Source organism: Ochotona curzoniae, unplaced genomic scaffold (genome assembly GCF_017591425.1).
Source record: "Ochotona curzoniae isolate NIBS_2020 unplaced genomic scaffold, NIBS_Ocur_1.0 scaffold_2587, whole genome shotgun sequence".
Classification (NCBI taxonomy): Eukaryota; Metazoa; Chordata; class Mammalia; order Lagomorpha; family Ochotonidae; genus Ochotona; species Ochotona curzoniae.
Genome location: NW_024467096.1, coordinates 2,019,733 through 2,085,962, shown reverse-complemented (window position 1 = coordinate 2,085,962; position 66,230 = coordinate 2,019,733). Strand labels below are relative to the sequence as shown.

Genomic DNA, 66,230 nt, shown 5'->3' with positions numbered 1-66,230 from the left:
TTCAGTTTACTGAATGCCTTATAATTAAGGTGTTGCATATTACCAAAGTATGTTATTTCCACTGCTAGAATACTCTGTTTGGTTAATGTACCGATTAGAGGACATTGGCTTTGTTTTTTCTTCTTCCTACAAATTTTCTAGTTAGATTTCAGCATACTGTGAGCTTTGACAGGAGATGAAAAGGCATCTAGAACCTAAAGGACCAGCGAGGTTGATATTATTGGGCTGGCAAGTACCAGGAAAGATGGAGACGACCAACATGAAGAAAGGTGAAACTCTCTGTGAAAAACTTTTTTAAAGATTTATTTAGAAAGGAGAGACATAGAAAGAGGAGCCTCCTCCAGGTCTCCCATGCGGGTGCAGGACCTAAGGCTTTGGGCCATCCTCCACTGCTTTCCCAGGCCACAAGGAGAGGTGGAGCAGCCAGGACACAAACTGAAGCCCACGTGGGATGCCAGCACCGAAAGGTGGAGGGCTATCCAGTTGAGCCATTGCACCAGCCCATGAAACACTTTTTGCTTTCTTGTCACTAATCAAGAGTGCTTTTTAACTTCTGGCTAAAAACTCTATTGCCCCAGGTTTGTTTTTTCCGTATACCTGAGGGAAGAAGTTGTTTGGGCTCCGGGTTATTTTCAGCATTATTGGCACAAAGAAAAACCGTTAGCATTTGTCTCACAGTAAATCTGAATTATTCCAGGTTACTATTGGTTCTAGAAAAAATGTGTTTTATGAACCAAATTCTGTCAACCAACCAAACCCTGTATTGTACATGGCTATCTATAGGCAACTTTGAAATTACTTCTCTAGTGCTAATAAACATTTCAGCTGTTTAATCCCCTGACTTGGGGTAGCATCTTGAGAATGTTTCCTTAGGTCAAGGGTTTGTTTTCTTTCTCTTCTCTGTAAGATTTATTTTCTTGGAAAGGCAGATCACATTTAGACAGAAAGATCCTCCATCTGCTAGTTCATGCCCCAAATTGGCCACAACAGCTAGAGCTGAGCCAATCCAAAGCCACGAGTCAGGATCTTCTTCCAGGTCTCCCACACAGGTGTAGGGTCTGAAAGCCTTGGCCCATCCTCTGCAGCTTTCCCAGGCCATATGCAAGGAGCTGGAAGGCATGGATTGGCCGGGACACGAACCTGCACCCATGTGAGATCCTCGCACTTGCCTAGTGAGGATTTAGCCATTGAGTCATGGTATCTGGGCCCAAGGGTTTCTTTTCTTTCTTGTTGATAAATTTTATGAAAGTTTTAGTATCAACAGCCAATCATACCTGTTTTAGAGGGTGAGCTTTTGTGTATATTTGGAAATTATGATGGGTAATGAAGATAAAACAGAGCATCATTTGCCTTAACTGACATACTGTATGCTGCCTCCCACATTCTAAAATTTGCTCATTTGAAAAGATAGGTTTATTTCTATATGGAAGTCACAAATCTGAATTGTTGTCCATTTGAATTTTAATAGGAGCATTTCAAAGAGAAGGTAAGTTCAAGGCCAAATGTGTAGTGCTGTCAGGGTGGCTGTAATACAGATATCCCGAATACTTTATTGGCAGAAAACAGGTTGTGGAAAAGATACTGGGACAAATCTTTATATATTGATTGAAAATATCAAATTGTTCTCAGACATAAAATGCAGCTTAGGGTAAGAAGGAAGAATTAAGATTAGATGATGTGGTATTCTGCTTTCAACTGAGGATGGCCAGGCCAACAGGTTTTCTTGGAGGTTGGATTCTTCAGTTTGTTGCCCTTTGGGCATCTGCTGCATTCTTGGTGCTTAGCTAAGAGCTTTCCATTTAATGCTCTCATAAGTAGATAATTACCACTGTGTTATGTATGTCAGAAATCAAGAGTTAGAAATTATTTTGCCCAAAGATACTGGCTGCCCAAGGGTGGAGAAAGAGCCTTTGCATATTCTGCCTCTCCAAGGAAGTACTTATTGGTCCCATGGTAGGTAGGTCTGCATGTGAGAACTCCCAGAAAAATAGTGAGCAGACACAGGTTGGCCTGCATTCTTCCTTAGCACCCTCACAATGACTAATTGGCATCTCAGTTGCCTTTAAGTTACATAATCCTTGCAACTCAAACTTTTTACCCCTTGTAGTGCTAAAGTTCTAAATAAGTGCAATATAGGTCCAGAATATTGATGTGTGAGTTATTGATTGAATATGTCCACATAATGGCAAAACTTATGGAAGCAAGTTTCCATTCAAATGCAAATGTAGATGGTGTTGGCAACAAAGCTTTTGAATGAATAACTGCTTTTTAGAAAGCAGGGCCCGTGATGTTAACTTTAACGCAGCCTACTTCCTGAAGGAGTATGGTTCCAAGGAGTGTCAAAAATTCCTAGAAACTTTTCTTGTGTTGGTTGTTATTTCTGCTTACCTCGGTCATTTGGACCACTCCATGTCCTTTCTCAGAGTTCTAAACACTTTAATTTAGAATGGCTAGTGATTCTACTGGCAATTGTTCTGTCACGGCGTGGGTGAGTGCCTTGGACACAGTAGACATCCAGGAAGTGCTAAATGAATGAGAATGAATTTGCATCAATGTGATATCAGTAACCTGTTCATAATTACAAAAGAAAATTCAGAGGAATTCCTTTATGCTGCTGCTTTGAACCACAATTACATTAAAAAGGTGTCTCAAAATCTGTATGTACTCTTTCAGGAGAAATAATGTAACCTAAAGTTTATAAAAGCAAGGATTATAGTAGGAGGAGTTTGTTAATTAAAAGCAAACAAAAAATTGTCCTGGTCTATTTATATATATATATACATATATATGTGTGTATATATATATACACACACACACTGAAAATACATTATCAGTCTGTTCTGGAAGATTGATGTTGACAAAAGATTTGTGAATTATAACCAACCTCTGTGGAAGCTGGTGATTGTCATAGGCTATTAAACAAGGATTTGCATATTGTATACATTACACAAGAACATTGTGTATCCGTTCCTCAGATTTGACAGATGGATAGAAATAGAAAAATGTTAAGTTTTGTCATTCCATGACTGCTTGCCTTCAATTTTTTTTTTTTTTTTTTGAGAGATTCCACTGATCTGGAACTTTTTCTAAAAGCAAAGTCTTGTAGCAAAACACAGGCTTAGTTTCTGCAGATGACAGTTGTTTCATCTCAGTAAAAGATAATAATAATTACTGGATTTCAAGTTTAATGCTAGCATGGATGGTTTTTTGCCTCTTCTGTGCATTTTGAAAAATGTTACTATTTAAAACCAAAATGTAGTTATTGCTGTGATCAGGACTGATTTTGCAAAAGATAAAATTCCTTTTTACATTTTCTGTTCCATGTCCTTTTAAGTAGGGAAACTGATGGAATTCAGTAAGGATCACTGGCACTTGGACACAGCAGTAAGAAAGTGGTTAGGAAGGAGAGACTAGAAACCCCGAAGGCCCCCAAATGGTGGGGAGAGAACAGAACAGGGCCTGTGAGGCTGGGCTGCAGTGGGCATAAGCTGCCATAGTAAGAACAACTTTGTCTAAGCATACAATGTTTATTGGATCTTCTGATTTCAGAAGGTGGGGGATCCCGCTGATACACTTGGATAAATTTCCCAGGATTATGGTGATGAGGCGAATGTTGTAGGCCGCTGTTGACCCTTGGCTTGCTGGAAGCGGTCCTAGTTTTTGTGTATATATCACTTAACATCAGCATTATTTTGGTGCTCCCTTTAATTTTTCTTAAACTGATCAGTTGCCTTTTGTTTTTATTTTATTAATTTTTAAAGACTGATTTATTTTTATTGCAAAGTCAGAGAGGAGGAGAGAGGGAAGATCTTCTGTCTGATGATTTACTCCCCAAGCGGCCGCAATGGCTGGAGCTGAGCCAATCTGAAGCCAGGAGCCTCTTCTGGGTCTCCCACACGGGTGCAGGGTACCAAGGCTTTGGGCCATCCCTGACTGCTCTCCCAGGCCACAGGCAAGGAACTGGATGGGAAGTGGAGCTGCCGGGATATGAAATGACACCCATGTAGGATCCTGGCACGTTCAAGGCGAGGACTTTAACCGCTACTCCATGGTGTTGGCCCACTCCCTTTAATTTTAAAAATGTCTCAGTTTGGGTGATTTTATGTGGTATCCCTGTAGTGAACCTAAAGGTTTTGTATAATTGTTAAGGGTCCTAATTGGATATGGATGTAATTCTGTTATACTTGGTTCTGAGGAGTAAATTATGAATGAAGTTATTCAAGACATTCCTTAATATCGGAATCACTTCCAGACTATTGGTATGTCTTATTAAAAATTTTTAATTAAACTACTTGTGGGCCTGGCGTGATAGCGTAGCGGTTAAAGCCCTTGCCTTGAATGCGCCAGGATCCCACATGGTCGTCGGTTCTAATCCTGGCACCCCTGCATCCCAAACCAGCTCCCTGCTTGTGGCCTGGGTCGGTCCAAAGCCTAGGGATCCTGCACCTGCGTGGGAGACCTGGAAGAAGCTCCAGGCTCGTGGCTTCGGATTAGGTCATCTCCAGCCTTTGCAGCCACTTGGGGAGTGAACCATTGGATAGAAGATCTTCCTCTCTGTCTCTCCTCTCTACCTTTCCAATAAAAATAAATAAATCTTTTTTAAAAAAATTACTTGTGTCAGTATTTATTTTTATCCATAACTTTTTCTTTAAAAATTTTTATTTTTATTGGAAAGGCAGATTTACAGAGAGAAGAGGATACAGAGAAAGATCTTCAATATCTAGTTCACTCTCCAGATGGCCACAAAAGCTGGAGCTGAGCTGATCTGAAGCCAGGAGCCACTTCCCGAGCCTCCCACATGGAAGCAGGATCCCTAGGCTTTTGGCCATCCCCTACTGCTTTCCCAAGCCACAAGAGGGAGCTGGGTGAGAAGTGGAACATTCAGGACACAGACCAGTGAGGGTTACCACTGAGCCATCGTGCCAGACCCTTTTCCCTTAACTTTTTATTTGAAAAGCAGAGAGATCTTCATCTGCTGGTTCATTCTTTACATGCCTGCAACAGGTGAGACTGAGCTACGCTGAAGCAAGAGCTCAGTTTGGATCTCCAGACTCACATAGTTAAGGGACCTCAGAACTTGAGCCATGATGCTGCCTGCCAGCATGTATGTTAGCAGAGTTTGGGAGCTGGGACTTGAGCCCAGGCTCTCATTTATGCACCAAACATGATCCTATGGAACCACTTGTATTAATAATCACAAACTTGATTGAAGTACAACAGGAATAACCAACTACAGAGGACTTTGACTATGGGATTTCCATGAGAACTATAAAAAAAATCCTCACTATTTTCTCCCAGGAGGAAAGCTCCCAAATCATCTGTCCAGTGAAAATGAAAGGCAGGAAGAAATACAATTAAAACGGGAGTTGTGGGCTCGGCATGGTGACCTAGTGGCTAAAGTCCTTGCCTTGTATGAGCCGGGATCCCATGTGGGCTCTAATTCTAATCCTGGCAGCCCTGCTTCCCCTCCAGCTTCGTGCCTGTGGCCTGGGAAAGCAGTTGAGGACAGCCCAAAGTCTTGGGACCCTGAACCCACGTGGGAGACCAGGAGGAAGTTCCTGGCTTCTGGCTTTGGATTGACTCAACTCCAGCTGTTGTGACCACTTGGGGAGTGAATCATCAAATGGAAGATCTTCCCTCTCTGCTGCTCTGAATGCTTGACTTTGCAACAAAAATAAATCAAACTTAAAAAAATGCAAACTCAAGGTGGAGGGGTTGTGTGGGGTTGGTATGGTGGCTCTACAGGCTAGTTTCTCCACCTCGCACGTGGATGACAGTTTATTTCCATTTGTTATCCAGCTCTCTGCTTGTGGCCTAGGACCCAGCAGAAGATGGCTGAAGTCCTTAGGACCCTACATCCATATGGGAGATCTGCAAGAACATCCTGGCTGATGGCTTCAGATCAGCTCAGCTCTGGCCATTGCAGCCATTTGGGCAACTAACCAAGCAGTGGGTAAAAGATCCGTCCCCCCCCCCCCCATTCTGCTTACCCAACCCTCTCAGTAAATCTTTCAAAAATAGAAAGGACTGTTTAAGAAATTTTAGTGGCAAACTCCAAATGAAAATCTAGTGATGGTTTCTCTTTGGAATTACCTGTTTTGTTAGTATTCCTTGCTCCTAGTTATTTAATGGATTTGTTTTTATTGGAATGGCAGATTTACAGAGAAGGAGAGGGCCAGTGGCTAAATCCTCTCCTTACATGTGTTGGGATCCCGTATGGGTGCAAGTTCATGTCCCAGCTACTCTACTTCCCATTCAGCTCCCTGGAAAAGCAATAGAGGATGGTCCAAATCCGTGGGACCCTTATACCCATGAGGGAGACCCTGAATAAGCTCTTGGTTTGTGGCCTCCAATCAGCTCAGCTCCAGCTGTTTTGGCTATTTGGGGATCGAACCAGAAGATGGAAGATCTTTCTCCTTCTCTTTGTAAATCTGCCTTTCCAGTAAAACATTTTTTTAACAGACATTATTTCTCTCTCTTTTTTTTTTTTTTTTTATTTTCTATCTGTGGTTCACTCCTCAAGTGTTTCCAGTGGCTGGAGCTGAGCTGATCTGAAACCAGGAGCCAAAAGCGTCTCTCAGGTCTCTCATGTTGAGTACAGGGTCCCAAGGACATGTGCCATGGTCTCCTGTTCTCCATGGTCATAAGTAGGGAGGTGGATTGGAGGCAGGAGGGAGCTTAGCCTACTGCAGCACACCAGCGGGCCCTCCTACCGTGGATGCCCTGCCTTCTTCCAAGGAAACAAACTGACAATGCAGGTCTTAGCTCATTAGGACTATGTTGTGAGCAAGCCTTAACTACGCACGTTTATAGCCTTGATTTTTTTTTTTTCATCCCCTCCCCTAACAGCAATCCTGAAGTCCAGTATTAACTTTATTTGTCTTTGCTGCTTTACTAGGAAAACGCAGTGGATTCTTCAAAGCAAAGATGTGGTTCCTCAAGGTGTTTAAAATGGTCTTTTAATGAGTGAAAATGCATATACTTTCAGCATAGACTGAGTTGAGTGCCTCAACTTCTCAGCAATATGCCACTCATAAAGCTAGTAAGAGGAGGAAAGGAGAGCTAAGAGGCAGGGTTGAGTAGGAGGAGGAAGGGACAGATCTGTGTGCCCAGGTGGCCGGAGCAAAGTGTCCAGGTCTCCAAAGTGGATGCAAGGGCATGGCCACTTGCCACCTTGCTCTGTCTTTCCTAGGCTGTGAACTAAGCTTCAGCCTACTGTGTTCTGCTGGTGTTATATTTTTTTCCTATAATGCCATTATGTCTGAAAGGCTTCTAACGTGTTTCCTGAAACACCAAGACCTTTTGAAGTCGGGTCGTGTAAATTCTGCCACTCCTGCGCACCGCCTGCGGGATGGGCACAGCCAGAGCCGCCTCGGTGTGGCGGCGGGACGCGATGCGCGACTTGTACACGGCTGACCGCCAAGTGTGGGTTTATGTCAGTGCGTAAACAGACCTACTGCTTTCCCAGAACAACTACCGTTCTGCGCTGGCAGAATCCTGGCGTGAGTCGAGGCGGCCTCGGCGCCTTTGCGCAGGCGCAAGCAGGTGTCCGCCGTTGGTCGCTCGGCACGGAAGTGGCCGCTCCGCCTGCCTCTGCGCACGCGCGCTGGCCGGCCTGAGGGGTCGAGGTGGACGCCTCCCGCGGAGCGTGACCTGAAGCCGCCGCCTCACGCTTCCCGGGCCTGTGTAGGTTTCCTTTTAACTTCTGCGATCATCTGTTTACAGCGGCGTCTCAGAGGGCGTTTAGTGCCTGGGCGGGCTGATCAGGATCGCTGTGATCCGCGAGGGAAAGGGACGGTGCCCGCGTCCCGCTCGGGTGTGGACGTCCACCGTAGAGAACGTTAACGAAAACCCAGCCCTGCTCCTTACGAACCCGACGCAGAAACCCGAGCCACACTGCGGATTCCGCGGCTGACGTCATACTGATGTCATAGTTAAGGCGATCCAGAAGTTACCACTTCAAGCCGTTTTACAATCCATGTGTTATTTCCGTCTCCCTGGACAGAGAGCACACTGGCCCACCGGTCTCTCGGCCATGGCTGCAGGTGGGTCAGGAGATGCCGAAGTGGACTCGGCCGTCTCGCCAGCCCCGCAGCCGGCGGAAGCTCCGGGCAGGCCCGGCTACGCGCTCCGGCTCACTCTGACCGGACACGCCCAGGCGGTGTCCGCCGTGCAGTTCAGCCCTAACGGCCAGTGGCTGGCCAGTGCCTCTGCCGATGCGCGCATTATGATTTGGGGCGCCTATGATGGAAAACACGAACAGACCCTGTCCGGCCACAGGCTGGAGATATCAGATGTTGCTTGGTCGTCAGACTCCAGTCGGCTTGTTTCTGCTTCAGATGACAAAACTCTAAAGATGTGGGATGTGAGATCTGGGACATGTTTGCAGACGTTACGGGGGCATACCAATTACGTCTTCTGCTGTAATTTCAACCCAGCATCCAACCTCATCGTTTCAGGGTCTTTTGACGAGAGTGTGAAAATATGGGAGGTGGAAACAGGGAGGTGCCTTAAGACTTTGTCTGCCCATTCTGACCCCGTGTCTGCTGTCCACTTTAATTGCAGTGGGTCCTTGATAGTGTCAGGGAGCTACGATGGTCTCTGTAGGATCTGGGATGCAGCATCGGGTCAGTGTTTAAAAATGCTTGTGGACAATGTTAACCCTCCTGTGTCTTTTGTAAAATTCTCTCCAAATGGCAAATATATTCTCACGGCAACTCTGGACAATACTTTGAAACTGTGGGATTATAGCAGAGGCAGATGCCTGAAGACATACAAGGGTCATAAAAATGAGAAATACTGTATATTCGCGAATTTCTCAGTTACTGCTGGAAAGTGGATTGTGTCTGGTTCTGAGGACCACCTGGTTTACATCTGGAACCTGCAAACTAAAGAGATTGTCCAGACATTGCAAGGCCACACGGACGTCGTGATCTCGGTAGCTTGTCATCCTACAGAAAACATGATTGCATCCGCAGCATTAGGAAATGACAGAACAATTAAGCTGTGGATGAGTAAATACTAAACCTGACTGGAGTCAGGTGTTAAGAGCCAGGTTAACAAACATTTGGAAAGGTACTTTCCCTTCCCTGCGGTATGGTTTTGCACATCTTTTAGAAGTTTTGATTGTAAGATTTTGAAATATATAACCTAAACTTTGAAAATGACATGAAGGAGCAGGTGTTTAGTTCCGTAGTTAAGATGCTTGGGTCCCACATCAGACTCCCCAAGCTGGTCACAGCTGTAGCTAACACACATGGGGATAGTTCATCTGATAATTGGTTCCCATTTTAACCCTAGCACTCTTGCTGTCCTCTGCTTCCTGATTTTAAGAGCTGGGAAAGCCAGTCTGTGACAGAGAGCTTGTGACTTCTGAGTGTCATCATTTGTCTCTCTTGTGTATACGGTTTCTTATTTTGTTCTAATGACTGGAAGCTTGGTATACTTGGGAAATGCTTACAAGTAAGGCTGATTTAAGGAAAGCAAGGGAGTTTGAAGTAATGCCAGGGTTTCTGTTTGGAAGGATCCGACGAACGAGAGAGGTTTGGGATGAGGATGAAGGACTGAAATACGTACCAGATGCCACCACACGCTTTGGGTAGACTCCAATCTGTAAACGGAGACAGTCACGACCAGGCATTTCAGGAAGCGGCTCTCAGCTGCTGTGTCGTGCCACCTTGGGAGTGGGAGGCCGGTGAAATGCCCGCAGGGTGAGTGTGCTCCGCTTCCTTGTTTACCCCACGCCTCCCGGTACTTCATTCTCAGTTCAGAATGCGCCACTTGTGGAGCCCGTAGCTCAGTGGACAGCCAAGCTGGGGTTTCCGTCTGCGTCCATAGCTTCTGCTACATGGTTCAAAATACAGTATTTACCAGCTTGTACTGTGATAGTTTCATGGATCAATTTCCACTTGGTGGTAGTCTCTGGAATTGGAAAGTGTGTCTTGGTCATCTCTGTATCCTTGATCTTGTGTGCAGAAAAAGTAGTTGGGTCATGCTGGATGAATAACAATGAATGATATCCGACAGCACGCCGTACTTCTTGCCTGGTTTTTGATAATATACCAATTATTATGTTAACTTACCCAGCCATCGGCCTGGTACCATAGCCTAGTGGCTAGAGTCTCTACTTTGCTCCTGCCAGGATCCCAAATGGGCACTGGTTCTAATCCTAGCCATTCCATTTCCCAACCAGCTTCCTGCTTGTGGAATGGGAAACCAGTCGAGGACAGCCTAAGGAACTGGGATCCTGCACCCATGTGGGAGACCCAGAAGTTCCAGGCTCCTGGCTTCAGATTGACTCAGCTCCTGCTGTTGCAGCCACTTGGGGAGTGAATCAGCACACAGAAACTCTTCCTCTCTGCCTGACTTTGCAATAAAAATAAATTAATCTGTTTTTTAAAAAGATTTATTTTTATTACAAAGTCAAATATACAGAGAGGAGGAGACAGAGAGGAAGGGTTTCCATCCAATGATTCACTCCCCAAGTGAGCGCAATGGTCGGTGCTGCGCCAATCTGAAGCCGGGTACCAACTTTTTTCCAGGTCTCCCCCACAGGTGCAGGATCCCAAAGCATTGGGCAGACCTCAACTGCTTTCCCAGGCTACAAGCAGGGAGCTGGATGGGAAGTGGAGCTGCTAGGATTAGAACCAGCGCCCATATGGGATCCTGGCGCGTTCAAGGTGAGAACTTTAGCCGGTAGGCCATGCTGCCAGGTCGAAAATAAATTAATCTTTAAAAAAAAAAGGGTCCGGCGCGGTGGCGCAGTGGTTAAGGTCCTTGCCTTGCACGCCCGGGATCCCATATGGGCGCCGGTTCTGGTCCTGGCGGCCCCTCTTCCCATCCAGCTCCCTGCTGTGGCCCGGGAAAGCAGTCGAAGACGGCCCAAAGCTTTGGAGCACTGCACCCATGTGGGAGACCCGGAGGAGGCTCCTGGTTTCGGATCAGCATAGCATCGGCCGTTGCGCTCACTTGGGGAGTGAATCATCGGACGGAAGGTCTTCCTTTCTGTCTATCCGCCTTTCCAATAAAAATAAAAAAAAAAAAAAGAAAAAAAAGGATCCAGGTATAGATTCACATAGTAACTTAAAGGAATATAAAGTAGAAAGTGGTTTCTGCCTACCTAACCTATAAATTCATGCTAAACACACAAAATATAGGACAGCAATAATTTAACTGAAAGTAACTATATTAACATGAAGGAGTGCATTTCTCCAATGGTCCACAGGCACAGGATGGCATCTCTGATTCTCAGGAGAGTCTCAGGATAATGTAAACTAGAAGATCCAATTTCCTCCCGGTGCGATAAAATAGTGGTTAAAGTCCTCGCCGTGCACACGCCGGTTCTAATCCTGGCGACCCCGCTTCCCATCCAGCTCCCTGCTTGTGGCCTGGAAAGCAGTCGAGGACGGCCCAAAGCCTTGGGACCCTGCACCCCCGTGGGAGACCAGGAAGTATGCTGGCTTCAGGTTGGCTCAGCTGCAGCCATTGTGGTCACTTAGGGAGTGAACCATCAGATGGAAGATCTTCCTCTGTCTCTCCTCCTCTTTGTATATCTGCCTTTCCAATAAAAATAAATATTAAAAAAAAAATCAAATTTCTTATGGTGGCCAAGGACAGGTTTTGTATGTTCACAAGGATGTCCACAAAGGACGGTACTTAATATTACTACCTGCCCAGCCATCTCCTGTAAAGCAAGCTCTGCTTTGCAATATAGTCATTTTGGATGGGAAATAAATATTTCTAGATAATTCTATGTGATATTGCCCATTTTATGGCTGTCATTATGTAATATATGAAAAAAGATGCTCTGAAGAGAAGCTGCTTTTCAGTTCTGCTTCTAGGCACATCAGTTTTCACCCTGTGACCCAATAATCTGATCCCCATCTGACTTATGTATTTTATAATGCTTTATAGCATTCATTAAATTGTGTGTGTTTGACACATTCTGAGAATCTAAGATAGTTCGAGCCAGTAGAAGGTAACTGCACAGAGGTTGGCATTTGAAGATGCTGAGAGAAGCAAGATCAGTTAGGGACAGGTCTGGCCAAGAAATTTATACTGAACACTTAATGAAACAATCACTATAGGGGGCCCGGTGTGATAGCATAGCGGTTAAAGTCCTTGTCTTTGATGCGCTGGGATCCTATATGAGTACCAGTTCTAATCCTGGCAGCTCTATTTCCCATCCAACTCCCTGCTTGTGGCCAGGGAAGGCAGTCGAGGACGGCCAAGACTATGGGACCCTGTACCCGCATGGGAGACCCGGAAGAGGCTCCTGGCTTCGGATTGGCACAACTCAAGCCGTTGCGCTCACTTGGGGAGTGATCCATCGGACGGAAGATCTTCCTCTCCCTCTCTCCTCTCTGTACATCTGCCTTTCCAATAAAAATAAATAAATCTTTAAAAAAAATCACTATATCAACAAATAGGAGAATATACAGAATGGGATGGGATTGTAAAAATTCTTGGAAGCATAATGACAGTTGTCAGTTGTAGTTGAGTAAAATGTTTTTATTACAGTGAATCCCCAAGGTACAGGCTTTGAAATGCTTTTCAACAGTTAAAAATGGCACATTAAAACTTAACTTACCCATATTTATATAGGTGTCCTAAAAAAATCCAGGAAAATGAATGAGAAAGCTCAGAGCACTTGATGCTTGAAAAAGCTAAGTTGCAGCTGCTGTAAAGTGTGCAGAGGCGTTATGACCACCAGGTGGCGTCTGAGCTGCGGGTGCTGGGTTATGTTCTGCATAGTAGCTTAGTAAAACAACTTCCCAAACAGCTATACAGGTGACTTTTTAATCTAACTCTGCAGGTGATGAGCACATTGGGTTGGCTAGAACACCTTGCCACCCAGGAATACTTAGGAGGCATGTGAGAATAAATACACGTTTAAAATAGGAACCAGCAACCATACCTAAAGAGGAGACAACTTGGAGGCCCAAAGTCTAGAGAGTAAGATATACACGATATATGCTGGTCTCTCAGTAAGAAATAGATGAGACTTTGTGACTAAGCAGTTTAGTTTCTTAGGTGGCAGGAAGGGATGGGGGGGCCCGGAGGGGACTTTTAGGCACAGAGTTGAAAGAATCCCACAGTGTTGGGATTTGAGTCCTCAGAAATCCCGGCCAGACAACATGTTCACCTTGCTGCGTTTACATTTTTATATTGAAAGAGCATCTTCTCGGTGTCTTTGGCTGCCAGGCAACTTGGAGACCCACAGCGGGAGACACGGCTGCCTCTGAAGCCAGGCTCTGTGCAAGCACCCTGGCATCGAGGAAGGCTGGCTTTACACAGGACAGAGACAAAGGATGAGACTCTATTTTGGCCTCTGGAGAAAAGTTGCTGTGTTAAAGAGAATAAAAGTAAGATGTGAAGACAGTACTTGATTCTGTAAAGAATTTAAAGTTGAAATAAATTCTCATCTTTTATTTTCTCCAAAAGCCGAAAGGTAGGTTACATTTTACTTGGATCAAAGTTATAAAACATAGGCAAGTCATTCTGCAAGAAAATTTATTTGTACCTCTGGAACAGAAATAGGGAGAGAGTATAAATTTGTGCAAAACATATTTGTGGGACGAAGCCTCATCCCACAGTGTTTTCAACACGGGCTTGGTGCTGCAACATGATTCCTGGATTTTCAAAATCCAGCCGAACATGAATACCTTTGCTACTCAGCTTTGGCCTTCATAGCTGCTTCTTCTCTCAGACGAGCTTTCTTTTCCAGGTTCAAGCTTGTTAAAGACTCGTTTCTTTTCATAGCCTGAAGTGTAATAAATTAGAATAGGTGGTTATTTGTGCTGCTTTAGGAGGGTGTCATTACTACGTGGTCATGAAAGCAGTTAGCCAGCACAGCCTGGGCTGGGGGCAGGGAGCTGCTGGGGTCACGGGCACATCACTGCCCTCCATGTGCCTTGCACTCAAGCTCAGGGAGAAGCACCACACCTTTCCCCTCGCCCAAAGCCTTGGGACCCTGCACCTGCGTGGGAGACCCAGAGCAGGCTCCTGGCCACTGACTTCGGATCGGCTCAGCTCCGGCCGTAGCAGCCGTTTTGGGAGCAAATCATCAGATGGAAGATCTTCCTCTCTATCTAACTTTCTAATACAATAAATCTTTAAAAGGCCTCCTTTTCTCAGAGAGTAACTCTGAGGGCCAGTCCTTTGTGGAGAACATGCAGACAGGAAGCCCACACTCACCTTCTTGCCCTCAATGATCATCAGGATGCAGCCGGCCACCGTCAGGGCAATCATTATGTAGCTGATCTTCACGCGGATCTTGTTCTTCGCAGCATCAAGCATCTCGAACCTAATGATACAGGGAGGCCATGAAACAACATTTCTCTGAACTGCAGCAGAAGGAAAAGCTCTGTGTGCCACAAGTTAGAAGGGCAGTGGTGGTTCTTAGGACCTTAGAGAGATTGGGACATTTCATTACTATTTACATACAAAAACAGTGAGACAGCACCAGCCTAAAGCATTAATGTGAAAGAAGGAAGGAGGAAGTGTGAAGACAGAAAGGCAGAAACTCAAACAAAAAGGCAAGGCACGTTAGTCTTTGCTGACTCTGCTGGACCCAATTCTGACTCTGCTTTTTGAGCAGCCACTATTTCTCCATAAGGCAACGCTACATAATATGATAGCCACACGATGTCCTGATGACAGATAATGCAATGAGCTTGTTGAGTTTTAACAGAGTTCAATTTAAAAAGCAAAAACACAACAATATCACAGGAGAATAACACAGGGTCTTTAAAAGTTCATGAAAAATGCATACTATGAAAAACTGCATGGATTTCAAGATCTCTGTGCTTAACCTTGAATTCCATTTTTCCACAATTTTTTGGAAGTCCCTACACCTACAGCCAGCTTTCTGCTGTCTTGAATCAGGAACATATTGGTCTCACAGCCTAAAGAGAAGGCCCCTGGCACCTGATTCTGCAGGTGTACTGGGTTTCTATTACCTGGGTATCTAGTATAGTCAACGAGGCAGACCACATGAAGTCTGCATAGGGGTACAAATAGGAAGGGATTATATAATGGGATTACAGTGCTTTTTTTGTTCCCACAGTCTCTCCAATGTTGAACATACATTACTTTAAAAACAGTGGGGAAGAAACAAGAGGTAAACAATTCTTTAAAAATGATGTAAGGAGGCCTGGCACAGTGGCCTAGTGGCTAAAGTCCTTGCCTTGAACATGCCGGGATTCCATATGGGTGCCAGTTCTGATTCTGGCAGCCCCGCATCCCATGAGGGGAGAACTCATGGCATCTAGGGATGAGGGCTAGGAACGCTGCTCCAATCCTCTAGCACACGGTCTGGCCCCACGTGTCAGCAGCACTGAGGCTGAGAAACCCCGACTTGGGGAACACCTGTTCTCGTCTGCTGCAAACTTAGAAAATGCCCAGGACCCCCACTAACACCGGACTTAAAGGAAGTGATGACAGAAAGGAGCACTCTTCCCTGGACTCAGAGAAAAATGCATCACACTGAACTGCTTCATATCTGAGGCCGAGTGGATTTTATGTAAATCGTTGCTGTCGCTGTGACCGACTTGATATACCTAGGCTCAAAACAACAAACGGGCACATGAAGTATGCTTCCTCACGTTTCTGTAGCTGGGGCATGACATCGAACGAAGGTAACTGAGGCTCTTCGTTAGCACTGCCTAATATCCCAGTGAGTGGCAGGGCAGGTGACTGGCACCGATGTCACCCCAGGCAGCTGCCCAGTGCCTAGTACTTGGATATGTGGGAAGTGTCTTGCCCTTGACACAGACGAGCGGGAGATGAAAGCTGTTTCCCAGGCTAAGCCGAGCACTCACGAGATCGTCTCCGGGATATCCTCCTCCTTTTTGAAGCGACCTGACCAGATGAGGATCTTCCTTTCCCAGTCCGTAGGCTTGTGCAGTGGTACTCTGTGGGTGTAGGTGTCTGTGGGAAAAGCCAGACAGGAGAATCGGTACTCCGCCTAGAGTATGGCCCTCAAATGTAATCAAAGAAAAATGCTGCTTATGCTTTCAAAAGAACTCACTGAATAGAAACAATGAGGAGCTTTGTTTGGATGGAATTTCTTGAGATGCCTTTGTTTTTTTGCCCCCTCAAAGAACGAAGGGGGTAGTCACTGAAGACAGGAAGCATAAAAGTTGGGTAACCACACAGAGAATGTCTCCATGCTCGTAAGTGTGGATGATTATATGTCTGATGTGTGGGAATCACGCATATGCTTATATGCAATATAAAATTTTTTATCCTGCTTTGCTCAGATACTGTAATCTTCCCAACTCTGGTACCTGGTATTTGTCAGTAACATTTCCAAGAGCTGTGTAATATCTTATCAAAACAGATCTAGCCTTCACTGTGTGACATTTAGATTTAATTTTTTTAAAAAAGGATTTATTTTATTTTTATTACAAAGTCAGATATGCAGAGAGGAGGAGAGACGGAGAGAAAGATCCTCTGTCCGATGATTCACTCCCCAAGTGAGCACAATGGGCAGTACCATGCCGATCTGAAGCCAGGATCCTGGAGCTCCTCCAGGTCTCCCACGCAGCCGCAGGGTCCCAAGGCCCTGGGTCATCCTAGACCGCTCTCCCAGGCCATAAGCAGGGAGCTGGATGGGAAGCGGAGCCACCGGGACCAGACCTGGTGCCCATATGGGACCCCGCGCGTTCAAGGCAAGGATCCCAGCCACTAGGCCATGGTGCCGGCCCCTAGATTTCATTCTAATTCCCCATTATAAATAACATTTGGGAGCAACTTCATACTCAAAAGAATTTTCCACATATGGCAATTATCTCTTAGGACACATTAGATACTGGAGTGAAATATCAAGTTGAAAGGCATAACCATTTTAACCTTTTGATGTATTTTGTAAAAGATTTATTTATTTTGAAAGAACAACACAGAGAGACAGAATGAGAGAGGGGGATCTTCCATCTGCTAGCTATTTGAATGCCCAGGCTGAAGCTACAAGCCAGGAACTTCGCTCTAGTCTCCCACATGGGTGGCAAGGGCCCGGGTACTAGGACCATCTTCTGCTGGATTCTAGGGGCATTAGAAGAAGCTGGACTGGAAGTAGAGCAGCTGGGACTCCCACTGGTGCTGCAGTATGGGGTGCAAGTGTCATAAGCTGCAGTCCAACACTGCTGCACCACACGGTCAGTCACCTGATGACTATTCTTTAGGGATGGTTCTTTCCCCTCACCAAAACCTGCCCGGCCAAGTGCACTCCCACAAAGAGTGCCACATCACCCTGGACTCCACAGTTCTCTGCACGCTCCTCCTGCCCAGGGTTCTCACAGAGACTGGGTTTGACTTGGGGAAAGGCTGGGCACAGCTGAAGTCAACTCTGTAGCAAGAGCTTAGCTCTAGCTATATTGTACCCCAAACTTAGCCTTCATTTGGTTTCCATTTCTGGGGTTCCTTACAAGATAACTTCCAGAGCATATCTAAGTTGAGTACATCTGCACTCAAATAAACCCCAATAATCAAACAGAGATGAGTATGAGAAATGAAGAAAGGCCCGCATGTACAGGAGCACATACAGTCTGAGGACAAGGGGGCGGGGCCTGAACCGGATGACGAGGTGGGAAGCAGAAACCCTGGGACGTAGCTCTCCTTTCAACTCCTCAGGAGCTATCTACTCCAAAACAAACAAACAAAAACAATACAACACTCACTGGATGAAGCTTTAGAAGTTTCTTGTGGTTTGGTGCAAAATTCACTTATTCTCTTCACAGCGGAGTTTCTGGTGAGTCCCAGCGACGAGCAAGCATCTCTTTCAAATAACCTAAAACAGTTTCCTAGAAAACGAGGAGAATCGGATGGTTGAGAAATGCAAGCAAGTTCTGCATTTCAAGTAGCTCATTTAGACAAATACCAGTCCTGTCGCAAACAACACTGTCTTGCCAGTTTTGCTTCTAATGTTTGTCTAACACTCTGATAGTAATGATCAGATGTGAGTGAAGATGAACATCTTTTCATTGATTATTGTCTATAGCACCTGCCTAGTTTCCTGATAGATTATGGTCTTGCACTTACCATTTGTTGAACTCCTTAATTGGTGCTACTAAGCCTGTGACTATAATGTAAATTTAAAATGTTATCTCAGGAAAATATACTAGGAGGAAAAAAAAAAGAGGAAAGTGAATATGTTACATTATATGCAAGATATACAAGCTATCTTCCATTCAATGATTTACTCCTCAAGCAGCTGCAATGGTCAGAGCTGAGCTGCTCCATAGCCAAGAGCCAGGAGTTCTTCCGGATCTCTCACGCAGGTGCAACTGCTTTCCCAGGCCACAAGCGGGGAGCTGGATGGGAAGTGGAGCCTCCGGGGTTAGAACTGGTACCCATATGGGATCCCGGAACATGCAAGGCGAGGACTTTAGCTGCTAAGCTACCGCACTGGGCCTAACACTATTCACTTTTGGATCCCTGAGTGGATTACTATCTCCTTAAGATCAGTATATTAAAATCAAATCATGGGCCTGGCATGATAGAGTAGTGGCTAAATCCTCACCTTGCATCTGACAGGACCCTATATGAGTACTGGTTCATATCCTGGCTGCTCCACTTCCCACCCAGCTCCATTCTTGAGACCTGGGAAAGCAGTAGAGGATGACCTAAAGCCTTAGGACCCTGTATTTGTTGGGGAGACCCAGAAGCTCCTGGCTGTATGTATTGGCTCAGCTCTGGCTGCTGATGCTACGTGGGGAGTGAATGAGTGGACGGAGGATCTTTCTCTCTGTATCTGCTCTCTGCATATCTGCCTTTCTAATAAAAAAAAAAATAAAATAAATATTCTTAAAATAATCAAAGCATGTTACATTTCCTAGACAGGCTCATTGGTTTTTATACAGTTGATATATTCAAAATAGCTACAATGAATAAGGCTAAGGATCTCCACATTTCTGTAAGTCTATAGGTCTACTCTCCCTTTTAAACTTTTTTTTCTTGCCACTTATTTGTTGAAGAAACCAGATTTTCAGTCCTATAGTTTCCCTTATGCTATATTCTGTTCCCCAAGTTGTTGCCTAAAACAGTTTTCTAACTCTTCTATTTCTTATAGGCAGATTTTTGAGGTTTGAGAAGAATCCAGTGAGTCACTGGCAACATATCCTAAGTGGTACCTTGTACTACCTGTTGCATCTCAAGGGGGTATGTCAGTCACGTCACTCTGTGTGGTACTGACCAGTAGCTGCACCCAGCTTGATTTGCCCTTTACAAAGCACCTTGTCAACCTCTCATCTAAGGTTTTCAGCAAATGTAATTGTTACCTTGCTCCATTGCAAGCTATGCTATTCTTTTTCATAACTGTTTGGCTATCCTAAGATATAAGATACACACACACACACAGATTTATTTAACTTTTGTTGGAAAGTTAGATATACAGAGAGGAGGAGAGATAGAGGAAGATCTTATATCAACTGATTTACTCCCCAAGTGACTGCAATGCCTGGAGCTGAGCCAATCTGAAGTCAGGAGACTCTTCCTGGTCTCCTACACGGGTGCAGGGTCCCAAGGCTTTGGACTGTCCTCAACTGCTTTCCCAGGCCACAAGCAGGGAGCTGGATGGGAAACAGGGCCGCTGTCTTTAGAACCGGCACCCATATGGGATCCCGGCACGAGTAAGGTGAGGACTTTGAGCCACTAGGCTACCATGCCAGGCCCCTAAGGTATAAGATACATAGGAAATGTGGAATGCATGTGTGGTTCTTTCTTACAACTTTTTTAAAAAAAAGATTTATTTATTTATTGGAAAGTCAGATATACAAAGAGGAGGAGAGACAGAGAGGAAGATCTTCGTCCGATCATTCGCTCCCCAAGTGAGCGCAACGGTTGATGCTGTGCTGATCCGAAGCCAGGATCCAGGAACCCCTTCCAGGTATCCCACATGGGTGCAGGGTTCCAAAGCCCTGGGTCATCCTCGACTGCTTTCCCAGGCCACAAGCAGGGAGCTGGATGGGAAGTGGAGCTGCCGGGACTAGAACCAGCGCCCATATGGGATCCCGGCGCGTTCAAGGTGAGGACTTTAGCTGCTAGGCCACACCATTGGGCCCACAACTTTTTAAATTAACAAATTTGGCTTCCCTTATACTTTGCAAGATAATCTTTGCTTGAAAGAAGCATAGAAACTTTCACACTATAACACACGATACAGTCCAGTCCACTTCAGTTACTCTTTTAAATATTAAAATGTTGCTATTTTTAGCCACTGGGAACCCTACTAGGCTGACTCCCGAATCCTTTCAGCATGTACTCAGTGGTCACTGACACCTTCCTTACTTTCTAACAAGATGTTCCCAAACTATTTAGCTGTGAGGTACAAACAGACAGGGTTAAGTACTCCCAACTGCTGGTTCACTCCCCCAACTGCCCACAAGATCAGGGCTGGACTGTGGCTGTGGCCAGGAGCTGGGAATCAACACAGGTCATCTGCATGGGTGGCAAGAACCCAATCACTGGGATCCATTTCCGTGGCTGGAGTCGACAGCCCGAGACATGCAGCAAACACAGGTATTCTGCTCTCTGGGTACCTTGACTGGCATTTTAACTGCTAGACTATTTGGAATGTTTCCCACCTCAAAATCACACATTCTTTGAAGGAGCTCTGGTTTCAAAGATGAAAAGCTGTTGGAAATCTTGGAAGGAGGCTTATTTTTAAAAAGTTATTATTATTTTAAATTTGAGAAACAGGAATCATCCATACATTGGATCTTCCACGTACTTCCCCAATGCCTGCAACAGTTAGGGCTGGATCAGGCTGAAGGCAGAAGCCTTCGATTCAACCTGGGCTTCCCATGTGGTTGGCAGGGACCCTGGGGTATCATCTGCTGTCTCCCAGTTTAGCAGCAAGCTAAAACTTCAAGCAGAGTTGGGACTTCAGTTTGGGATGTATGTGTTCCCTGTAGCCTTTTCAGATGCTGTGCCAGATGCCCACCCTGGCCTACCTACTTGGGCTCTCTCGAATTTCCTGATGAACTTGAACATCCGCATGTCAGCTTCTCTAAAGAACTCAGCCAGGACTACTTTTAGGATTGTACTGAATCTAGAGACCAGTGTACAGAATACTGCCTTAAGAATGATGCCCTTGGGGGTGGCATTGTGATGCAGTGATTTAAGCCACTGTCTGATGCCGGAATCTCAAATGAACGCTGGTTCCTATCTCAGCTGCCCCTTTTGTGATCCAGTTTTCTGCTAGTATAACTGGGAAAGTCACAGAAGATGACCTAAGTGGGCTCCTGCCGCTCACAGGGGAGACCAGAATGCAGTTCTAGTTACTGGCTTTGGGCTGGCCCCACTCAGGCCATTTAGGAAGTGAAGCAGTGGATGGCACACAGCTGTTCACTATTCCCCTCTTTCTGTGGCCACAAGTCTCTTTTTAGGAGCTTAGCAATCAGTTAATAACCAGGCTCCTGGCTTCAGATCAGCTCAGCTCTGATCACTGCGGCCACTTGCATAGTGAATCAGTGGATGGAAGACCTTCTCTATCTCTCCTCTCTGTCTAAAATCTTTCAAATAACAACACATAAACCTTTAGGAAAAACTGACTTAGGGTAAAAAGGAAAAACAAAAATGGGAGCATGTGGTAATGAAATTCAGCCATTTTAATGGGACATTCATTTGTGAAATACTACTTACATGGCACTCCCAGAACACTGCAATTTTACCCCTGACGTGGTCAAAGTTTCTCACTAAGGCAAGTATGCAGTTATGCAGAGATGAGAAGTCTGAAAGTCTTCCACAGTTGTTCATCGCTCTCAGGATTAAGAAAAAGTCACTCAAATGCTGTGATTCTCAAACTTACAAGTTTGACGGTAACAGTTGGCCACTTTGTTCAGCCACAACATACTGGCCCATCTACTTCCACCTTCTGAACCAACTATCATGGGGTGCGAGTCCTTGGTCATGCTGCCACTTACTGTTGGCTTTTGGTAGCAAAACATATATAACACAACTTTTACAAATTTGGACAATTCAGTGGTACTAAATACACTTAGTGTTGTGAAACCAGTACTACCATTCACCTCCAGGCCTTTCTCCCCAGAGGAGCGGCCATTTTAGGCGGCCTCCTAAGAAAGCCCCATCTCACAGGCACACTGTCCTTCCTATCTCTGGCAGGCAAGCAGACACAAAGGAACAAGGTCAACTGCCTTCAAGCTGCAAGGACTCTGCTCTCTAAGCAGAAACAAGTCAATGATTATTTCTGTAGAAAGCTGCCCTTGCTTATCCCTCTTAATTCAAAGAGTAGTTCAGGGAAATAGAACACCAGCAGTGGGCTGGGTGGGAGTCTCTCTTAGCAGTTAAGATAGCCCCGTCCCACAGGCAGTGAGCATCTGGGATTGATCTGGCTCTGGTCCCAGACTCCAACTTCCGGCTACTACAGACTCAACCCTGGGGATTAAGCAGTGATGGCTCAAATGATAGGGTGCCTGCCACTGACGTAGGGGACCTGGACTGAGCTCCTGTGGCCAGCTGATTCAGGCACTTTGGAAATGATCCAATGCATATGAGCTTGCCGTCCCTGTTTCTATGCTGTAATTCATTCATTAGTTTTAGAGAAAACAAGTCAACTTTTCCCTATTGCAATTTCCCGACTGTAAGCCAACAATCTTTACCTTTTAGGATGAATCCTAATTAAACATACACAAAGACTTTTGGATCTCTTGGCGATTGGTAACTGTTGGAAATCAATAATGAATGTAAAAATTTATTTTTCAACTTTTAGTTATAGCCCAAACAAAATAAAACAAAACCCAAAAAGGCAGAAAGCTTCATCCTCTGGTGGGTCACAATGAAAAACACACAAACCAAAAGAAAAACAGTTATTTAACCTTCTGGCTGCACTTGCAACGTTGCGGCTGGCTGACCAGCTGCATATCCCCAGATCCCAGGCAAGAAATCAAGATGAGCCCTCATGGCTGCCTCTGCAGTTCCAGGTGGTAAATGGGGAAGGGGAGAGGTCTGCTGTTAGGGGTGTCAACCAGTGCCTCCTGGGGGGTTGTGATGCAGATCCCTGGGCCCCCTGCCACAGCCCAAGTGTGCGCACTTCTAACAATTTGCCAATGATGTGGATTCTGCTGGTCAGCCAACTCAGAATTTGAAAGCCTGTGCCTTACAAGTGTCTTTGCTAGTGGCACGCTGCAGTGGGTCACCTGACTAAGGAGGTTCAACCATGGCTTCTCTTCTCACATCTCCTCCCTTCCAAACTTGTGCTAGATGGTGTGTGTGTGTGCCCTTCCTCTTTAAACTCAACCTGGAGATAACCGTAGTGATGTCAAACGGGATTGACAAATCTCAGATCGGTGAAGATAAATGAAGGGTCAACGGAAGCTGCAGGAGAAAGTGTACTGAGAAAGACTATCTGCTTAGTGTTTCTTAACACAGTATCAAAATGAGCCATGGCGGAGCCAATGCTATGGTATAGCAGGTAAAGCTATTGCGCTGGCATCCCACAGGGGCATTGGCTGCAGTCCCGGCTGTTCCACTTCTGATCCAGCTCCCTGCCAATGGAGCTGGGAAAGCAGCAGAGGATGGCCCCACTCTTGGGTCACTGCAACCCACTTGGGAGATCCAGATGAAGCTCCTGGCTTCAGCCTGGCCCAGTCCTCACCATCTAGGGAGTGAACCAGAAGATGGAAGAGTTCTCTGTCCCTCCCCTCCTGTGATTCTGTCAAATAAAGAAAATCAATCTTAAAAAAAGGAAAAGAACAGAAAAGAAAGACTATGAGGCTGTCACAGATTACGAGACTAAGCAGATATGACAGCAAAACTCAATACAATATCCTGGATTAGATCAAAGAACAGTAGATGGATATTGCTTAAAAAAAAAAAAAAAAAAGAAAAAGAAAAACTACTTGGGTTAACTCTAATGTACAACCTTATCATCCTCAAGTGTGGCTCTTTTCACCTGGGAACTTTTAAAGAGGTGGATTCCCAGTCCCACTCCAGAATAATATAATCTGCATTTTTGATTAGATAGAGTGATTCATATGAATATTAAATTTTGAGAAGCAGACACTCATACATTCAACAGTTGCTGAGTGCTTGCTTATGATCCATACACAGAAGCCAGCATATCTCACAGCCTGAAATCTGGCTCAGAGAAATGCAGCCAGTCCAGTTCAGCTCTAATTTCTGACTCCACAAGTGATTCTGATGTACTGCCACACTGGAGAAGGGCTCCTCTTCAACTAAACCAAGACAGGAGGCCTCGTTGACACAGGCTGTATGAGTTATGGAGGTAAAACCTGCAGAGCCTAATAATGTTTTTGGCCGGGTTTACAATCCCCTTCCAGAGGTAAGCATGATGGTGCAACTGGCTAACAATCTACCTGCAAGCGCTAGTAACCATATGGGTACTCATTCACTTTCTGGCTGCTCTACTTCCCATCCAGCTCCCTGCTTGCGGCTTGAGAAAGCAAAGGAGTATGATGGCCCAAAGCCTTGGGACCCTGTACTCACATAGGAGACCTGGAAGAAACTCCTAGTTCCTGGCTTTGGATAGGCTCAGCTCTGGCCACTGCAGCTAGTTGGGAAGTAAACTCATGGATGGTTTCACAACTCGAAGTGATGACTGTAGCCTAACTCTCTGTGGGTCTGGAACTGTGGCCAACCATGCTCCTCCATAGTTGAGAGTCCTTTTGTCAGCCACATCCCAGGAAACTTTGGCCAAACAGACTGAGCAGCCTGGAGTGGGGATTAATATCAATGGTGACAGAGGAAGGTGAGGCTGAGCACAGAATGCAGGACAGGTGAAAGGGTTAATTATAAAGGTGTCTATACTCCTGGAAGTCTGAAACCTCCAGAGACACCTGTAAAGCTCCCGTTTCCTGAAAGACCAGGAGGTAGACAGGAGATAGGGATAATCCTGGAGTGTTTGGATTTGTGGGAAAGACAGCTACCTTCGAGGCATGCGATTTTATTACTGTCTGAGTTGAAGTGATATGATCGGGATCCCCAAGCCTATACGTTGTAAATTCCTGTCGCATGCTGTTTTGTGTCACTGCTAGCCCCTAATCACACAGCTTTTTGATTCTTTTACTATAAAAGCCCCATGATTATTTTATTTGGGGCGCTTCTTGTTTATGGCAAGAGGTTGCCCCTTGGACTAGACAAAATCATCTCACTTGCCTTGGAGTCTAGCTCGGACTCACTGAACCCCAACAGACAGGTCTTGGGGTGAGGGCACAGCATGGTGAAGGGAGCAGGTGATGTCACAACCTGATAGATCAAGTGCACCGCATAAAGCAAATAGGACAGCTGTGGTAACTGAGAAGCCAACAAACAAGAACCAGGCTAGAGAGGGAAAATGAACCAGACACAGCAACACCTAGCTTCTGCGGGCTTGCTTGATCCCTATTTGTGTTTCTGTGCGGGTAGGGAATCTTCCAAAAAACAGATCCCTAAAAAAAACATTTGGAGTCTGGCCAGTTTTCAAACTGTAGGAAACTCGTGCAGAAAAGCTTTCCAAGTCTAAGTGTGCTTCAAGCTTCAGTGAGATGGTGCTGTACTTTAGTGATCGCTTGTCCTCTCTTCAACATCGCAGCTCACTAGCAGCTGAGTGGCCCTGGAAGGCCTAGGCCTTCGCTCCTGACCTGGGCTGTGGGCAGCTGTTTTCTCCCCGCTACCTGCATGCCTGAGAACATTCCAGTCCTTGCTCATTCTGAGCCCTTCTACCTGCAATCTCTCTTCTGAGGGATGATGAACAAACTTATTCCAAACTCAACTTTCCATGGCCTTTTTCCTGCCAAAGTGTTATCTCACCCATCTTACACAAAAAACTCTTAATTATAAAGGGAACTCAGGTTTGTTACCAGAAAACTGTGGAAAATAACAAAAGGCAAGAAGAAAAATAAATATAGTCATAACCACACAATTTCACTATTTGGGGAAAAAAACTTACTTAGCCTTGGAGCAATCATGAACTGTTTCTTTCATGACTGCTGCGTAAAGGTTTTCCTTTTTGTCCAAATGCATCTGATTCAAATCCAAAGGTCACACAAGATTTTCTATCACCTCTGGATCGAAATCCAAGCTTATCCTTTTCTCTTACTAACCTTCAGACGCACTCACTCATTACCACCCCTACTTTTACTCATGTCACTTCCACCTTGTCCAGTTCTACAGAGCCTTTCAGCTGACAGTCATAAACTACCTGACTTTTCCTTCCTATGAATTCTTGAAAGCCACTACTGTACTGGTTCTTAGACAGGGGCTTACAGGGAGAACCCCTTAACTATGGTGTTTGCCAATCATTCCCACCACACCAGATTTCAAGCCACCTGTGTAACACTGCTGCCTGTGAAAGTGGGACGAGAAGGCACAAAATCAAGAGGAACCAGTTCCAGAACACCACACTTTATGATCTCTTCTGTAAGCCAGAAATCAATATTTCAAAACGCTCTCTAGGTTTACTTCCTAGAGTGGTTGTTCTGTGCAATAAACTTGTCTTATAAAGTGAAGCAATCCATTCATATAATTTGCATAGTATATGGGCTGGAGATGTGCTTGAAAATTTGTTGACTGAAGCCTGCATTGAAGCATAATGTGTAAGCCTCAGCCTGTAGGGCTAGCATCCCATTGGAATGCCAGTTTGAGTCCCCACAGCTCCACTTCCAATCCAGTTCCCTACGCAGGCATCTGGGAAAGGTGGGAATGATGGCCCACAAGAAGCTCCTGGCTTCTGGCTTCAGCCTGGTTCAGCCCAGGCTGTTGGGAATGAACCAGTGGATGAACCCACCCCTCTCTGTAACTCTGCCTTCCAAATAAAGAAAACAATTTTTGAAAAATCCTTAAAAAAGCAAACAGAGTAATCAACAAAGCCAAAGACAGGAGCAGTTAAAATGAACATTTCCATTTAGGGTTGGTTAGTAAGAACAAAGCAAAAGATGAAGGAGCAGAGTGCAGTGGAAACAAAATGGGAACCGTGGCCTAGAAATCAAGGTTAGGTCTCGGTTTTGCATCCATGTCCCTTAGCAAGTCAATTACCTTTGCAGGCATCAGATCTCCTCATCTACAAAAATTAACGAACTAGACAACTTGACTTCTGACATATCATTTGACTCAAGCTCTGGGTTATGGGTTAAACTGGCAAGAAGGCAGCCCCCAGTACACTGGTAATATTAACACTAAATTCATTTTAACATTTGACAAGCCAATGAAGTTTAAAGTAACAAAGCATTTTGGAGGATGCAAAGACATTTTGGTTGGACCATTCCATTCCGTTGACTTAATTACCATCTTGTTTGAGAAAGACCATCAAGGGAAAAAAGGTGTACAAATTCACTTTCTATGTGTATCTTCCATCAAAAATGTATGCACGTCTCCCTTGAGCTGGGTATTGTTAAGTGCTGAGGAGTCAGTAAAAACAAAATAGACCCAGTCTTTACCTGAAAGGATGGGGAGGGCAGTTGCAATTCAGCTCCCTGTGTGTTCCCATCACCTCATCAATGCCCTAAGCAACACATGTAGGATATGCTCTCACAGTAATGTGTATCCTGTCTACAAATCTGAACACAATTTCAGAATTTACAAGATCTCTCATCCGTGTTCAAGTGCAGGAAGTCAACCATCCCTACTTACAGATTGTCTGAACTAACCTGCACAAAACAAACAAATTCAAGCTCCTCAAAGCTTCTATTACTCACCTGTTTGTCAAGGGAGGACAGCGAAGATACGCAATGGAAATAATTCAAAGTCCATTATATAAAGGGTTAAGCTTTTGGTGACCTGAAATTTCAATCACCTAAAACAACTTACTTCAAGTAATACTGTGGCTAAGCAAAGTCTATCTAGAGTATATCTGTATCCCATTAGCCATCCCTTTGGTTAAGGATTTTTATTAAGTCAGTCTTCTTTCTTGAAAATACATTTGCACATGAATATGTACTGCCATTTTCACAAATAAATAAGCATTTGATGACTTCCATTTCACTTTAATGAGATCAAACTGACCATGACGAATACACATAAAGGTACATGCTGAAAGAGCAGCTTGAACAATGGCCAGTGGGTAAATCATCCCTGGGTCTGGGTCTCGGCCTACCTGGTGGGCATGACCTAGAGCTTGTCTGCCCTGGTCTAGGGTGTAACTTCCAACCCTGTATATAGAATGTGACCTCTAACATGACTGGAAGGTCAACAGGATTATGCATGCCTTTCATTCAATCACAGTGTCATTATCGGGTAAAAATGCTCTGAAATGCTCTTACCCTCCCTTTTCTTAGATCTTTAAAAACCTGGAACTTGGGCTGAATAGATGCACATTCCTCACCAGCTTGTCCCCTGTGTTTCTTGTGGCCAAAGAGCAATGTCGCCTCAGCCTCAGTGACCCCGGGGCCTGCTGGCGGGCCTAAACCCTGCCAACAACCTGCATTCTAGAATAACAAGACACTGACACCCTTCATGGCTCAAATCCTTTTTTGTGTTGTAATCTTGAAAGGTTTAATCTAAGATCTGACCTACATTTTTCATTTATAAAATGGAGAAGGGACGATAAGAGTACCCAAAAGGGAAGCTAATAGAAGTCAAATTTTTAAAAAATGCATGTGACAGTGTTTAGCTGTAAGATGGGCAAAGAATGGTAAGACAAATCAGACCAAAGGTGCTCACAAAATGTGAGATTTCTTGGCCAGAGTTGCTCAGATAGCATGCTGAGTGGACTAGTCAAATTTTTCTATGCAAAGTCAATGAAAATGTTCTTCAGCAGTTCCAGTAATGTTTCAATGATGTACTTAGTCATGAAGTTCTCAAACATCCAAGTCTGTAAGGACAGAGATTTTGCATAATATACATAGTTTCAAAGTAAGATGGATTACTTTCAACAAATTCAGTTTTAGTTGCAAATAAAGTCCCTCTCACACAGTCCGTCTTTTTTTTCTCTGAGCCATGATTCTGTTACTTGCCCTGCTGAAAAGCTTGATAAATTTAGCAGGACACACACAAATAGTTTAGGTGAATTAGTTCAAAATTGCCGAATATCCATGATATCAATAACCGCCCTGGGTCTTTGAACCGAAGGAGTTTTTGATTTTAAAGGAATAATAATGTCCAGCCGAGCTATGCTTTCCAATGCATTCTGTACTGGAAAACAAGGCACAGAAAACAGAACCTTTTCTTTGGCTATGTATCCAACTTGACAAAGGATTCCTTATTCAAATAGCTTTTCCACTATTTGATTCACAACATACGTTTAACATTGTTTCAGCAACCAAGTTTGGAGCCCACTGATTCTTTGAAAACTGAAATTCAGCAATTTGTGAATAACTTGGTACCAAGAAACAGAAGCTCACTTTATCAAGTCCTTAGAGACTTGGGTGTTTGAGAACTTCATGACTAGGTACATCATTGAAACAACATTATTTGAACAGCTGAAGAACATTTTCTTTGACTGCATAGAAAAATTTGACTAGTCCACTGAGCATGCTACCTCAAAGTTCGCAGAGGTGAACTGGTAAGTGTGACCTGGTACCCAGTTGAGTGGAGAAGCAAGGAAGCACTGGTTTCCAAACAGCTTCTTTGCCAAGGCCCCGTTTGTTTCTCCGAGAAAGAGTTAGCTTCTGACTTCCAAACTCGCCATCACACACCTGTCTACTATGAAAACAAAGTGTACACAAGAAATGGCACTGAACTGGAGGATTCAGCTAAAGGTAATTGTATTCCCTATTTAAAAAAATAAAATTACCCTAATTCTGAGACCCACATCCCTCGCCTGAAGGGGTGGGAAATCACAGTCCGGGGTTTTCTTGGAGCAGGGACACTCTTGAAGGGTAAGCAGAGAAGCGGGAAGACTCAGGTAGTTCAATGAGTGCTGAGGGTCAGGGCAGAAAATGGACTGAAGTCGGCGAGCGGGACTGCTGGGGACGGCAGGTGCCTTAAGGAGGGAACTCCAAGAAGCGACAGGGGACAGAGCGAGGGGGGAAAAGGAGGGAGTCGGGGCCTGGAAGTTGGAGAGAGTTGTGCAGATGGGGCACCAGGTGCTAGGACCACTCCGGGCCAACCGCCGGAGTCGGCTCGCCCAGGCCTCCCCCTCTCCCGCCACGGCCACGCACGCAGCACAGGCCCCCGAGCCGCGTCCCTCCCCGGGATCGGCCCGCTCCTCACCTGCCGCCAGGCGCAGGCCGCGGAGGCTCCCCATGGCCGCCTGCTCCGCTCGGCGTTCAACGTTACAAGCTGTGCAGGGCGCAGCACAGCACCGCGGCAGGCGGCGCGGCCCGGGGCGCTCAATGTCACCGGAGAGGGCGGGCCGGGGGCGGGCCGCGGGGACGCGCGCGCCGTGTGGGACGTGCGCGACGCGCCGGGGCCCGCGGACGCGTCCCTGCCTGCGGGGCGCTGGGCGCAGCTCGGCGGCTCCGGGGTGCCGGTCCTCCGTCAGAAACCGAGCAAAAGCAGGAGGGACAACGCAGGACGTTCGTGACCTGCGAATTCCCGAAAGGATGCGCTCCCTGGATAAACCGGGATGCACCGCTGCTACCCTGCAGTCGTTGTAGCCCCAATTCTTGTTGGCCTTTGGAGCGTCTCTCAGGCTAAACCGAGAAGTTAGAGTATCTGTTGATCTCACTTGGGTTGCTGCGGACTTGTTTTTGAAACAGCATTTTGTCATTTCCAACGCTTATCCACCCATCCTGCTAGAAATGCCCACGCCCTGCCCCTGACTTTGGGAACTGAGGGAAAACCAAGGAAAGGCAGGGATCAAAGAAGTCTTCCCTTGTCGAGATGGAGATTCCCTCCTCCAGCGATCTGGTGGGTGGACACGCCAGATTCTTTCCCCTTTCCCAAGAAGATGCTGAGGGGGCCAACAAGCCCCTCAGGTTCTGACACTCTTCGTCCGGCTCCTAAAGTGGGGTGGGGTCAGAAGGCAGGACGGCGGGTGACGAGCCCCGAAGGGCCTGGAGGTCGCGCGAACACGGGTCGTGCGCTCGGGGGGTTCGCGGGGCTCCGCTGGGGGCTCGCTCTTTTTCATATTTCGTCAGGCGGCCCCGCGGCCACCTTTGCTCCGCGGTGATTGGCCTGCGACGGGGTCCTCGCGTTTGTCCAATATGGCGGCGCCCAGTGGCGGTGTGAACTGTGAGGAGTTCGCCGAGTTCCAGGTAATGGGGCTTTCCTCAGGTGGCAGGTGTGTCCGTCCTTTGGTCCCTAGACCCTATGTCCTAGTCCTGCCTTGGAACCAGTACGGGCCAGCCGTGGGTAAAGTGGCCAGGTCAAGGTTTCTTTATGGAGCCGCTGGAGGTCACGGGGGCGCGGGTTCGGCCTCGGGGAGCCAGGCTGCCCGGTGGTGGGGTGCGGGAGGGCGGCCGTGGTTGTTGCGCTGTGCAGAACTGGACTGGGAATTTGGGGTTGTTCCTCGGTGTCGGGGCCAAGCTCGGGAGTGTCACACTCCTGTAACAATGCCCAGAACACACGTTCTCTCCTATTTAAAGTTGAGCTCTGGTGGCAGAGGAAAAAAGCGAAGGACGACGATTTATTTCTTTGCTGAAACAAAGCAGTAAGTGCAGTTCATGTTTGGGAGCTTGTAGGGAAGATCAGTTCTAGAACCTGCCCTGGTGCTTTGTCCTTCTGAACTCTTAGGGACATCGTAACATTGGAGAAAAAGCTGTACTTTATTATTTAGTAAGTAGCGAGCTAAATGATCGGGTGCTGTTGTCTGCCTAGCAAGGGATATGTTGTAACGTTGAAGGGGGAGAAAGCTGCTTTTGGGTGCCCAAATATCAGAATTTCAGGCTAATTATTAACCACAACTTCAACAACTAGGGATTTGGATTTTGAGTGAGTTACTGTGAAAGTTACCCGTTTTTAATGTGCACTTAAAAATAGAAAAATTGTCTCATACGTTATTGACCTGTCTGTAGCAGGCTTTGTGTGCTTAAGGTTCATTTATTTTTATTGGAAAGTCAGATATACAGAGAGGAGAGGCAGAGGAAGCTCTTTCATTTAATGATTCATTACCCAAGTGGCCACAACAGCTAGAGCTGTTCTGATCCAAAGCCAGGAGCACCCTCCAGGTCTCCCACACAAGAACAGGGTCACAGGCTTTGGGCTGTCCTCTGCTGCCTTCCCAGGCCACTAGCAGGAAGCTGGATGGGAAGTGGGGCTGCTGGGATTAGAACCAGCATCCATATGGGATCCTGATGCATTCAAGGTGAGGGCTTTAGCCGCCATGCTGCTGCCCCGGGCCCAGGCTTTGTATTTTGAATGGTTTATAGATGGTGATATTTTTGGATAATCTCCACAAAAGTTAAATTCTTTACTAAAGCACTTGTTCAAAAACAGTTTCTATGCAGTCTTTCTGCTGTCATTTGTACCCTGTTTTCCATTTCAGCTGCCCCTTTCTGCATGACCACCTCACATATGATTGGATTGCCCAGTAAATAGGAATTTGTGTAAAGTATTTCACAGGCTAGACATAGATGGTTAGAGAAATATATAAGGCTCACTGACTTATTGGTGGCTTTAGCTGTGTCATGTTAACATGTCAGAACTTGAATGAATGAACTTGCATTTGATCAGTGGTATTCTTAGGCTAGGGAGTTGATGCTCTTATGAACAGCTTTATGTCCGTGAGCTAATCACAAATTATTAACCCAACTTTGTGTGTCTGTGTGTGTTTAAAAGATTTACCTATTTATTTGCCAGGCAGAGCCAAAAAGAGAACTCTTGTGTTGGTTTTATTTCCCAGGTGGCTGTGGTTGAGGCTTACCATTCTGAAGCCTTGAGCCCAGAGCTCTCCAGCTTTCCCACGTGGTGGCAGGGACTGAAGTACATGGGTTGTCTTAGTGCTTCCCCAGGTTCATGGACAGAGAGCTGGATCAGGTCTTAAACCTGGAACTCTGATAAGAGTTGCTTGTATGGCAGGCAGCAGCTTAACCTAATTTTTTTTTTATTTCATTTTTTTTGTTTTGTCTTGTTTTTGGTAGAACAGAATATTGGGAAGCTTGGAGGGGAGATTTATTCTAGTACCTGCTCTGATGCTATTACTTTTTTAACCATTATAATAAGGGTTTTTGTTTCTTTTCTTTCTTTCTTTTTTTTTTTAAAGACAGAGTTACACAGAGAGAAAAAGCTTCCCTCCACTGGTTCACTCTCCAAATGGCTGCAACAGTTGGAGCTGAGCCAGTCTGAAGTTAGGAGCCGAGAACTTCCAGGTCTTTCTTGTGGGTGCAAAGGCCAAAGGACTTGAGTCGTCCTCCACTGCTTTCCCACTCGATTAGCAGGGAGCTGGATCAGAAGTGAAGCAGCCAGGACATAAACTGGTACCCATATTGAATGTCAGTGCTGCAGGTGGAGGATTAGCCTGTTAACCACCATGCTGGTCCTTAAGCTTTAACTTTTGGAGGGTGGGGTGATATTTACATAGTTGAAAAAGATGCATGCCCATGTGGAGTGCTGATCAAGTGGAAGAGTCATAGGGAGAAGCGGATGAGATCATTGTCTCCAATTTTCTTTTTCTTCTTCCTGTATCTGGGGAAAGGGAGAGAAGGGAAGAACCTATACCCAACATCCTAACTGCCCCGGTACCTGGGGATGGGGGACGACCACCTGTTGTCATCCCAGGGTCCCTAATGTGGAGCATGCTCCGAGGGTACTGCTGAAGTGGTTTTAATAGTTCTGAGATGCTGTTTTTATTGCTACAAGGATGAAGATATCCTTCCATTGGCTGGCGTAGTCCGCCTTAGAGTCTCCATTCATCCAGATACTTGCTGTCAGAGGTTGGCTAGGAGAGTTATCCATTTTGTTCTGTCCTCAATCTCCTGATGTGGTACTAGATGTCCTCCGTGGTTCCCAATGTACTGCCATATCTGGGCATGCTGTCACTGCACTGTCTTCAACAACTGAGGAGGCCCAGTTCTGATTCATGCATTCCACGGTCAGACTGAAGATCCTAAAATTTTGATTTTCCCTGTGGTTCGAGTTCTGAGTCCAGCAGTTCAGTTGTGGAGGGATTGTCCCCAAAGAAACTTATCTGAGGTGAACCCAGATCTGATTCCTATGTGTACTAGCCATTGTGGAGTCCAGCTCAGTCTGTCACCCACGTCAGTCTATACACACTGGTGGTTGTAGCTGTCTAGTCAGTTCTGTCTCCAACCCCATGTCTTATGCAAACCAGTAGATGCTGTGGCCAAGCCCAGCCCTGCCCAGTACGCACTTGACCCTCATGCATGCCAGTGGAAACTGCAGCCCTGCTAGAGCGACCCCCAAAAACCCCCAACAGACCTGCCTCCAGCCCTGGTTCCTATGTGTATAACTGTGTGCAGTAACTGGTCTGGTGTGTCCCGTGTGCCATTCAGTAAAGATTTAACTTTTTATATCCAAATACCAACAAGTCAGAACTAAATGTGCTTGTGCTACAATACTGACCATCACATGTGTATGTATATAAAGAGTTTGTTTTATTTTCATTGGAAAGGCAGATATACGGAGAAGAGAAACAAAGATGTTGAGTCGTCTGGTTCACTCCCCAAATTGCTGCCATGGCCAGAGCTGAGCTGACCCAGAGCCAGGAGCTTCTTCTGGATCTCCCATGTGGGTGCTGGGCCACCTCAACTACATTCGCAGGCCACAGACAGGGAGTTGGAGGACAAATGGAGCAGCTGGGGCATGAAGCAGCACATATGGGATCCTAGCACTTAGAAGCGGAGGATTAGCCGGTTGAGCCATTTCACCAGCCCCTGTAATTTTTTAAAAATATTTATTTTATTTTTATTGGAAAGTCAGATATACAGAGAGGAGGAGAGACAGAGAGGAATATCTTCCATCCAATGATCCACTCCCCAAATGACCACAACGGCCTGAGCTGTGCCAATCCGAAGCCAGGATCCAGGAACTTCTTCCTCCAGGTCTCCCACACGGGTACAGGATCTCAAGGCCTTGGGCCATCCTCAACTGCTTTCACAGGCCACAAGCAGGGAGCTGGATGGGAAGTGGGGCTGCTGGGATTAGAACTGGTGCCCATATGGGATCCCAGCACATTCAAGGTGAGGCCTTTAGCTGCTAGGCTACCGTATTGGACTCCCGTGTAACTTTTTAAAAATGACCTGACTTATTTAATTAGTTATTTTTATAAGATTGCATCTATTTATTTCAAAGGCACAGTGAGAGAAGAAGAGATGGAGATCCTTCCTCCCCAAAGCTGTTTCAGTCTGAAGCCAGTGACTTCCTCTGGGTCTCCCACCTGGGTGCAGGGGCCCAAGCACTGGGTTCATACTCTGCTGCTTTCCCAGGCACGTTCATTGGTAGGGAGCTGGGTCAGAAGTAGAGCAGCAGGAACCCTAACCGGGGGTCCTATGGCTTGTCAGCATGGCAGCTTACGGCTTTACTCATTGTGCCTTAGTTCTCGTCCCCCAAAGTTCATTTTTTAAAAAAATTTTGTTCATATTTTTTTAAACTGCGAAATCATCACATTTTGCCTATAAGTATTTTAAATGTGGAAAGCAGTACATTCAGTATGTGAGCAGAAAATGAGAGGTAATTTTTTGCTTGTTTCAAGATGAAATGTACTTTTGTAGAATTTTATTATGAAAATGTTCAAACCGTACAAAAATGTTTAAGGAATTATGCAGCCAACACTTTGGTGCCCATCTTGAGATTCTGCATGTCCATCTCCGAGTCTTGATCCACATGCCTAAAGGAACTTGTAGACATGTCCAGAACTTGGAAACCCAGTGGACAGAGAATAGAATCAACTTAATCCAAGTAGGGGTGTAAAACATACAGCATAAAGAATTCAGAGAGAAACACTTCAACAGATGGTAATTGAATCCTTATGTGGATAGGACCAAGTGAATTCTAGACAAGCCATAGTATATAACCCCCCCTCCCAAATTGTGTATTTGAGGGAAGTAGCGAATAAGTATTGCTGAAATGCAGGATTTGCAAAGGGTCACGTTGTGATTATGTAAAGGATTAAAGCCAGTTTGGGAGACTTTAGTTTCAATCTAGAGAGTTTCTGTTTTTTGAAAGGAAAAGTTGCAGAGGGAGAAAAGGACACACACACACACTCAGATCTTCCATCTGCTTGTCCACTCTCCCAAAGGCCACCAATGGCTGGAGCTAGGCTGGTGCAAAGCCAGGAGTCAGGACTCCCATGTGGATGCAGGGGCCCAGGTACTTGGACATCTGCTGCTTTCCCAGGTGCATTAGTAGGAAACTGGATTGGACGTGGAACAACCAGGACTTGAACCAGCACCCATATGGGATTGCAGATGGCAGCTTTCTCCGCTGTGCCACAGCGCCAGCCCCAGAGGAGGTATTTTTTATCAGATGGGCTGAGGTGATGAAGGAGATGCTGTAGGAAGATTCATCACCTACACTGGCCTTTTTGTAGTAGTCTCTGTCTTCCCTCTGCCCTCTAACATTTCTCTCCTTCATATTATTGTGAATTATATAGTCTCAGGCATTTTTTTTTTAAATAAAATTTTATTTTGCCATTCTTTACATAGTTAATTAGGGTAAAAAGGTTCAAGGGCTACGGGAAAGTGGATAAGACTAGTATGTTTTCCATATTGTTACCTTCATGTTTAAAGGGGGGTATTAAGGGAGAAGGCCCACCCAATTTCCCACCCTCCCCAGGTCCCAGATGTAGGGCATGCTCTGAGGTTCTTGCTCAAGTGGTTTTGATATTGCAACAGTTATGAATTGCTGTCGATCTTGCCACTCCAAGCACTATGAGGTCTTTGAAAAATCCACTGATTGACATAGTCCATCATAGCTGAGACGGTTGGTTGACCTGTTCTGTCTTCTCTCTTTTCTTCGTTAGGGTTCTGAGTCCAGCATTTAGATTAGGAAGATCTCCAAAGAAACTTCTTGTATGTGTTAACAAGTACAGGGCCAGGCACCGTCCATCACTCCAATCAGCTGGTGGTTGCAATTGCTGGGTTGGTTATGTTTTCACTCCCGACTTCCACTGGAACCAATGGGTGTTGCAGTCCAGCCTGGTTCTGCCCTGCACATACTTGGCCCTCACATAAACCAGTGGGAGCTACAGCCTAGTTGGAGCGACCCACAATAACCCCCTCCTAGACCCCCCCCACCCTGGCTTGCCAGTAAGTGTAGCAGTAGTCCAGTCTGTCCCACACCCCATTCCACCCCAGCCACTATCTTAGTTTTATGTCCTCCTGTGGAAGTGGTAACCCAAGAGGGATGAGCCCACTATTTCTCTCCCAGGCCTCTCCCACTCCCAGATTCCAGCTGATGTTGCGTCTAAGCCCAAACAACCCTCACCCACTTTAATTTTGTTTGCACCAGTAGGAATAATCAGCCCAGCCCGGCTTTTCCCTGATCTAGTCCGCATGAGGCGCACAGGTGTGGTAGCTCTGCCTAGTCTGGTCTGCCCTCATCCCAGCCTATGCTCTCCTGCGGAAGTAGCTGTCCAGCAAAGGAACCCTCCCTTATTCCCCTGCCGGCTCTGCCTACTTCCTTTCTTGTTCTCAGGCTGGTAGGGTGCTGCGGTCCCTTCTGGTACAGGCAACCTCACCTCGGCATTCCATATTGTGCACTAGTCTTTGTTGTGACCAAACCTGGGTCGACCCACACTGGTGCCTGGATTTGCCAGTGGATGACGTGGACAGATTCAGCCTGGTCTTGCCCCCACGTCTGCCAATTGTATGCCAGTGGGTAGCTTTCCATGGCCTTTTCTGGGCTGTTTCCTATCATGTTTCTTGCGTTTACCTGTCGGGTCTGTGTCCTGCCAGAGGAGTTGCCCAGGCTCCTCCATCAGAACCTCTCCCGATGTCACGCTTACCAGTGGGTCCATGAGCCAATCCTACTCAGTCCACCTCCTGTCATAGCAGGAACTGTGGCTTTTCCTGACTGGCCTTCAACCCAATCTGGTTTTTGCTGTTGGATGTTCCAGCCCAGCCATGGTTTGTCCATACCCACGTATGGCTCACACATGGCTCAGTAGGGGTTTGAGACCTTGCCTAGTCCATTGCACATCTGCCCTGGTCCTGCCCTGCCCAGGACACCAGGGGGTGTTGGAGTCCAGCCCGGTTCAGTGCATCCAATCCCAGTCCACACTTGTGCCAAGGGAGACTACAACTATTCCCAGATCAGAATGCAGCCCCCCTTCCAGGCCACGCGCCTCTTGGTGGGAACCTCAGCCCAGCTAGGGTTGTCCCTTTTGCTCCCCAGCCGGGTCTGTTCTCAGCCATAGATCACTTGCCTGCCAGTGGATGCTCTGACTCAGCTTAGCACAGCCCCTCCCCTGTCCCGAACGCTGCCTTAGACACTGTGGCTTGGCATCCCTGGCTCCCACAGACCAGTAGGTACAAGAGCCTAGCTCGGCATGACCTCTGCTCCCTCCTGGTTTCTAGTTTTACTTGTGGGCTAAGGTTTGCTCAGTCGTGCCTAATCTACTCTGTTCCATTACCAGTTGACACATTAGCCAGCTGTTGGAGCTACTTTTGCAGGACCAGCCCCAAGCCATAGCTTCTGCATAGACTGGTATTTGGTGCTCAGCATTATTAGTGATTACAAGTTTTACAAAGGAAGAGTTACTGCCTGTTTCAGGTCCAAGAGGCACAATGGGTTCAACTTGGAGCTAATTAAGCAGCAACTCAAAGAACCAAATCCCCAGAGCTCCCTGGCTGGTCGGCCAGCAGGCGGAGCCTGTACCAAATTGCGCACTGGCCCGGGAACAGTTCAGCACATGGCGGCTGTGCACATGGCGGCTGTCCAGGATCCAGGCATGAGACGCCCCATCCTGAGACCCACCAGCTGCCAGGAGGCTGCTGGAGGTTTAAATAACCCAGGCCCAAGGTCGCGCCCCTCCCAAATCCCATTCACCTGCCCCATGAAGGCAGCGGGTGGGTCCCAGACCTGCCCAGTCCCGGAGGCCTCCCCCCTCGGTCTACTCACCCCGAAGGAAGCGGCCCCCAGAACCCAGCAGGCCCAGAGAACAGCTCACCATGTGCACTTGGCGGCTGTCCGGGATCCAGGCATGAGACGCCCTGTCCAGTCTCAGGCATTTTTAGGCTCAGTTTATTCCAAACTACTTAAAATAGCATAGATGACCTTTGAAGTTTGACCCCAAAGTGCCTCTCCTTGGGCGTACTTATTTCTTTCCACTATGCTTTTAAGTGTGTCTTACCACACCAGTATGTGTTCAGCTTTACCGTCCAACCACGTAGACTTTTCTATTCCTGAACACATCATGCCGTCTGGCGTTTTTTTGTACTTTTTCCATTTGTTACCACTCTGAAACCCCTTCCACCTAAGTCAGCTAAGCTCTCCTCCCAAAATGGTTGGGTCTTGGTATTTCTATGAGGACTATTCTCTGTTTATACAGAATTGATTTTGAATCATGTGGTAATTAGATCCTTGATGGTCCCTTTATAATGTGTGAAGCTGCTTGTTGTACCCTAGAGGTGCTGGCTCTCAGTGGCCTCTGGAGGTTACTGGGAGATCCCTGTCTCCCGCTTGGGGAAAACACAGTGTGAGTGGGCTGTAAAAATAGGGTTTCTTGGAAGGAAGAATGGGATCTGCTTCTGTGTGTCTTGAGGCAGAGGGGAGGGAACGAAAGTTAGAGAACTTCCAGGTCATTCTTCATAGTATAGTGTAGTTTGAGTCATGGGTCATTACCTCCTCTGTCCCAGAAAAATGAAGCAAACTAATAAGAATTTACCTGAGCATTAATCTTAGCAATAAATTGTGACATAAAAATAGTTTCCTGTGCTTCATCTCATTGTTAAATAGGGGAGTTCCTTCCATACCTAAATTGTCTCCCAAGAAGATGAGGTTTCCTCCCTGTAATTAGAGATTAGACACAAACTGCAATTCCAAGGAAAGTGCCAGAACTATTTTATAGCATCAGCCTAAAATTAAAGCTTCATGGCGTATGAAGCTTTATGGTTTCTTGCAGAGAAAGGTAAGAGAAGCTGGGACGCTACAAAATTTAGAGAGTTGTCATTTGTTGCTTTCTTAAATCTAGCAGCTGATTAGAGTTCCAGGTCCTACTCAAAGATGTACAGAGAACCACTGATTTTTTTTTTTCTTTTAAAGGTTTATTGTTATTATTATTATTTTTTTATTTTTTTTATTTTTTTTGTTTTCCATATTGTTACCTTCATGTTTAAAACGGTGGTATTAAGGGAGAAGGCCCACCCAATTTCCCACCCTCCCCAAGTCCCGGGTGTAGGGCATGCTCTGAGGTTCTTGCTCAAGTGGTTTTGATGTTGCAACAGTTATGAATCGCTGTCAATCTTGCCACTCCAAGCACTATGAGGTCTTTGAAAAATCCACTGATTGACATAGTCCATCATAGCTGAGACGGTTGGTTGACCTGTTCTGTCTTCTCTCTTTTCTTCGTTAGGGTTCTGAGTCCAGCATTTAGATTAGGAAGATCTCCAAAGAAACTTCTTGTATGTGCTAACAAGTACAGGGCCAGGCACCGTCCATCACTCCAATCAGCTGGTGGTTGCAATTGCTGGGTTGGTTATGTTTTCACTCCCGACTTCCACTGGAACCAATGGGTGTTGCAGTCCAGCCTGGTTCTGCCCCGCACATATTTGGCCCTCACCTAAACCAGTGGGAGCTGCAGCCTAGTTGGAGCAACCCACAATAACCCCCACCAGGACCGCCCCTACCCTGGTTTGCCAGTAAGTGTAGCAGTAATCCAGTCTGTCCCACACCCCATTCCACCCCAGCCACTGTTTAGTTTTATGTCCTCCCGTGGAAGTGGTAACCCAAGAGGGATGAGCCCACTATTACCCTCCCAGGCCTCTCCCACTCCCAGATTCCAGTTACTGCTGCCCAAACAAACCTCGCCCACTTTAATTCTGTTTGCACCAGTAGGAATATTCCACTGAGCCCGGCTTTTCCCTGATCTAGTCCGCATGAGGCGCACAGGTGTGGTAGCTCTGCCTAGTCTGGTCTGCCCCCATCCCAGCCCATGCTCTCCTGCGGAAGTAGCTATCCTGCAAAGGAACCCTCCCTTATTCCCCTGCCGGCTCTGCCTACTTCCTTTCTTGTTCTCAGGCTGGTAGGGTGCTGCGGTCCCTTCTGGTACAGGCAACCTCACCTCGGCATTCCATATTGTGCACTAGTCTTTGTTGCAACCGACCCTGGGTCGACCCACACTGGTGCCTGGATTTGCCTTCACCGCCCAATGAGGGCGGTGGCTGGGTGCCGGACCTGCCCAGTCCCAGAGGCCTCCCCCCTCGGTCTACTCACCCCAAAGGAAGCAGCCTCTGGAACCCAGCAGGCCCGGACACGGCTCACCATGTGCCCATGGCGGCCGTCTGGGATCCAGGCATGAGACGGCCTGTCCTGAGACCCACCAGCTGCCAGGAGGCTGCTGGAGGTTTAAATTCCCAGGCCTAAGGTCGCGCCCCTCCCAAATCCCCTTCACCGCCCAGTGAGGGCGGTGGCTGGGTGCCGGACCTGCCCGGTCCCAGAGTCCTCCCCCCTCGGTCTACTCACCCCAAAGGAAGCAGCCTCTGGAACCCAGCAGGCCCGGACACGGCTCACCATGTGCCCATGGCGGCCGTCTGGGATCCAGGCATGAGACGGCCTGTCCTGAGACCCACCCTATTGTTATTATTGTAATTATTATTATTAGCAAGGTAGATTTACAGAGAGATGGAGAGACAGAAAGATCTTCCATCCACTGGGTCACTTCCCAATGGCCACAGTGGCTGAAACTGAACCAATCCAAAGCCAGGAGCCATTGGCTTATTCCGGATCTCCCACGTGGGTACTGGGTCCTAAGGACTTGGGCCATCCTCCAGTCTTTCTCAGGTCCTGAGTAAGGAGCTGGATGGGAAGTGGAACAGCCAGGGCATGAACTGATGTTCGTATAGGATCTCAGTGCTTGCAAGGCAAGGATTTGAGCCATTGAGCCATTGTGCCAGGCCCACTTGAGTTATCGTGCTGCTTTCCCTAATGCATTAATAGGAAGCTAGATCAGAGGCTGTGGGACTGGGACTTGAACCAATACTGTGATGACCTTGCCAGCTATGTCGTGTTCCTGTGATGTGTTTAATTTGAATTATCGTAGAAATTTAAAAAAGATCTTTAAAAGGTAAAATAATAATAATAATAATAATCAGAAATTACATCGCATGACTAGTGTCTGCTGTATTGAGCCACAAACTCTGGATCAGATAGTCACACTGTGTAACTGTAAGGTACAATCTGAGAAATACCATTAGTCAGTTTTCACAGTTTTCTCACTGTGTAAACATAGACTGTCTTTACACAAATTTAGATGGCTGCAGTGTCCCTAGGTTATATAATCCCATGGGACCACCTTATTGATCATTATATCATTAAGCAGTGCATGACTAGTCACGTTTTTGAGACTGGAAAATGGATTAATTACCTAGTTAATGCAAATAACTTCCCATTGCTCTATGAGGAACTTAATACTATGTTGAAATTGTTTTATTGGAGGGGAATTTGCAATGATTGAGGTTATGGCCAGTGTTCAGCCTCAGAACTGGTTAAAGTTCAGTGTCGATGAAAAACCTTATGAAATTTCAAGCTGCCTAACTTTTCACTGAAATTGCTGCCATGGTGACCACCTGGGGAGTGAACCAGCAAATGGAAGATATCTTTCAAGTAAATAAATCTTAAAAAAGAAGGAAAACTTCTGTTCTAAAAAAATCTAATCCTATGCAAAAGGAGAGATAATTGCATCAAGTGCCATGTTCCTGTCCGGCAGCTCCAGCAGTCGGCTCATGCTTCATCGGGGCAGGGGTTCTGTGGCTTTCCATCTCTGTGTAAGTGGAAGATGCATCTAATACGCTGCAAGGCTTAGGCTAGTGACACAGTGTGCTGTAGCGGATACGTTGTTAACCGTCATGCTCACTTCGCTGGCTGGGAGCCGCTAAGCATGAGATAGTGGTGGACCAAGTATTGCTACTGCAGAGAGATCAGAATCCAAAGGAGGGTTTTTCTAAAATATGTATCACTTTTCCCCCATTGTAAAGTAGAAAAGTTTTAAGTCAAGCCATCATAAATCAGGATACATTTGCAAACTGTTTTTTTTATTATTATTTAAAGATTTACTTATTTTTATTACAAAGTCAGATACGCAGAGAGGAGGAAAGACAGAGAGGAAGATCTTCCGTCTGATGATTCACTCCCCAAGTGAGCACAATGGTCTGAGCTGCGCCAATCCGAAGCCAGGATCCAGGAACTTCTTCCAGGTCTCCCACAAGGGTGTCCTTGACTGCTTTCCCAGGCCACAGGCATGAAGCTGGATGGGAAGTAGAGCTGCTGGGATTAGAACCAGCACCCAAATGGGATCCTGGTGTGTGCAAGGTGAGGACTTTAGCCACTAGGCCACCATCTGCATACTGTTACTGATTGTATTGTTAGAACATTCTAGAGCAGACATCTTGTCTTTTTGTGAATATGTCTATGTGATATTTAAAGATTATAATTATTAGCACAATACTTCTATCATATATAAATGACAGTATCCCTTAATATTTCTCACTTTGTGGGTCAGACTAGAACTCTGGATTTTCCTGTTTCTCCCAAGTCTTCTCCCATCCCCTCAGTTACTGTCACTACTGGACATTCAGTTCCTCAGGCCGCCTGGTTTTCCCACCCTCCTACCATCATTTCATCAGCAAATCCTTTTTGCTCTATCTTCAAAGCTGCTCTTAAATCCAGCTACCACCTCTTAATTCTGCCACAGCTGTATCACACCATCTTGAGCCTTAGGAGACCACTATAGTACTCTCCTGACAGGCTGTTGAGTTTCTCATTTCCAACCAGTAGCCAGACTTGGCTTTTGAAAGATCAATGTTGGGCCTAGAGCAATAGCGTAGTGGTTAGGGTCCTCGCCTTGCATGCACTGGGATACCATATGGGCGCCAGTTCTAATCCCGGCAGCTCCACTTCCCATCCAGCTCCCTGCTTGTGGCCTGGGAAAGCAATCAAGGATGGCCCAAGGCCTGTGGATCTTGCACCTGCGTGGGAGACCCGGAAGAGCTCCTGGCTTCGGATTGGCCACAGATTGGCTAGGCTCCAGCCTTGTGGTCACTTGGGGAGTGAATCATCAGACAGGAAGATCTTCCTCTCTGTCTCTCTTCTCTGTATATCTGCCTTTCCAATAAAAAAAAAAAAAAAAATCACTGTCAAATCATCCCTGTGCCTGAAAACTGGTGGCCTTCAGAACAGCTCCCCTGGTTATTTGCTTGATCTTTCTGGTCCTCTCTGTGCTGGTCTCCCCTGCCTGCACCTCATCCCATGTTCTTCCTCACTCTTGGTCTTTTAACTCTTCAGTCACCCCAGAGTTTGTTCTTAGAGTTTATGATTCGCTCCTCCAGGTGTAATCATAGGTGCTCATTCACTTTTTTTTGGCAAGGGAAAGAAGTAGGATGATATGTGTAGAGAAAAGGAGCCAAGCAAAGCTGCTTTTGAAGAGTATCAGTTTTGGATGTCATCTTAATTTTTAAGATTTATTCTATTTATTTGAAAGACAATGTGACAGAGAGAGAAACTGGTTCAGTCCCAGACAGGTGCATTGGCCACACTCTTGAACCAATTTTTACTGCTTTCCTAGAGTAGCTGGGACTCCAATATAAGATATGCAGGTGGCAGTTTAATCGGCTGTAGCACAAAGCCAGGCCCAGATAGATGTTAGGGTTAATAAGAAATATATTCTAATACCTAATTCTCTGTTCTTAGTGATTTTTTTTTCTTCTTAGTTTTTTTGGGAGGAATATATAGCTTGTACATTTAAGAAACAGAATCGAGAATACTGTTAGAAACTTCTGCAGCTCATGATAACCGAAGACAGATGAACTGATACACAATCTTTTTGTAGCAACAAGAGGAGGAAGAATCTGCAGTACCCCTCACCTGCTTCCTGCCATTTTGTTTGGGTTTTTTGGGAGGAAGGATATACAGGGGAGATAGGAGTTAGAGTTACTGGGGAAAAGCTGAACTAATTCTTGCCTGTTCTAGGCTTAGGAGAACCTTATAAAGAGATTTGATTTCTGCTGTAGCAGCATGTTTTGTTCAACTTAATTTTGTCACAAAATAATGTATAAAAGCCTAAGAGTATATGTATTAATTGCTACAACTTTCTTTTTATATCTTTCCATAAATTTTGTTCCTGTCACAGTAATTTTTACGGTGATAGAGCGGGGATGCGCTGTGGAGAATTTGTGGGAATCAAGTAGAACCCTTCCTTGGATGTATGCAGGAGATGGAAAGAGTGTATTTGCTAAGCAGCGTAAGCAGCTGGTGGATTTTCAGCATGAGTAAAATGTTCACATCCTCAGGACAGTCACTGCTGAGCTAAGCAGACAGAGTCTGCTCTCTGTTGGAGTTACTGATGGTATCGCTCTTCAGCCTTTTGGCTGTAGTCAAGTGTGGAATTACTGTTGGATAACCTGCCTAACTCATAACAAAAAATTTCTTGCAGCTGAACTATATTTGGCTTGGGCTCCCCACTCCTGTCTTAAAACCCTAGGACCTTATTATTTGCTTACTTATCTTTTATTGTTTAACTTTCCATTCAGGCTGTATTCTCTTATTTTAAATACATATAGGAATTGCTCAAGGTGATGAGGACAATTGATGACAGAATAGTTCATGAATTAAACACTACGGTTCCAACAGCTTCCTTTGCAGGGAAGATTGATGCCAGCCAAACCTGTAAACAGCTCTATGAGTCTGTAAGTGCATTTTTTGAGTCTTTTCATTCATGCTTTTTTGTGCCTTTCTTTGTAGGCAAAATAAATCTGATGACATATGACTGTGAATAGAAGAATGACATCTTTGGTTTCCTGAGCGTATATAAAAGTTTTGATCTAGTTTGTATACATAAACAGTGCCATAGACATGCTTTGGTTTCTCTGTCCACATCTGTATCCTAGAGGACAACATGTGATTATTTAAAGGATGTTTGATCAGATAGGTTTGCACGAGGGATTGGGCCTGCAGCAGGATGCCCGTGCTAGTAAGTACCACTGGGCTCCCTTAAGTCTTGTCTCAATCAAGAAATGGAATTCTGTGTTTTCAAGAACATTGGATTGCCCATAGTCACCCTGACTTATGTTTGTTCCTGACCCAGCTTCCTTCTATAGGTCATGAAAGAATATTTGCCTTTTCTGATGTGTTCTAAGGTTTAGCACAGTTCCAAATTTCAAAAATACTCAATTAAAAAATTGCATTGCAGTAGAACGTATTCCCTTAAATCTGTGGCATTTTCCTAATTTTAGTTGATTTTGTTCTAACTAAACATAAAAATCAGTACTGTGCATTAAGAAGTAAATGAACTTGAAATAATGCTTTAACAATGTAGAATTTCTGAATGTTATCGAAATTTGACTATGGTGATGGGCATGTGTTTGAATCATGACCATGTTCCTTGTGAATCAAAGTAGAAAATAGATGAGAAGTACTTGATTTTTTTTTTAAGATGGATGTTCTTAAGGAGTTGTTCCAGCAGATACCCTTGTAATTGACACACACAATCAGTGCAACCCTTAAGTTATAGTGTTCTTTGTCTTTATTGTAACCAAGACCATGTGCAGATTACTTAAGTTTATAAGGTCTTTGAGCATAAGTCTGGAAAACAGTATGAAGGGACAGAAAACGTGAGGTAGAGTAGAAGTAAATGGCCTGGAGGTGCGTGAGGGTGGGAGTAGGATAAAGGAAGGCATGGATGGCTTACAAAGAGAGAGGGATGTCAGGGAAGGGCTGTGCTCTGGGAAGGGAAGAGCGGGGAGCAGTGGGCACACTGAGGCACCTCGGCCTTCGCCCTCAGGAGCTTCCTTCCTGTGCTAGGCGACTGAGCAGATACTCTTCCATGGATTCATTGTTTTTTTTTTTTTTTTTTAAAGATTTATTTATTTTTATTGGAAAGTCAGATATACAGAGAGGAGGACAGACAGAGAGGAAGATCCTCTGTCTGATGGTTCACTCCCCAAGCAGCCACAACGGTTGGAGCCGAGCCAATCCGAAGCCAGGAACCTGGAGTTTCTTCTAGGTCTTCCATGCGGGTGCAGGATCCCAAGGCTTTGGGCCATCCTTGACTGCTTTCTCAGGCCACGAGCAGGGAGCTGGATGAGAAGTGGAGCTGCTGGGATTAGAACTGGCGCCCATATGGGATCCCGGGTATGCAAAGGGAGGACTTTAGCCACTATGCTGTTGCACCAGGCCCTGGATTCATTGTTTTTTAATTGCTTTATAAAGTACCAGTTTTCTATAGTCTCAAAATAAGGACTTTATGTAAAACTAAAATGTGATGTATTGATGTGATTTTCCTCCCTGTTCCTTTGTTCTTTTAGTTAATGGCAGCTCATGCCAGTAGGGACAGAGTCATAAAAAATTGTATAGCCCAGACCTCAGAAGTAGTAAGAAACCTCCGAGAAGAAAGAGAAAAGAATTTGGATGATTTAATGTTATTAAAACAACTTAGAAAAGAACAGACAAAGGTAAGTTGAATCGAGTTTACATTTCTGTGAGTTTTTCCAAATGTAGCCTTTCAAATAAAGGCATTTTATAATATGCAAAATTTAGGGAGAGACGTGGGATTAATTTTTGAAGCCAGCAGATGAGTTCTTTGTTTTTAGTGAACATTGTTTTACTACATTTAGAGCTTAATTGGTAAATTAATGCAGCTTTATCTAAAAATAAGCTACAGTCATTGTATTTCTGTTCCCTTATTTGTTCCCTACCATTAAAGGATCATTACAGACCAACATCACATTAAGAATTCGAGGGAATTCACCTACTTTTTGGGGCTTAACTTGAGAAGAAACATCTCTTAATATTTTTTACTTTTTAAAAAAGTTTACTTCTGGTTTCATTCTGTAGAAATCTACTGAAATGTAATACAGATTCTTTGGCTTCAAAAAGTTACCCCCTTCAGCCATAAAAAAAGGTAGAGTGCAGAAACAGAAGTTATCAGTTACTGTAACGTAAATCGTTATAGTGTATTTCCCTGCTGTGTGTAAGTTGCTGTGGCCTTTGGCTTTTGTGGACATACCCTTTCCCACTCCATCTACCATCAACGCAGTGTTTTCGTTTTTAAGGGTGGGTCCTCAGAGATGTGTCAGAGGAAGCCTTGTTTTTCCAAGTCAGTTGTAATGTAGGCAGGTTTTTTTTTTTTTAAATATTTATTTATTTTTATGTGAAAGGTAGGTTTTTATAGATAGAGAAGGAGAGACAGAAGGGTTCTCCATCTGCTGGTTCACTTTCCAAATGGCTGCAATGGCTGGAGCTGAGCTTCTTCACAGTTGGGAGCCGTGAGCTTCTTCCTGGCCCTGCACATGGGAGGAGTGGCCAAAGGTCTTAGGCTGTGCTCCACTGCTTTCTTAGGCCATAATCAGAGAGCTGGATAGGAAGTGCAGCAACTCAGACATGAACTGGTGCCCTCTGGGATGCTGGTGCTTGCAGGTGGAGGATTAGGCTGGTATGCCACCATGCAGGCTTGCAAAGTTCTATTTTAATGCCTAAATGTTTTTTCTCTACCCTCCATCTTCAGGAAGACTTAACGTGCTTTATGTAAAACTGGTTAAGTCTGGGTAACTCTGAATTTTGTATTTCAACAGACTTCTGAAGGTGTTAACAACTGAAGCTGCAGGGCAGGGCAGTTAAATAAGAAGCTGAAAAATCATCGTTTGCAAATTGGGGTTAAAAAATTGTCAGACAAGAGTAACCCTTGTTAGTGGAGAACAAAGGTCAAAGCTCTGATAAACCACTTGGTGTTTGGTAGTGATTGTGTCACAGTGTGCTCAGGCAGCCCTCAGATCTGCCCTTTGGCCCTTCGGGGCAGAGAAAATCACCTGCAGGAAGGGTAAGTGACTTCAGGTTTGCTTTTACCTGATAGGTTAGAGGGCTAGATCAGTATGTAAGCAAATAAGGAAACATTTCCCCCCTCCAAAATTTGCTGTGCAGATTGTGGCATCAGAACCAGGAGCTCTTTGGGATGTCCCAGCTTGGTCTCTGTGTTTGACATAGGAGGAAATAGAGACGTTAACATCTGCAGACTCGCAAGCTACTAAGTGCTGCAACTGAGTCGTTCTCCAGGTCTTCCAACTGTGGACACAACAATGTGACTGATGGTCACCTTCTGATGACTTGAGTCAATGTTTTATGTGCAGAGGTGCCAGTCTAAAACTCCCCAGTTCTTGACCTAAATGGTTTGTTAGAGTGCTTGCCTCATTGGAACTGTTTAACTGCTGCTGCTAGTAGGGCCTTCGGAGGAGGCTCCAAAACAGCCATCTCAGAGGTGAATGTGTTGGTAGCCTTGAAACCATGAGAAATTGGCTCTGCTCTCTGTAGTGTTTTCTAGAAAGCTCAGCTAACAATTCAGTTTGGGTTTTGCGATCTTTAGTAGGCTCTTTTGGGGCCCCAAACAGTGGCCTCATGTGATTTTTGATTTAACACTGCCCTTTTGTTTGACTACTGTTCAGAGGGAGGCTTTGAGAGGGGGTGGGCTCATTCTGCATTTCCTTCTTGAACAGTTATAATTGTTCAAATTTTCTTGAGTGTGTAATACAATGTTAATTAACCCCATAATGTTGGAAACTGTTGATGTTATGCTATGGCATCTAATTGGTCGGAACGATAATCTGCCAGCTATGACTCCAGACCAGAGTTGGCCTCCCCAAGAAGCTGTTGAATTCAGCTGGGCAATAAGATACTGGACTCTATGCAAGGCACATGCTTGCATTGAAAGAAACGAGACTAGATTTGAACTGTAATACTGCAATAAAATGGAGCAGTCCACCATGGGGGGAGAGCAAGAGGAGGGGAAGGGGGAACATCAGAGCCTCTGAAATATTGTTATATAATGAAATGCAATAAAAAAATATATGTAAAATATTTTTTTCTTGAGTGTGGAGAAAACTCACCCTGTAGCATGCAAATACTGTCCCTTAATCATCCCTCTGGAGCTATCCAGGGGAGTCAATACACTTTGTCTTTGACATTCCTTTAAACATGTGAGAGCTCTTCTGATTACTGTGTTAGTAGCAACATAGCCAGTCACACCCTGTTCTTTGACTGAAGTTGTTTCTTTGGCAGCCTGGCTGGTTTTGACAGAGTGGGGAAGCTTTAATGACCTTTGGTCTTCATCGTTGATTAAAACTCAGAAATGGAGGCTGCTTTGCTGGGTCTCGTCACACTCATCACTGCTCCCCAGAGTAGCACCACCGGGCAGAGGGGCAGTTCAGCCTCCATCCACACTGGGGCCACATGTGCCTGCCTGCAGTTCCATGGAGGGTCTGTCTCTGGGAAGGGAGTTTACAAGGAGCTGTTGGATCAGTGCCAGACTCCACTGTTGTTAGTGTTACGTGAACATTTCTCAGACTTCTTCCTGAGGTGTCCTGCTGGTGGCTGAGGATCTGTGGCCCCCGTGTGAGACCCTCAGGGTTCATGCTTTTGTTCCTCGTTTTCCTGAATGTTTCCAAGCTCTCTTCCCAGCACTTGAGACCTGCTTTTCCTTTCTGATTTGTCTGACCAAATGCAGTAAAAGCAGCACTATGGGTATGGCCGCTCGTACCTGGCAGTGGGAGTGCTCCTTGTTTTGGTTGAACAGTTAGGTTGGTCGTTGTAAATAAGGACACTGGTGCCTTTCTGGATTACTGGATACGTGCATTCCCTGTGTCCTCTCCCTGTTTTCCTGCTATATTTCTCTTTTTCTCTTTGGTAATTTTCTATCCAGTCAGCTTGCTGCCTCTTCCTTTTATTCCTTTGTGCTACCTTTTCCAAATCTGGAGTTGTGTGATCAGTTTCTAGAACTGGAATTGTTTCATTCAAAGGCATGTGAATATAAGTTTTTGCTATTTTTTTTTTTTTTACCAAATTGCCCTCCATGCAAATTATAACTTATGATTCTATTAACTGTGTGGTTCAGGGTATCTCTTTGCACATCCTCACTAATGTTAGATTTTGTCAGACGTCTTCTGTTTCATTTTGTAATGTGACTTGGTTTGCACTTTATAGATAAGTGAAATTACGCTTTTTGAAAAAATATTTATTGACTGTCTTGTGTGAAGTGCCCGAGTATTAGGATTTTAGGGTGGGTTCCCAAGTAGTATACCGTGCAGCAGTTTGAGAACTACTGTACTATGAGGTTTAAAAATTAATTGGCTAGGAGTATGAGGGGTTATGACAATGAAGGTTCCAAAATCACTAATGATGGATAAGGCATAGAAGGGTGGTAACTGGTTTCATTGGAAAAATGAATTAGAGTTGTCTTAGCTTTTTCAGTTTAATAATCTCACTCTTCCCCCCTTTCCTTGCAGTTGAAATGGATGCAGTCGGAACTCAATGTTGAAGAAGTGGTAAATGACAGGAGCTGGAAGGTATAAAATGTTAATTCTCAGAAAGCAGTGGGACAGAGCAAGGAAGTACAGAGTGCTTTGGAATCCTCACTTAAAACAATATTTTTTCCCTTTTTGGATGATGGTAGGGTATTGTTAGAGTCAGTGATCCACCATGGTCACAGAGTTAGAGACATTCCATGTATCGCCTAACTAACAGGGGCATATTTAATATTTATAGTTAGAATCTTCAAAGAGGTTATTTATTAAAATTGGCCTTTTTGAATGCAGTGGTTGCCATAAATGTTCATTTGTTTTTTAAGATTTATTGGTTTTTATTGGAGAGGCAGATTTACAGAGAGGAGAGACAGAGACAAAGATCATCCGTCTATTGTCTCACTCCCCAGGTGGCCGCAGTGGGTAGAGATGAGCTCATCAGAAGCCAGGAGCCAGGAGCTTGTTTTGGGTCTCCCACATGGGTGTAGGGTTCCAAGGCTGTGGGCCGTCCTGCACTCCTTTCCCAGGGCATAAACAGGAAGCTGGATGGAAAGTAAAGCAGCTGGGCCATGAACCGGTCGGTGCCCACATGGATCCCAGTGCATGCAAGGCAAGGACTTCAGCCACTAGGCTATTGCAGTGGGCCTTGTCACAAATTTTTAGGTCATTAGCTCCCACTTACAGTTATGTGTCTTTTAGCATTTGATCATGAAACTCCGTCATGTTGTGAAGGTTTGCATGGTAATAAAGCCAGTTCACATGCTCTCTCTTGGCAATGATGCTGAGCAGGAATCAGATGGGGGTTCCAGGACTTAACATGTAGAGCCCGGAAAGCACAAAAGTCTGACTGGAGAGAGTTCTAAGAAGTTTCCAAAGGTCAAACACTTATTTTTTTAAGATTTCTTTTTTTTATTGGAAAGTGGGATTTATAGAGAGAAGGAGACAAAGAGAATAAGATCTTCCATCTGTTGGTTCACTCCCCAAGTGGCCTCAACAGCTGCAGCAGAGCCAATCCAAAGCTAGAAACCTGGAGATTCTTCTGGGTCTCCCACATGGGTGCAGGGTCACAAGGTTTTAGGCCATCCTCAATTGCTTTCCCAGGCCACAAGCAGGGAGCTGGATTGAAAGTGGAGCAGCCAGGACACGAACCAGTGACCATACGGGATCCCAGCATATGTAAGTTGAGGACTTTAGCCACTAGGCTACTGCACTGGGCCCAAGTCTGACGTTTAAAATTCTGTTTTCACATTAGCTAATGGAATGGTATTCAACCTGGTATTTAAGAAGAGAGGTTCAGAAACCTAGAAGACACCCACTATAACAATGCACCCATTAAGAAACTATTTTCTGGGCCCGGCATGGTAGCTTAGTGGCTAAAGTCCTTGCCTTGCATGTGCCGGAATGCCATTTCGGTGCAGTTTCTAATCCTGGCAGCTCTGCTTCCCATCCAGCTCCCTGCTTGTGGCCTGGGAAAGCAGTCGAGGACAGCCCAGGGCCTTGGGACCCTGTAACTATGTGAGACTTGGAAGAAGTTCCTGGCTCCTGGCTTCAGATCGGCTCAGCTCTGGTGTTGCGGTCACTTGGGGAGTGAATCGTCAGTCAGAGGATCTTCTTCTCTGTCTATCTGGCCTTGCAAATCTTTTTATTTTTTAAACTGTTTGCTTTGCTTTATCACACTTTATTCTATCCACTTTCCCAACATTCCCCACTCTTGCTGGTTGCACTGATATAAGTGTGCTATTTGAAATGTTTTGGCAACATTTGTCAAGAAATGATCTTTACTCTTAGAATAGAATGTGTGAATATGGTGGACATCTAGCTTGAAAAACCTTATACAAACTTTTGTGAGATGCCTAAAATGTAATAAAGTGGAAAACGTAAAACATTTTTTTGATTTTGATACTAGGTTTAAGAACTTCTGCTCTGTCTTTTTCACAGAAAGAAAGGCCCTTACCTGTCTGAAGGAGTGGAGGGAAATGTCACTCTGGTACAGCAGACCAGTGAAAGTTCATGGGAGGTTGCTTAGGAAAAAGATGCGGAGAGATTCAGCCAAGCCGTTTGTATCATCCCAGCCAGGGATGCCAGGGCCACCAATTTGAAGGCTCCCCTGGCCTGAGCTTTTGTGACTTTCAGTGAAGTGTGAGGGCTGGAGACTGAGGTGAAGTGAATTACAAGGGGAAAATGGCTAAGGAAGAGGGCTTTGTTTGGATGATGCTTAATAGCTAACATGAGGAATTTTTTCTAACTTTAGAATTTGTCTTTTATCAGTGAAGCATTAGAGTATATTCTGTGAAATTCTTTCATATTTTAGAATTATAAAAATAAAAGCCATTCATTTATGTATTTGAAAGGTGGAATGACAGATATTCCTTCCACAGTTTCACTCTCCAAATGCCCAAAGCTGTCAGAGTTAGGACACCCAAGCCGGAAGCCAGGATGTCTGCCATATGTGGGTGACAGGAACCCAGCCAAGTCCTTGGGCTCTTATCTGCAACCTGCTCCCACTCCCCATATCCCCCCCAGCATATTACCAAGGACCTAGAAACACAGAGTAGCCTAGACTTAAACCAGCACTCTGATAGAGGATCTTAGGATCCCATGCAGTCCCTTAACTACACTGTAACTCCTAACCTCTAAAAAAATAATTAGTTCTTAATATATATTTTTAAGATTATTAATTTGAAAGGCAGAGTTACAGAGAGAGAGGAACAGGGAGAGCTCTTCCATCCATTGGCAGGGAGCTGGATCAGAAGTTAAATGGGCTGGCACTGCTAAACCTCCACCTGTGGTACCAGTGCCAAACTCCTTTCTCCACTGCTCCACTTCCCATCTAGCTCGTTGCTTATGGCTCGGGAAACCAGAAGAGGATAGGAGAACCGAAGAAGCTTCAGACCATGGCTCCTGATGTTGAGGCCATTTGAAGAATGAGCTAGCAGATGGAAGAGCACTCTCTTTTGTAACTCTGCCTTTCAAATACAAGTGAAATAAATCCTTAAGAAAAGTGAGACCACCAGGACTGGAATTGGCGCTTTATGGGATTTCAGCATCACAGGTGGTGGCTTAACATGCCGTCTCACAATGCCAATCTTCCCCACGCCACTAGAACTCTTTAAATTAAATATTTATGATGTTAGACACCTGATTCAGAAGGTTGTTAAGTATTAAATGATATGTTATGGCCGGACTTGTGGTGCAGTGGGTTAACCTCCTGTTTGTAACACTAGCATTCTGTGTCAGAGTCCCATTTGTGTCCTGTGCAGCTGCCTGCTAATGGCCCAGGCCAAGTGTTGGAAGATTGGCAGTGACCTAAATGGAGTTCTGAGCTCCTGGCTCGAGCCTTCCCAGCCCTAGCACTGCTGGCATTTGGGGAGTGAACCAGCAGATGGAAGATCTGTTTCTCTTTCTATCCCCATTTGTCCCTCTCCCTTTCAAATAAATAAATAATTGTTTTAAAACAACAAGATGGATGGATGTATAGTAAACATTCTCTTAGTTCTGTTTCACTTACTTCATTTCCTTTCCCTTTGGAAGAATGGTACAGGCTTTCGGGTGTTTGTTATAATTTTAGTTGTGATTTTCCTTCTTTGTTACATGAATAGGAGTATCCTATCCACACTTTATTTTTTCACTTAATATATATGGTAATCAGGCCCGGCGTGATAGTGTAGTGGCTAAAGTCCTAGCCTTGCACGCGCCAGGATTCCATATGGGCACCATTTCTAATCCCGGTGACCCTGATTCCCATCCAGCTCCCTGCTTGTGGCCTGGGAAGGCAGTTGAGAATGGCCCAAAGCCTTGGGGCCCTGCACCTGCATGGGAGACCTGGAGGAAGAAGTTCCTGGCTCCTGGCTTCGGATTGGCTCAGCTCCATCCGTTGTAGCCGCTTGGGGAGTGAACCTTTGGATGGAAGATCTTCCTCTCTTTCTCTCCTCCTCTCTGTATATCTGATTTTCCAATAAAAATAAATATATCTTTAAAAAAATATATATATATGTATATATATATAGTAGATCTTTTCAAATCACAGCATAAGGAACTTCCTTATTTTTTAAATTTACATTGTATAACTGAATAATTATATCAAAATTTTTTATTTAAGACAGTCTTATATTGAAAACATTCAATCAGGCAACATTTAGCATGTTATTTGGATTTTTGGGAAGTGTGGTAAACACTTTTTTATAATGAAAGATTTGCTTACCTGGCAAGTGTACCTACTTATGAAATCTAGAACACATCTAGAAAATTTACATATGTATCTAAGTAACAAAGTCTGTTTTTAAAAAAGAAAAATGCTTTATCTTAAAATTATTTTAGATATTTTATTTAATTATGATATGTTCGGAACATACATCTGAAATGTTTGTTAGTTAAATTACCTTGGTCTTCGTTTTTCTTTGACTATTTTTAAGTTTTATAAAAATGCCCATGTTGTGCTTTGAGTGAATATCCAGCCCTTTAGTGCATTTTAAACCTAGGAAGTTGGTTTCCCAGCTCTGTTGAACTGGGACAGAACTGCTGTTATCCTGGAGCATGGCAAATTGAAATTAGTTCCAGATTTGTGCAGAATGACTCAGTGACTTATTTCTGTTTAAATATCTCAGGTATTTAATGAACGCTGCCGAATTCACTTCAAGCCTCCAAAGAATGAGTAAAGAAGAGAAAAGATGAGTTTTTTTTAAGATCAGGTCATCTCACAAGAGCTAAGCATGACAGGCGTCAACGGGACGGCTTCCTACGATGGTTTCTGAGCCAACAGTCTAAGACCTCTTGTTGATTTCAGCCCCACTTAGCCAAGACCTCAAGTATAAATAATTCTGATAATTATGGAGAAATCAACTGCTATTTTATACTGATTCTGTAAAAAGAGATGTTTTGTAACTATTAAAATAATTTTCTGATTCAGTGTACATATTTATTTGTTTTCCAGATTGAGTGTAATGAGAAAGTTTGCACACAATTTCAATTTTAGTTTTTTTAATTGTGCAGGTTTATTGGCATGGATGTCAAACTTTTTGGATGTGATGCATTTATCCCTTTATCTTTGTGGATTTACTACAATTAAATTTTTTTCTTTTGAAAGGCAAAGAGAGGGAGCAAGGGCCGGAGTGCTCCCGTCCACTGGTTTGCATCTCAAATACCCACAGTGAGCATGATCAGTGAAGTCAGAAATGCAATCCAGGAATCAAGTGGATTCTTTGAACTCTCCGTTGCCTGCTGGGCTGTGCTTGGCAGGAAGCTGGATTCAGATACTCCAGTGTAGGATGAGGGCGTTTTAACCACCAGGCTAAAAATCTACCCCCAAGTTCATTGTCAGATACCAGGACTGCAAGCTAGACGCTGTCCTAAGAAACTTTTGTCTTAGTGCCTTAGGTTTGTCTTGCACATATAGAAAGTCATTTTGGTTGGAGATTGTTCCTGGACAATATTTCTATGAATACCAAAAGAGAAAACATTGAAACTCGAGAAAAAGGAAAAGCAAAAGAGGGCTGACATGATATTTACTATGAGTTTGTACACTTACAGAGTTGATTCATTGCAGAAAAACGTTTTCTGGTGTGGGAAGGTTATGTTAATTTTCTATGATTGCTAAACAAATTACTACAAACTTGGCTGGTTTCTGTCACCCATATTCTCACATTTCTGTTGGTTGGAAGCCTGGCAGGCTTCACTGGACCTAGTTCTCACTTAGGGTCTAGAAGCTAAAAGCAAACTGAGAGTCAACGGAACTCTTGTTGTCTTTTTAAAGGGTTGAATCTGTTTGTTTTAGAAGCTACCTATATTTCTTTATTTTGCTTTAATTTTTATTTATCAGAAAAAAAGAGCTTCCATCCTCTTGTTTGCACAGATTGTCATGACAGTTGGATTTGAATCAACAGCTCAATCCAGGTTTCCCTCCTGGAGGACATACTCAACTGTAGCCAACACCTGCTGCCTCTTGGGGTGTACATAGCTGGCATTGGGAGCAGATCTGGGGATTGGATAAATGTCCCAAGCAGCATTTTATCCACTGGGCTGAACACTGAACCCATCTTTTTCTTCATGTGAACATGTTGGGAATCTGGCCTCTACATAATAAACTGCACCTTCAGATGATTTGTACGCTTGCCACAATCATGTTTAGTTTAATTACACATCTGAGGAGGGTTCTGGGACTTTGTTTTTGCCATCCAATCACAGATACGGCATCTAATTGACAGACTAAGAACAAAGTAGTGCATCTGGGGGAACCACTTTAGCATTCTGCCTGCTGCAAGCATGCAGACACAGGTCTATGGCTCTGACCCAGTTAGACCGATTCCCTAGTTTTCTATTGGCCTGGGTTTTCAGGACCTTGACCCTCATCAGATGCCATATTTGGAAATGAGCAATAAAGGCATAAAGTATTCATTCTTAAGGAAATCGGAACACTTGTGAGTCAGACAGGTAGCTTATTGAGGATATTGTGAAACAAGACTACCTTTGTAGGAGTCTTTTTTTTAATTTCTCAGGGGTCAGAAGTGGAAAAAAAAGTTGTATGGAGTTGGTGGGTAATGATTTTTTGGATGGATGGATGGGTGAGTTGAAAGGATGGGTAGCAAGAGCAAAACCAAGATGAACAGTGTCTTTGTGGTGCTATTCTGGGGGAAGCAAATCAGATCCTGGGGAAAGAGTCACAATGGCCTTTCCAGAACGTCTGGGGTGCCAGAATCCTAGCCAGCTCCTCCATTATGTCATTAGGGCTCCTGAATTATTGCAGCATGACAGCCGCCATGAGCAGTGTGCAATTAGAGCAGTATGTGGAGTGACAGCATGATGAGTGTGTTTAGTTCGTGATGGATGGCATGCGAGGCCTCAGAAGAGGGGTTCATTGCTCTTCAAAGTGCTGCCAAAACAAAGTGTAAAAACAGTGGTGCGAAGATAGGTGGTGTTAGCCACACAGGCTCACAAGAGAAGTAGAATTTATAAGAAATTTGAAGGACAAATTTAGCAGGCCAGAAGACTGCCTGTCATAATAAAGCAAATTACTGGAGGGAGGCAGCTGTACATACATTATATAGGATATTAAATATGATAAAGTTGTATTCAAAAATAAAACAGGAATGGGGATGGAGGGTGGGTGGCAAATGACTTCAGCTGACTGGAGAATGTTATGATTCCCTTGTCTTGGAAACATTAATTAGAAGTTGAAAGAAGTACAGTAGCTAAAGGGGTTTTTCTAATAAGTTATTTTTTAATTGAATAGATACACAGAGAAGAGGAGAGAAGGGAAGATCTGTCTGATGATTTACTCATCAAGTGACCACAATGACTGGAGCTGAGCTGATTCAAAGCCAGAAGCCAGGAGCTTCTTCGGGTCTCCCACATGGGTGCAGAGTCCCAAGACCCTGAGCCGCACTCCACCGTTTTCTCAGTCCACAAGCAGAGAGCAGGAAGGCAAGTGGGGCTGCTGGGATTAGAACTGGCGTCGAAATGGATTCCCAGTCTGTCAAGGTGAGGAATAGCTGCTAGGCTATGGCACTAGGCCCTAGTAAGTATTCTAAGTTGGCTCCAAAGACACCTGTTTGAGAAACAGTGGTAATGTATGCAGTGCATCATCCTGCAGTGGCCATTGCTAAAGTACAATTTGCACCCTGGGAGAGCCGTACAATGTGTTGTCCATTTTAAAATAAAAAGCAATATTCTGCTAAAAGTTAGCTGAACAAATCTACCTTGGTAGAGATTATTATCATTTTTTAATGTGTATTTACTTGAAAGGAAGAGATGGACAGGGAGGAGAGACAGGGAGAGGGAGCTCTTCCATCTGCTGGTTCTCTCCTCAGATGGCCCCAGTGGCCTGAGCTGTGCTGGATGAATGCCAGGAGCCAGGAGCTTCTGTGTCTCCTACGTGAGTGCAGGGACTAAGGACTCAGGTGGTTTCCTGTTGCTTTCCTGGTCGCATTAGCAGGGAGCTGAATTGGAACCGGAGCAGCCAGGACTTCGACTGGCATCCATGTCAGATGCCAGCATCTCAGGCAGCAGCTTAACCCACTGTCCCACATTACTTGTGATTTCTGTATGTACTTAACCTTGCAAAATATCCTTGAATACCCCGTGAAATCTCCTTATTACATTTTTAAAAATTTTAATTGGAAAGGCAGATATACAAAGAGGAGGAGGAGAGACAGAGAGGAAGATCTTTTGTCCAATGATTCACTCCCCAGCATTCGCAATGGCTGGAGCTGTGCTGGTTTGAAGCCAGGATCCAGGAACCTCCTCCAGGCCTTCCATACAAGTGCAGGGTCCCAAGGCCCTGGGCCGTCCTCAACTGCTTTCCCAGGCCACAGGCAGGGAGTGGGATGAGAAGAGGGGCTGCCGGGGTTAGAACCGACGCCCATGTGGAATCCTGGCACAAGCAAGGTGAGGATTTTAGTTACTAGCTACCATGCTGGGCCCGCAATCTCATTATTATTGAGCACACACACTAAAGAGTGAAAAAAAATATAGAATGTAACACCTCCAGTATGTCTACAGCAAGCTTAACTTTATTCCCTAGATTTATATTGAGGAGGAAATGCAAAGTGCTAAAAGGCTTGAACAAACATGGGCCCCACCTGAATGTAATGGCCAGCTGAGGGCGCTCCTGCGAAGGGGAGAGCCCTTAGCCTAGGTGAGTGTGTGGGCCTCCTAGTGTAGTGCAGGGATAGTAACTGCCTGGCAATTAAAGAAGAATGAAAGAATGACGTTCTACTGCAGCTTTTAAAACTGATAAGCTGAATCTGCTGAAAATTCCTCATTGCCTTGAAGACAAGCATCCATTCCTTGAAATGACTTACAAAGTCAAGTTCCACCTGCTGCTGCCTCCTGCCTCACTGCTCTGTGTGGTGCACTCTATTCCCCCCCCGCCCCGCCCCCACTGATGACTTTGGTCCCAGAGAAAACCCAATGTCAACTCTAAAGCTCCCCATGCTCTCACTCCCTTCCGTGGTCAGCTCCTACCCACACTTCATGTCTCAGCTGTCACTTCCTGAGCGAGCTCTTCCTGATTTGTTAAACGTGAGTTAGGGGTCTTTTTGTCAACTCCAGTAACAGTATCTTTATCTTTTTTCTTTTTTTGAAGATTTATTTTTATTGGAAAGTCAGATTTACAGAGAGAAGGAGATACAGAGAGAAAGATCTTTCATCCATTTTTTTTTTTTTTTAAGTCCCCAAGTGGACACAACAGCTGAGCCGATCTGAAGCCAGGAACTAGGAGCTTCTCCCAGGTCTCCCACATGGGTGCAGGGTCCCAAGACTTTGGGCCATCCTCGACTGCCTTCCCAGACCACAAGCAGGGAGCTGGATGGGAAGTGGAGCAGCCAGGACATCAACCAGTGCCTATATGGGATCCCAGTGCAAGCAAGGTAAGGACTTTAGCCACTGAACCATTGCATTGGCCCCAATAACATTATCATGGCTAAGTTGTTGACTTATCTTTTTTAAAAAGATTTTTTAATTATTTTTTAAAAAGAACTTTACAAAATGATTTCTATATAATATCTATAATTTATTTTTATTATAAAGGCAGATATACAGAGAGGAGAGACAGGAAGATCTTCCATCCAATGATTCATTCCTCAAGCGGCTGCCACGGTCGAAGCTGAGCCAGGAATCAGAAGCCTCTTCCAGGTCTCCCGTGCAGGTGCAGGATCTCGAGGCCCTGGGTCGTCCTTGACTGCTTTCCCAAGTCACAAACAGGGAGCGGGATGGGAAGCGGGGCCATCAGGATTAGAACAGACACCCATATGGGATTCCAGCATGTGAAAGGCGCAGAGGACCTTAACCACTAGGCTACCTCACCAGGCCCAGTTGTTGACTTATCTTTTCACCTTTTTGTTTGTTTTTGTTTTTAATGTAGCTGATTTATTTGAGAAGCACAGGGAGGAGTGTGCAGTACTATCCTTTGTCAATCCCTCAGTGCCCAGACCAGCCAGACCTATAGGGCTGGAGCCGGACGCTGGGAATCCCAACGGTCCAGGTCTGCACATGGATGGCAGACACTCCAGTACTTCAGCCATCCTCCTGGTGTGTCCATCCTCCCCCAGTCTCTGAGGACTTCCTCTGTAAGATTGGACTTTATTTCACAGCACATGGAAGTAGCAACTCAAAATGAATTTAACGCTTGAAACGTGAAGCTGTATAACCACTAGAAGAAAAATGGTGGGCAGAGGGTCGTGGGGAAAACAACGTAACATTGCTGAAGATTTTGAAGATTTGACCTCAAAAGCAAAATTAGACAAATACAGATGGACATTGTGATTGTGACACTGACATCTCATATGGGTTCTGGTTCTGGTCCTGGCTACTCCACCTCCCATCCAGCCCCCTGCTCTATTGCTCCTGGGAAATTAAAAACATTTGAATTCCTAGAAGCAGAGAGTAGAATTGGGGTTACTTGAGGGTAGGGTTGAGGAAAGGGAGAATGAGAAGATGATAATCAAAATACCAAACCTTAGATGGAAGGAATAAATTTGATTTTTGGTGACTTAAAAAAAAAAGATGTTACACAGTGTTGAAAATATAACTACTGATTGAGTAGAATACATGTCAATATTGCTAAGTAGGTAAATCTCAAATGTTTTCATCAGAAAAAGTCAGATGTTTGAGGTAGTGGTGGGTTATTATGTTTGAGTTAATCATCTCATTTTGCATAAAAATCATAATGTTGGGCTGGCAGGTTGGCAAAATGGTGTGGGAAATGCTTAGGACTCGCCATATGTCACATCAGGATGCCTTGGTTGGAATCCCAGCTCTGTTCCTGATTCCAGCTTCCTGGTCATGCTGGACTTAGAGCACAGTGAGCAAGCATTGGCTCAAGTAGTTAGATTCCTGTCGTGCCCTGGGAGGCCTGGACTGGCTTCCTGGTTCCTGGCTTCAGCCTGATCCAGCCCTGGCTAGTGTGGGCATTTGAAACAGAACCAGAAGATATTAGTTTTGTCTGTCTGTCTCTTTCATAAATAAATAAAAAATTTTACAGAATCATGACATCACATAATAGCCTACAAATATATGCTTAAACAGCTGTAAATTATTAGCATATAATTAAAGAGACATTGTGGAAACATAGTAACTACTAATGTTTACAGAATATCATGAAGACTATTCTATCAAATATTCCAAAAAGAAATCTATTGCTGATACAAACTGCAACTTAGATGAACCTTGAAAACTTCATACACCAGGAGGCCCACAAATTCACCGAGGCTGAGTCCTCTCCCTGTTACAGGAGTGCCAGTTACAAAAGATCACACTTTATATTCCTCCACAAGTATGAAAGGTCTGGAGTAGACAGGTCTAGGCAGATAGTAAATTAGAGGTTGATTGGGACAGAGGAGGTGGAGGAGGATGTACACATAATAGCTAAGGGGTATGGGATTTCTTTTTTTTTATTTTTTTTTTTTAAGATTTTATTTTTATTATTTTTTATTGGAAAGGCGGATATACAGAGAGGAGAGACAGAGAGGAAGATCTTCCATCCGATGATTCACTCCCCAAGTGAGCCGCAACGGGCCGATACTATGCCGATCCGAAGCCAGGAGCCTCTTCCGGGTCTCCCACGCGGGTGCAGGGTCCCAAAGCTTTGGGCCGTCCTCAACTGCTTTCCCAGGCCACAGGCAGGGAGCTGGAAGGGAAGCGGGGCTGCCGGGATTAGAACCGGCGCCCATATGGGATCCCGGGCGTGCAAGGTGAGGACTTAACCACTTGCGCCACCGCGCCGGGCCCCGTCTTTTTTTTTATTTTTTAAGTTTTTTTTTTTAATTGATTACATTGCATTATGTGACACAGTTTTTTAGGCACTGGGATTTCCCCCTCTCCTCCCCAACCCTGCACCCCCATGGTGGATTTCTCTACCTTGTTACATTACCACACTTCAAATTCAGTTGAGATTCTTTCATTGCAAGCATATACCAAGCATAAAGTCCAGTATCTTATTGTCCAGACAAGTCCAACAGTTTTTTGGGGAGACCATCTCCTGTCCGAAGGCAGAGCTGACAGAGTATCATCCCAATCAATTAAAAGCCCTGACATTACATCAGTAACAATTCACAATGTTATGGAATCAGTTGACATGGTATTGAGTAACCAACATGCTAAAAAAAAAAAAAGAATGCAAGTTCTGAACCACATCCTATGACTTCTACATTGACATTACAATTATTAGTTTATATACAACTGGGTTCTATACACCTTAAAATGGCTATAGATTACTATTCAGCTGTCTCGTGTCTATTTTAATTTTAGTGTTTAGCAGTTTATAGCGTTGAAGCATGATTTTGCAGAACCTGGCTGTTTTTCGGGTAGTCTAACTCTAACTCTAACAAGACATATGTCAACAGTTTAGGTGAACAGTTTTCTGAGGGGTGTGCAGAGAAATCTTCAATACCCTATTGAGGAGTAACTAATCTTTGTGTCCCACCCAGTGAGTTATAAGTGCATCCCCACTGACCATTTCCTGTCTGTTTCTAAGCTCTCCTTGCTGTTCTCTGTCTATCTATTCTAATTTTTTTATTTGTTAGTTTTGAGGGGTTTCTGGAGCGATTCTGATGGTCATTACGAGAGAGCGTTGGGACCCAAATTCGGAACCAGGCAAGGATCAGAGAAAACTCCTCTCCCTAGTCCTGAAGGAAGTTTACTGTTCTGTGTTTGCGGACTGCTCAGTGCTCCTGGTTGTCGTTCCAATGACTTTGGATCTTGTAAGGCAGGATTTGGGCTTCTTCCATCCCATGTGGTAGTTCCAAATGGAGGTGGGTGACCTCAGAGTTCTCGGCCTCCGAAGGCACTCCAATTCCCCGTGGTCTCCTTGGTGGTTGAGATGTAGTCCTCGGAGCTCATACTGATAGTCCTTGGTGAGGATCTGGGAGTCTTCAGAGTTGGGATACAAGCCTCCTCCTGTCTGCCTGCTCCACGCTGGGGTCCCCCTCTGCTCTGTGCATATGACCTCCTGTTAAGAGGTTGTTAGGATTGCTCTTGATTCCCCCCATATGCCTTTGTAGTTTTGCTGTTGTCTAATGAGGGGTATAGGATTTCTTTTTGAGTTGAGGCAAATGTTAACATGGGGGATGATTCTATACATTTGTGAAATACTGGGAAACCAGTGAACCACATCCTTTAGATAGATGAATTGAATGGAATAGAAATGATCTCAGCAAAGATGTTAAAAAAGACAAGGGGTGGTCAGTTGGTGCAGTGGTTAAGATTTGTTAAGGGGCTGGTGTTGTGGTGCCTGGCATCCCATTTCAGAACACCTGTTTTAAGTTCAGGCTGCTCCACTTCTCATCCAAGTCCCTGTTAATGGGCCTGGGAAAGTGATGGAAGATGATGCAAGTGTTTGAGCTTTTGCCATCCATGTGGAGACCCGAATGGAGGTCCAAGCTCTTGGTTTCAGCCTGCCATAGCTTTGGCCATGGTGGCCATTTGGGGAGGGATCCGGTGCACTGATGCTCCCTCCGTCTTTATCTGTCAAATGAATGAATGTAGGTAATTGGCCTGGTGGTTAAGTCCCTGGTTAGGATGCCCCATCACTCTTCTGAGTACCTGAGTTTAATTTACTCTACATCCTGATTTTAGCTTTCTGATGATGGTGACCCTGGGAGGTGGCTTGACAACTCAAGTAGTTGCATTCCTTATACACGTTCAGCTCTGAGTGATTCAGTTCAGCTCTGAGTGTCAGTACCTGGACCATTGCAGGAATTTGGGAAATATATCAGTAGTTGGGAATTCTCGCTTTGTCTTTCAAGTAAACAACTGAATGAATAAAAATTTGGGCGAAACTAGCAATTAAGTAGACACATGGTTTTAGAATAATTGGATCTATTCTGGGACAACTGGGGGGTGAGAATGGCGTCTGAGGACTAGAGACTATCTGTGTCAATGTTATTTCCTGATTTTGATGTTTTATATCAATTATGCAGGAAAATTTCTTTTTATGTAGAAAATGCACAATGGTGTTTGTTCAAGTATTTGTTATTGATAGGCATTACGGCACTAACTTACAAGTGTTTATGAAGAAGTGTTTTTTTTTTTTTCCTTTTGACAGTTGTCTCGTAAGTTTAAAATAATTTTTTGTTGAACTAAAGTTAAACATGGCTTAAAATGCCCTCCCTACTTGACCAATAAATTGACCCAAAGCATCCTCCCTACATAGTGAGCTGCAACCAAACTTGTATAAAGGTGCTATAATCTAATTTAAGCATATTCCTTTGTAACCAAGTACTGAGTCTTAGCCAAAGCAGTCAATCATAGATTGCCAGCTGATCATACCATGTCCTTATAAGGCAATTGCGGGCTACAGGCAGGTTGTTTCTGTGTGTCAGTTACTCTTCTCTGGCAATAAATGTAACCCTTGTGTGTGGCAGGTGGAAATCTTCTCTACGCTGGAATGTTGCCTGGTGCTTCTGAGCTTTTTCTTGCTCAAGTCAAATTTGTTAAATTTAGCTGTTCCTGGTTTTTGTTTTAACATTCAGAATGAAAGTGTATTTGCTTAAATACCTTTTTTCATTTGGAATGTGAGGGGAGAGATGGATTGATTGTGTTCTTAGGAACTGCAGCGAGTTGCAACCTGCCATTGGTGGGGGTGCTGTGAGTACTGTCGTTCAGCCCCTTGCATATGGTTTGACTTTTCTAAGATTTCCCGTTGACACAAAGAACAGCAGTTTCAAAAAAAGAGAAGGTAATCTCTATCTATGATAATAAATTAATAATAATGGACAAAATAATATTTTTGAAGCGGAATACTTCTTTATTGATGATTACATATATATATTCTCAAGGATCTTTCATCAGTAGCCAGCGGAAGGAATCAAACCACTTTGGGAACATGCTACTGAAAGCCAATCAGCTCGTCATTCTTGCTTTTGTCTGTCTGGTATGCAGAAAGCACCAAATCCTGATTTCGTCCAGGAAGGCTTTTGAAAATTTTCATGTGAATATAACGATCTTCACCTACTCTTACCTGAAAGGCATAAAAAAATAAAAAGGAGATTTATTCATATGGTTCTGTAA

General features: G+C 44.8%; 4 protein-coding genes across 5 annotated transcripts in view; 2 read left to right on the top strand and 2 right to left on the bottom strand.

Annotated features, from left to right (window-relative positions):
* Window positions 1–7,644: 7,644 nt before the first annotated feature.
* WDR5B (WD repeat domain 5B) lies at window positions 7,645–10,028 on the top strand. Its single transcript, XM_041002680.1, has one exon. It carries the CDS (start codon window positions 7,979–7,981, stop codon window positions 9,023–9,025), a length of 1,047 nt encoding a protein of 348 aa, XP_040858614.1. The 5' UTR covers window positions 7,645–7,978; the 3' UTR covers window positions 9,026–10,028.
* A 2,461-nt stretch (window positions 10,029–12,489) lies between these two features.
* Window positions 12,490–30,230, bottom strand: FAM162A (family with sequence similarity 162 member A). Its single transcript, XM_041002902.1, has 5 exons — window positions 30,106–30,230; window positions 17,679–17,801; window positions 15,822–15,930; window positions 14,197–14,305; window positions 12,490–13,762 (listed from the first exon to the last, which is right to left on the bottom strand). Exons 1-5 carry the CDS (start codon window positions 30,137–30,139, stop codon window positions 13,670–13,672), a joined length of 468 nt encoding a protein of 155 aa, XP_040858836.1. The 5' UTR covers window positions 30,140–30,230; the 3' UTR covers window positions 12,490–13,669.
* A 119-nt stretch (window positions 30,231–30,349) lies between these two features.
* Window positions 30,350–56,131, top strand: MIX23 (mitochondrial matrix import factor 23). Of its 2 annotated transcripts, XM_041002938.1 has the most exons (5): window positions 30,350–31,091; window positions 45,507–45,632; window positions 47,250–47,396; window positions 51,216–51,275; window positions 55,835–56,131. In XM_041002938.1, the coding sequence occupies exons 1-5, from the start codon at window positions 31,041–31,043 to the stop codon at window positions 55,883–55,885; spliced, it is 435 nt and encodes a 144-aa protein (XP_040858872.1). In that variant the 5' UTR covers window positions 30,350–31,040; the 3' UTR covers window positions 55,886–56,131. The 2 variants fall into 2 exon arrangements, with proteins under 2 accessions (XP_040858872.1, XP_040858873.1); XM_041002939.1 differs by lacking the exon at window positions 45,507–45,632.
* Window positions 56,132–66,019: 9,888 nt separating this feature from the next.
* CSTA (cystatin A) overlaps window positions 66,020–66,230 on the bottom strand; it is a 12,593-nt gene continuing 12,382 nt past the window's right edge. The window contains exon 3 of the mRNA XM_041002997.1: window positions 66,020–66,180. Coding sequence (XP_040858931.1) covers window positions 66,049–66,180 — 132 coding nt within the window. The 3' untranslated portion in view covers window positions 66,020–66,048. The remainder of the gene's footprint in view (window positions 66,181–66,230) is intronic.

What these genes read in the sequence shown, in the direction of transcription:
- WDR5B (XM_041002680.1), top strand. Translation starts at nt 7,979, where the DNA reads ATGTGTTATTTCCGTCTCCCTGGACAGAGAGCACACTGGCCCACCGGT.
- MIX23 (XM_041002938.1), top strand. Translation starts at nt 31,041, where the DNA reads ATGGCGGCGCCCAGTGGCGGTGTGAACTGTGAGGAGTTCGCCGAGTTC. An exon ending in TTAGAAAAGAACAGACAAAG is followed by an intron (nt 47,397 to 51,215) that starts GTAAGTTGAATC and finishes CTTTCCTTGCAG; the next exon opens with TTGAAATGGATGCAGTCGGA. An exon ending in TAAATGACAGGAGCTGGAAG is followed by an intron (nt 51,276 to 55,834) that starts GTATAAAATGTT and finishes TAAATATCTCAG; the next exon opens with GTATTTAATGAACGCTGCCG.
- FAM162A (XM_041002902.1), bottom strand. Translation starts at nt 30,139, where the DNA reads ATGGGGAGCCTCCGCGGCCTGCGCCTGGCGGCAG. An exon ending in AACTTCTAAAGCTTCATCCA is followed by an intron (nt 15,931 to 17,678) that starts GTGAGTGTTGTA and finishes CTTTTCCCACAG; the next exon opens with ACACCTACACCCACAGAGTA. An exon ending in GATATCCCGGAGACGATCTC is followed by an intron (nt 14,306 to 15,821) that starts GTGAGTGCTCGG and finishes CTGTATCATTAG; the next exon opens with GTTCGAGATGCTTGATGCTG.